Genomic DNA, 72,089 nt, shown 5'->3' with positions numbered 1-72,089 from the left:
GAACAACATGAAACAAATGGTTGTTCATGCTGAGGAAATCATGAAAAGTATTTAGGTCTCTATCTCTATTTCAGCAGGGGTCCTTGGTTTTGTCTTTTTGCTATCGTTGTGCTTTCTTTTCACTGTCTGTTTCTGGTTTTTTATGTTATGTTATGTAAGTTGATCCCTTTTTTGGGTGGGATCTTTCTATTTTTTGAAGTGATCAGGAATGTTTCTTTATTGTTATTCTGATCTCCTGGCTTGTACAAGGTTCAGGTACCTTTCAAATACCTGCTTTTACTTAATCAAAACATATTCCTATGCTTTGGTGCTTCGGTGATTACAAAGAGATGATCTGGTTGGTTTATCTATCTAGGATGTTGAATCAACTAGAGATGCTTCATTCTTTATTGGTTTTTGTGATCTGGAAGTTTACTTGATCATATAATTTGATCCAGATTGAGGTTTGGTTTTTCTGTTCAGTGGTTGGCTAAGTCTGGTAACGGATCTATTGTGCTCCGATGTGATCTGATCTTAAATTGTGGATTTGGGAGAGTGTTTGGGATGTTCATGTGCATCTTCATTTCATATGGTTCATGATTTGGTGTTCTGCAAGTTAACTTTATAGTCTAAATTGTTGATGTTAAGTGTTCTTGAGTGTTAGCGTGTTGATAAATGAAGATTTGAATAAGTGGTGTTGGTGCAGCTATTGCGAATGGTTCTAACATGCTTGTTGGTGTTTCTTGATCATGTCCTATTTGTTTTGGTGGTCCCAATTGATCTTTGTGCGTGGTATTGAAGATCTTTTGGGTTCGATGATGTTCTTTGTGTTATGAGGTATTTTTTTATGGTGTAGTGTGTTGTGAATGATCGTGGCATGTTGCTTGGTGGTGTAGCGTGTTTGAGGATTTGATTTGGATCCATGCTATATTGTATATGTCATTGTTTTGGTCTAGTGATCGATTTATGTAACGTGTGATGTAATTAGGTATTGAGGGTTGATCTAACCTTGTAGTCAAGGTTGATGATTTGTATAAATAGTTGTTATATTCATGCAATTCGTGTGTCGTGGTTGTGTCTGCATTATCAGAGAGTGGTGTATGTGTGAATAAGAGAATTCATCTTTCAGTGTGAAGTATTGAGCAAAGATTGTTGCAGAGTAGACAAATGAGCTTAACCAAAATTGTCATCAGGCATTAGGAGATGTTATTCTTTCAGTTCATCTAAACTGAATCGTAATCTGAACATTGTTGTAAGGTAATGAACCTTCCTTGAGGGTTGTAGCCTTTTGGGTCATCATATCTTGAGCAGTGAGCTCCAGGCAATGTGCCTAAATGCATGTGCATTCCACATTGTAATATTTTCACATACTACTGTAGAGTATCATCTTATTGTGGGTAGGTTTCCACCGTGGTTTTTCCCTTAACTGAGTTTTCCACGTCAAAATATTGGTGTTATGTTTTTTGTTGTTATTATGTTTATCTTTATTCTTGTTGCAGTTGATCAAATATGATATTGTGCTTAAATTGTTTAATCTAGTGAAAACTGATTCACCCCCCCCCCCCCCTCTCAGTTTTCCTTCATTGTTGTTGCTAACAGGTGATATCTTGGATCCTTTATATGAAAAGAAGAGGGTTTCCTCCACTCCTTTACCTCTTATTCAATGGTCACAAAAGGAGTGTATTTCTATTAGAGCATGTTTTCAGAGTATTCTAACAAATACTAATATTTAGTTATCTTTGCATGGTGTTCCCCTAAAACCTTTCTCCTCTATTTCTGATGATGACACTACTGGCCCAATGGGAAAGAGATTTGAGATAAGAACCAAGAACAAATAGGATGTTGTGGTTCCAACAAAAGCTCCTAAATTTTAATTCATCGTTGGATCCAAGAAAGGTAAATCTCAGGGAGAGCCTTCAAGTTCTAATGTTCAGGATATATCAAAATTGGATGCACCAAATGATCAAGAGGAGGGTGAAATTCTTGATGAAGAGTTATTTAATGAACATGAGGGTGATCAGAAACAAGATGAGTTGAATGTAGAAGAGTTGCCACAAACAGATGAACCTTTACTCTAGGTATCTTCTCCTACATCTACATTGCAAGTTCCTATCTCTACTTCTGATCCTAAGCCTATGATATTTGCAAGTGTTGTTTCAAAAAATATTATTCATGTATCTTCCACAAGTGCTAGTGATTCAGTCCTAGACACACCCCATAATAATATTGAGAATGTTTTCTTGAATTTTCCCACGTTGTCCGGAGTGTCTACATCTATATTAGATGATTTTGATAATTTCATCAGTGAGCTAACTCCTAGGTCAAATGAATCGTCATTAGAAAATCCCATCAATGTGATCACCATAACCTCTCCTTTTGTGACTGAAACTATTCAGGACTCTATCAATCCTTCTCAAGATTTGGTGGTTGGTGGTGAAGATGATTCTACCTTGCCACCTTGGTTGTTTTCTAATGCCCTGAAAAGGAAGAAGCAAGTTGTTTCCCCCGAAGATTTTGATTTCAGTCAACTTGTTCTTGTCAAATCCAAAACTACCAAGAAAGCTAAGACTCTGTCAAGAGTTAAGGTCGATAAGGATAAGAACAAATATGGTGAGATTGTTGTTCCTCCCTAAGGTGCAATTATTGGTCAAGTATAGGATACTGATTGTACTATTCAGAGGGTTGAGTTAGGAAAATAGACTCATGATTCTTCTTTAGGAGATGCAATATCATCTTTGGAAGCTCTTGTTGCTAGATATGATGAAGACAAGGTTAAGAAAGATCAACTCAAACCAAGGATCGAGCAACTCACATCGATCTTGATCAAGGTAATAATTCTTCTAAGACTATTGAACCAATAACTTCTTCCTTGGATGCAAAGGTTGTTAAAAGAGTTGAGCAAGCGACATCTCATAGTAGAGCTATGGCAGAATGGATGGATCGTATTTTGAGTCAAGGCACAAGACTCATAGGTTAAACTAGTACCATTGTCAATAACCTTGATACCATTAGGACAAAGAGAGATGGCACTACAGAGGTCTTCTCCTAGGAGCTTGAAACACAAGAAAGAGAATTGAGGCTTGGTTGAAATTTGAAGATTGTGATCCTAATGAGCTCATATGGAATAATGTTATGCCTTCACGACACATCTATGTGGAGCAGCAAGAATCCATAGAACACAAAATGAACATTCTTGAGCATCTAGTCAAGGATACGAGGAAGGCTTTAAAGGAATGTGTTGACAAGAAGGAAGAGATTGTTACAAAGGTTTCATAAATCCCATCTGTGCTCCTTGATCAGAATCAGAAAGTGCAACCAGTAGATGAGATCATTAAAGAATTTAGTTTATGTGTAACTACTGAAGTTGATAGAGAGGATTTTTCTTTATCCTCGATTGATAAATTGGTTGACCTTCAATTTGTCTTGGATTTCTTAGATGCTATTCTAAGGAAGCATAAGAAGTGTTGTACTGATTTAGAGGATTCTATTACTAGGGTCAAGATCATCACCAATAATACTCAGGGACCTAATGGAGTTCCGTTGAAGCATGCTTTCCAGAAGTTTGAAGAATTTCAGAAGAAGAATTCTACCTAAGGAAAGTGACACTTAGTCATTTTCATGATTCTCTAGTGGCTTTTTGTTTTATCCAGCAACACTTCAAGTGACTTTTTGTAATTGCTCATGTACACATGCTAAGTGTACAAGTCCTAAGTCAAATCAAACTCTTCTTTGACTTAGTTATAATTCAGTTATATTTTCCTATTTTCATGTTGCACCCCTCTCCTATATATATGAGGGTTTTTATTGTAATAAGGATCTTTTTCCATATTTTTTTTATGCAACAAAACTCTGCCCAAGTGAAGAACAAATTGAGACTTTGTTTTCTTTTTGTGAATCTATAATTTAATCAAGAAGGATTGAAGCTTGGCATTCAAACTTTGTTTTGAATTCAATATCTGTGTGATATTGATGTTCTTTTGTCATTTAGTATCATATGCTCTCAATTGATTAAAGTTGGTAAAAGTTATTGATGATATAAATTGAAGAACTTTGGATTTTTACAAGTAAGATTTGAGTTACTTGGAGGATTCAATAATTGGAATTTGATTAAGATAATATTGTTTCAAGTCTTTGTTCTTTTTAAAATTATCCCTCGAGTTAATTTAAAAAGATAGAAAGTGAAGTCATTGTGCTACCAAACTATCTAGTTAGAGTAGAATATCTTTCAATATATATGTCAATCTTTGAGCTAATGATATATTTGGGTTATAGTGGTTGATAGGAGTTATAATACACACAAAAAATCTTTAAGTTCTTAAGTGTGTGAGTTCTCGTCCCTAGGTCATTTTCAAAAAAGGAAAGTAAAGAGAGACTTTGTTCTTTCATGGACACTTTACTTTCCAAAATAATTAGTTTAAGTATTACTGCAAGTTTTCAAGTTATTTAAATTAAGGGAAAAGTTTGTTCTTAAAAGAGAATTAGATGAAAATGGTTTTGAAAAAGGAGAATTAAGTTGTTGTACCTTTGATTAGTGTAAATTTAGTAGGTAGAAGAAAATAGAATGACTGCAGTAGAAAGGTGGAGCCTTCCCTTATAATTAGGAGGGAGCATGTCTTGCCTTCTAAGAGATATTATCCTAAGTATTATCGTGAAACACTCATTTTGTAACCCTTTACAAGTTTACAAAATTTTCACCCAACAACCTATTAATAAATCCAAGAAAGGATCAATGTTGAAAAGTTTAAAGATAGAAAAAGGGGAACCCTCCAAGAAAGAGGCAAAAAGGGCATCCAAAATAATTGAAATTATGGAAGAGGGTCCATCACACAAAAAGGGAATATTGCAAAGTAAGGAGCCTAAAATAACTAGAGTTACCTGTAGCTCTGCCCAAAAGGCTTCTCAATCAGGAAAGAATGATGAGAATAGTCCTCCTGATGACCCCTCTTTACCAAACCTTGAAGAAACTACTTAGCATACCTCATATCAGAGTCCTGTTGCTACACATTCTGTTGATAATGTCCCTTCTCTATCAAACCCTCCAACCCAAACTAATGTTGTTGATATAAACCCCTCTATGTCTACTGAACTCGGTCAACCAAGTATTGACAATCTGTCATTGCAAGAACAAGAAGTTGAGAAAGTTCCTGAATTTTTTTTGCCTATAATTATTTCTCTTGATGATGACTCCTCTAATGATGAGGAAGCACAATAGTCTCCTCATTCTTCTACACCCTCTAGAGTTGATATAGAAATATTAGAATCTCACAAAGAATTTGAGGCAGCTCAAATATACTCATCCCCTCCTCATGATTTTGAACCTCAGTTACCCCCATCTCCTTCATAGTTTGTTACAAGGGAAGGAAAATAAATTCTAGTGGAAGAAGAAATGCCCCAAACTGTAGATAAAGGAAGGGAGGAGGAAGATGTTGAACTAATTAAGGCCATGATGATGTCTAGACTAGAAATAGAGCTTTCTGAAGCACCGAAGAAAATAAGTTTTATGGAGGGAATTTTAAGACAAAAAGATGAAGAAATCAGAAAAGATACTTTGACCATTAAAACAGAACAAATATTTTTCAAAGAAAAAGAGGAAATTTGGAAAAGGGTTATGGAACAAACTGAATAAGCCTTGAATCAAACCACTGCTCAAATATTGCAAAATAATGAGGAAATCAGGAAATTAAAGGAAGAATTAGCAATAAAAGAACATTAAATAAGGAATAAAAAACTCCCAACACCTACTTAAGGAACATTAACTTCCTTTTCTCTTTCATGGGAGCTTTCCTTGATTATTGATAAGTTGAAGCAAGAAAATTATACATTGACAAAACAAGTGGAAGAAGAGAAAGATCAGAAGTATAAAGCAACTCAACAAATAGAGTAGATAATAGAACTTTCATAGGCTCGATTATCAATGAGGAAACCTTTTGGACTGTACTCTTTGTTTCTTCATGAAAAATTCCTTCAGTGGAAATAAATCAGTTGGTTTTGGACAGGAAGATAGACTATGAAGATTATTATGACTTTCTTGAAGATTTTTACAAAAGTCATCCCATGTACTGAAACCAAATGTGTGATTTTTTCTTGCACATATTTTTGTTGGGCCACTATTATCAATCCTTTATGAATATTTATATTGGAGATGTACAACTCAAAGTATTTTTGTCCTTGTTGCATAATCAGGCAGACTAGGAAAATAGATTGGATAAGTACAGAGAAGCATAGAACAAATTAGGCCTTCCAATTAGGGATGAAACAACAAATTCCTCAACTTTTTGGTCAAAGTTTGTTTCAATAGCACAACTACAATAGGTGCAACCCACATATGCCAGAAATTTAGAGTCCAGTATAAATCCATTCTGAAATGTTTAGAACCAACTTCCATATAGAGCACTGCAAGCAACAAGAGCCAAGTATAATACTATTCCAATTCCACTGAGAAGAAGAGAACCTATTTCTCCCACTAACATTATCTAGAGTCTTAATAGAGTAAGATCAATTATAAGGATAATGGAGAAACAAGAGATAGAGTGGGTTGGAATGAGATTTAGACCACCATTAATCCTTATGTTAGTAACACAACTTGATGCACCAAACAACTTTGTAGGAGAAACTCTCAAGGAATGGACAGATGAAGTTGAGAAATGGAAAGGCTCTATACCCCCCAGGAAGTACAAGGAATACAATTTTAATAAGTTATATTTTATTTTATGGATTGAAAGCTAGAACAAGAACTTACAAGATTATCCATGAGGACATGATTGGAAATTGGAAGGCGATAATGAAGAGAGGCTCATATTTACACTTTTAATCATACTTTATGGTTTAAACTTTTAATTATCTATGAACTAATATGCCTGGAGGCATACTTATAACTTGCATGTTTACTCATTTTTGCTATTATATTTTGCTTAATAGAAGTAATATTAGGAATGATATCTTTTGGTTAAATGTTTTACTTTTTGATTGATTTGCAAGTATAAATGTCGTGACATCCAGAATTATGTCACTTTGTTTTGTTTAATCTTCTTAAATGCATTTTTGAAGAGAATAAGTAGATTCAATAGTCAACTCTAGTTCGTTTGCCACATGTATGATGACGGCTCCTAAAGTATTCTAGATAGAACATCCTCTTGATCTTCCTTGTGTCTATTTCATCGGTTGTCATTGGAACTTTAACTTCCTTCCAAAATTTGTTATTCTGATGTTAAGTTTTCTCCATATCAGTTTGTATCCGTTACTTTGTTTTAAGCAGGTAACAGTAGTTTGAATTTGAATAAAGGATATGTATAAATATCCTGTTGAGTTTTGTAGAATGCGATAGGAAAATTAGTCAGTAAGTTAGCCAACAGTAGAGCTCCATATTTTGTAATCAACAAGTCTATTTTTACTTCTTGTTGGAAGCACATTTCAATGAAAATTAGAAGTTGATCTAAGAATTCTTGTACCTCGGATCCCACCAGAGGAAGAGTAGGGTCGGCCCAACCGAAGGGAGTGATCCTTGTGTTGTTTCTTTTACATGTTTAGTTTGTGCATTGAAATTAATTTCACATTGTTCAGATTCCATGGTAATGCATTCCTGATTAGATTAAGTGTCAAACTTCAAAAGTTGTAGTTGTTTTAATTCTTACTCATATATTGTTTCGATAAGTACATGTTATGAAATATTAGTTGTCTACTGTCAATTAGTTTCTTTTTAGTAAATGAATTTAGTTTCTCATTTTAGTAAGATGATGAAATTGGAATTAAGAAAAGAACAAAAGCATTGTTGGATTAACTCGTGGAATTAAGTTATTTTCCTATTTGTTAAATAGATTTTATTTCTGGAGTTATAATCTAGATTTATTTCCTGCAAACGTAATTTAGATTTCACTTTTAACAAGCATAAAATAGATTTATTTTCTAGCAATTAGTTGTAGACTTAATTTCATAGGAAGATAAAATTTATTGAAGTTTGTGATTAGATAATTCCATGATTTAGATCTCAAACTTTGTTTTGTTCGTACTCTTGGTGTCAGATTGAACTCTTCGCAAGATAGTTGATTTTCGTAGCTTAAATTAGAAAAGTGACTTTTAGTTCTAAACCACAGTCATAGGAATAGTTCCTAATTAATCTTGATAGCTCCTGCGGAGCATGATTCAACCCCACTCACTATTTTACATTGCAAACCCCCCCAATTGAGATCCTCCTTATCGCAGACAGCTTTCAGACGCACCCCAAGTTGATAATAAAAACAATTTAAATGGTGCAATTTGTGACACCAACGACCTTGACCATCACTTGCCCCCAAGTGTAGAGTGCAAGAGAAAAATGGATTATACATGATGTTGTTTGCTAGGTTTTCATCATGGTACTTGCCCAAGGCACCACAAGAAGTTGTTTTTACCATTGGACAAGTTATTTATCTTTAATTTTTTTCTTTTCTTTTTTTTTGAATTTTGGAAAGATAATGGATGCATGATAGGAGATGAAGGGAGGACTCAAGCATCTCATTGTTATTTGGATAGTACCCTTGAAAAGATGTTCTACAATGGGCCATGGCTATTGAAGGTATGCTGAAAGATGCTGGTAGGATAATGGTAAAGGGAGATGAAATGGATGATTAGATGGAAGGGTTAAGGATTTATGCAAAGGATTGGATGGGAGGAATGGAAGGATAAAAAATAGGTGTTTGATAATGGATGGGGTGTTGGAAGATTTGTGTAGGGATGGATGGAAATTTTGGCAAGGTCCACATTGGCACACACCTTGAGGGGTGCTGGAGTGATGGAGGAAAAATGGATTTTGAATTTTGAGATTTTGATGGAGAAGTGGATGAGGATTTTGGGACATAAGGACCCAAAATGGATGAAGGAGATAATGGAGGATTTAAGTTAGTGGGTTGTGGGAGATGTTTAGAGGAAGGAGTGAAGGAAGCCATTGGAATAGTAAGCTTGGATGCCAATTTTTATCTTTCCTTAAGATGCATTTTTTTATGAGCAACTTGGCAATCCACATAGTATTTTTATTTATTTTTCCTTTGTGGTTCTTTGGAATGCATTTCTTATATGAGCAACTTAGGAATCCACATGTTTTTTTTTATTTTTCTTTTTGCTTGATAGGCCTTTGTGGCTTTTTCCTTTTTATTTTGGATAAAGAATTTCTTTATTTTTGCATGTCTTTTGGATGAGACATGTTGATCCTTGGACACATGTGGATTTTTGGACTTATGAATTTTATGCTTGGCATCCAAATTGCTTCTAAGTGAAATGGGATTAATGGGTAGATATAAATTATATGGAGATATTTTGGATGAGCTCATGTAGGTAGATGGTGGGAAGGTTCTCAAGGGTGTGTGCCTTTGTTGATCTTGATTTATGATAGGTGAGGGAATTGTGAGTTAGGGGTGAAATGGATAGTGGATGGAGGGATATAAAGACCCAAGATGGATGGAAGGAATGAAGGATTTGGTTTTGGGGTATACATATCTAAGATGGATTGAAGCGATGAAGGGAGATGTGCATGTTTGGGTTTAGATGGAGGAATGTGAGGATACCAACTTCTTTAAAGTGAGCTATGTAGCCAAGGCCATGAAAATTTGGATTTGCTTTTATATCAGAGGGTTCCAATATACCTTGTTCATAGATGCCTAACCCTTTTCCTTGATAATGCATGCTTTGAAATATCTTTTTAGAAATGGGATACTTGTTGATTTTGAAACATGATGCGAGTCCATTTTGAGGAGGATGTGGTATGGAGGGAATGATAAGCTTATGGAGTAAACCGTATATTATGAAAGTGGATGAACCAAGTTGATATGCAAGGGGTTCATGAATAGCTTGGACATGGGTGATGAGATCTCGAGGAGGATTAGGATCATGAGGGAGATTAGGAGTTATGATAGGATATTGGGGAGGATATGGAGGATTATGATAAGGAGATGAAGGAATAGTTTGATCTTGACATGGAAGAGGATCTTTGGGTGGAGTTGAAAGGATGCTTTGCTCTTGATTTTGAATAGGATCATTGGAAAGGATGGAAGGGATATCATGATCTTTCTCAGGAAGGGAATTATGAGTGATTCTTTGAAGGATACTTTGTTCTTGAGATGGAAGGGGATAATCTTGTACGGAAATAAAAGGTATATTGGGATCATCATGAATGAAATAAAAAGAAAAAAGTGGATCATCATGAGATTCTAGGGAGATGGGATCTTGGTCAAAAATTAGATGGGATGAAAAAGCTTTGGGATCTTGATCTTGGTTCATTTTAGGAATTTTTTCTTCCTACTTTGGATTATCCTCTTGACATGGAGTATGACTTTGGATATGCATGGGGGGTTCTTGGATGGATTCCATGTTTTGGCATGATAGGACTAGATCTTTAATGAGACTCTCTTGAGTGGATTTTATTAGATATGGAGCATATGGAATTGATTCTATTATTTTTGAATCATTGGTGGAATCAAGAAGTGGATTAGCTTGGATTTATATTGTGGAGAGAAACTCTAATGAAAGATTCACTTAAGTTTGTCCCCTTGTTTCTAAGGTAGGCCCTTCTAAAAAATAAAAAGAGATGGTTAATGATTTCTCTTACACCCAAGATCTAGAAAGGCAAGTGGAAAGGATACTTTCATTAAACAACTAGGGTTCTATAAAAAATACATGCAAGCGCACCAAACACTTCAAACAATTGTTTTTTTTAAGAACACTAATTGAAGTGTTTTCTTATCTACTAAAAGGTAAACACGATCCTATACTACCCTCGGAAGCACAAATGAATTAGTAGTTTTTCAAAATAACCCCAACCTGCAAGCAAAGAGATTAGAACATAAATTTAAAGCAAAGGGGCCTTCTGCAATCAGGTTTTTATGTTTCAAGCCTTGGCCAACCTGCAAAACACAGACGCAGTAGAACAAAGAAAAAATGCATTAGGAGTTGGCAAAAATGCAGAAATGACAAAACCTTATACACGGCATAAAGAGTCACAGATACATCAAAAATAACCATATACACATCAAGAATGAACATAAATACATTAGAACATAAACGCATCAGAAATGACCATATACATGTCATGAATGAACATAAATGCATCAAAACATAAACACATAAAAAACAACCATATACGCATCAGGAATGAACATAAACACATTAGAACACAAATGTGTTATAAATGACCATATACGCGTTAGGAATGACAAAAAATACAATAAGAACATAATGCATCAGAAATGACCATATATGCATGAGGAATTAGTAAAAACACAGTAAGAACATAATGTTGGCAATATGAAGGAATTGGTTATGCATTATATTGATGTTTTGTCATTGATGTCAACACTAGTTGTTATGGTTGGTTACCGACAGACAGGTTTTGGTTACTAGTAGAAGAACTTGTGCTATCGATAGAAGGTACCATCAGTTGGATACTACTGACATGATTGGATCAATAGAATATGTTTGGTTTGATGTTTCTGGAGTATGTTTTGGTCAATTGGTACTGGCTTGGTGATAGGATGATGTCATACACTCTAGCAAGCCTATACCGGTAAGCGTTTAAGGTTTTACCGATAGAGCTTTTACTGAGAATCTTTGACAGGATGCATAAGTGGTGTTGGTGCGGCTTCTAGATGGAATTCAAGATGCTGAAGGTGATCCTTGATCATGCCTTGACTGATTGGGGACATCACTTTGGCATGGAGAATCTAATTAGGTCTGGTATCTATCTAGGCTATGGATTGGTATCATGTTATGTGTTCTCTACACGTTACTGAGATGATTTATGGATTGGTTAATGTTGTTTTGGTCTAAAGATGACATGGCATACCATTGTAATGTGGATGTATGTAATGATCTTATTGCAATATCTTTTAGGTGGCTGACCTAATTAGTTTAGGCCTTAGGGTTTGTATAAATTGATGTAAGATCTCATTGTAGATCATGGTTGTAATGTTCATGGTCATGGAATGAAATATCATATGCGAAGGAGATTTGGTCTATCATAGGTGATCGAATTGGGTTTAAGTAAGAGGTCAAAGGCCTCCGGTATTGAGCTTAATCGGGACTGTAATTAGGCATGGTAGATGCTATCTCTGATAGTTCACCCTTATGGATTGTTGTCCAATTATATTGAGGTAGTTACAACCTTTTTGTAGTCAGTGAGACTCCTTTGTAATGAGCAGTACGCTCTAGGCAGTGTGCCTTCTTGCATGTGCAGGCCCCTTATTGTATCACATACTTTTTGCAGAAGTATTATTTGACTGTGGGTAGGCTTCCCACCATGGTTTTTACTTTTATTTGGTTTTCCATGTACAAATCATGGTGTTATGTGGTATGGTTGCATTGTGATAATTCTCTATTTCATTCCTAAGTTTTATTGCTTACCGGTATCTGTTTCTGATATTCTGGTTTTCAATATTTATGTGCTTTGGTTAAAGGTTATAAAGTGGTTTGATTAATATAATCTGTTGACAACTGATTCACACCCCCCCCCCCCCCTCTTAGTTGTCCATCGGTTATCCTAACAATTGGTATCAGATCTTTGGTCTTCTTTTGTAGAAGCTTAACCGCTTGAGGTAGATCCTATGGCAAACTAATACTTCAAATTCACCGACAACTATTTTTAGAAGAGAAATCCCTAATCTTGATGGAACAAATTATGGGATATGGAAAATCCGAATGGAGACTCATCTTAGATGTCTTGGCAACGATATTTGGGAGATCATTGAGAAAGGATTACACCTTATGATCCGGCATCTGGCAATCCTGCTCCTGCAAACTTGGACAAGAATATTGAAAATGATTGTAGAGCTAGAGAAGCCCTCTTGTGTGCACTAACTGATCAGCAAATCATGGGATTGACTGATAAATCATCTGTAAAGGTTATGTGGGATAAATTGAAAACTCTGAATGAAGGTGACCCTACTGTCAAAATTGTTAAACTTGATGGTTACCGGGTAAGGTATGAGAACTTGAAGATGGAAGATAATGAAATAATTGCTACATTTATGGAAAGAGTAAATGAGATTGTCATGGGAATTCAATGTTGTGGAGAATCTCTGAGTGAAGATGAAATAGTTTCTAAAGTCTTGAGAACCCTACCACTAGCTTACAAGATGAAGGTGACTGCAATTAATGAATTGAGAACAATGGCAAACACTTCAGTTAATAGAGAAATTCTGATTGGGAAATTATCTTCTTTTGAGCTTGAAGAATTTGGGCCTTTTGGAGTTGCAAAATCAAAACCTACTTTTCATGCATCATCATCTACCGGCAAAAGTGATTGGAAATCCCTATAGGCAAAAGAATTGGAAGATATGACCGTCAGGAAGTAAGTATGAAGGAAAAGCACCTTTTAAATGTTTTGCATGTAACAAGATTGGTCATTTTGCATCTAGATGTCCTAAAAGGAATGCAAGATTTGAAGAAAGAGTTAAGAAATCATTTAAGCCTAATCAAAACAAATATAGATTCAAGAAAAACAAACAATGCTACATAGCGAATGAGGAAGGAGTAAGTGATGACTTTGAGGATGAACTGGCAAGAGACTTGGCTAGTGGATCTAACAATGGAAAGGAATGGGTGTTCTATGATTTAAAGGAAGATGAACTGGAACCGGATATCAAGAATGAAGAAAAGGCCTTGGCAGCAAAAGTTGAAGACAATGATGAATGGGTAATTGATAGTGGATGGTCACAACATATGACTAGAGATAAAAGAAAATTTATGTCCCTGCAAGAATACAATGGCGGTCAAGTCAGATTTGGAGATGACAAAGCATGTATGATCAAAGGTAGAGGTATTATTTCTCTGGATGGAAAACATAATACTGATAATGTCTATTATGTAGAAGGTTTAAATCATAATCTTTTAAGTGTTGGTCAATTGGTGGAAAAGGGATTCCAACTTCAGTTCAAAGATAGAAAATGCAAAATCATTAACAAAACTGGTTTGGAGATTGTAACCGGTACTCAGACTAGAGGTAATATCTTTCACTTGAACATTGGTAATAAGACATGTTTGATTGCTCATATTGATGAGAGTTGGTTATGGCATAAGAGGTTGTGTCATGTTAATTTTGATTGTATTGTTAAGATCAGTTCAACAAAGGCAGTTAGAGATATACCTAAGATTATAAAGCCTCATAATCCAGCATGTAAGGAATGTCAATTAAGTTAGAAATTATTTTAAGAGCATACATGATAAATCTAATGATGTACTTGATTTGATTCATACCGACTTATGTGGTCTAGCAAGGACCAGAAGCTTTCAAGATGATAGATACTACATGCTGATAATTGATGATTATTCTAGAATGATGTCGGTGACTTTTCTAAGGGAGGAGTCTGAAGCTTTTGAGAAATTCAAGATATTTAAAGAAAAGGTGCAAATAGAAACTGGATTGAAAATCAAATGTCTAAGATCAGATCAAGGCGGTGATTTCACTTCTCATGAATTTAACAATTTTTGTTAGATAAATGGAATTAGGAGACAGTTATCTGCACCCTGGACTCCTCAATAGAATCAAGTAGTGGAAAGGAAGAACATAACCATTTTGGATGCAACAAGAATCATGATGATGGAAGCCAAATTGCCTCACATCTACTGGTGAGAAGCAGTGAGTACAATAGTCTACACATTTAACAGAGTTCATATCAAAGGTGAAACCGGTAAGACTCCTTATGAATTATGCTTTGGACATAAACCTACTGTTAAATATTTTAAAAATTTGGAAGTAAATGTTATATCAAAAGGGATGATTCAATTGGGAAGTTTTATCCTAGATGTGATGAAGGGATATTTCTGATAGTTCTGATACTTAAAGATAAGTACAGATGCCAAGATAATAAGATGAGAGGTGGGGGGGGTGAATCATACAAACTTAATCTTTCATCAAAACATCAGATTCAACCTCGGTAACATATACTTCAGTAATATAACCAAAACATCTAAACATGCAAACTCAAAAGCATATAAACATCATAACACTCATAACACCAGATTTAACGTGGAAACCCAAATAGGGAAAAACCACTGTGGGATTTCGGACCCACTAAGAAATATACTCTTCTAGAGTATGCTCAGTTAAAAGCAAATCCTGTTAAAGATTACAAACACATTGCTAGATGTGACTTGATTAAGGGATTTCCCTCATATCTGTTAAGATCTTCACCTTGTTAAAGGATTTCAAACACTCAATCAGAATGTCACCTTGCTAGAGGGTTTTACAAATAAGACTGTTAAGTCCACTCGGTTAAGAGATTTTATGTCACTTCACTAAATAACAGTAATAAAAATCTATCTGCAACTTCACATCTAAAATGCTAAAGCAGATTCTTATTTGCTCAATACAATATAGACATAGAACTAATCTTGTCCATCTGCTGGGCTCTATACTCTGTTATTCAAAACAGGTCTTCAAGCTTCTGTGCTCGGTAATCACTATGTAGCATCCCTGTGCATACACTTGCCCGCATACATTGTTTATCAACAATTCCCTATTTATAAACAATTTGCCAACCGCTTAATCTCCTTGATCACATTTCCCATGATCAATCATAGCCATCCAATCTTTAAACTTTGACCAGATTCAATGTATCCTTCGATCTGAAAACGTTTTACCCCACCTTGGAACTTGCATATATTTCTTGGAACTTGTGCTAGGGCATTGCGGTTCAATCTGAGCTGTAGATCTTCCTACCGATTATCCTTTGCCATAGATTCTTGAACAAACTTCATTCATGGCATACCAATCATTTAATCATAGCCAGCTCATCAGCTTCCTTCATTAAATAATGCTTTTATTCATTCAATGCATTCTGTTATTACTCGGTTGTAACTCGATAAATACTAAACTTCACTCGGTAGACATTCTGCCTTCATTAGCCGATAGCGATAACCTTAGGGTTTACCGACTAGGTTCCTTAGGGTTAACCGACTAGGTTCTTTGCTTGGTAACATAGTATAGTATTATCCTTTCAATAACATATGTAGGATATCAAAACAATCTAATCATCATGATCTCATCATTGTCTAACTTGGTAATAGTTGCCCATTGAATAACTTATTTCTCCCCTTATTCATCATATTATTTCCGTGTCTTTTACTGACATCTTTATACTCATCAAATAATATTTCTCAAGATATGGCAACGTCATACTGAATTAGAAAATCAATTTCTTGACATCAATGACAAAATAATAATATTAAGATGGTAAAACTTCCTTGATCAGTTTTATCCATAATCATCAACAACCTTCTCAATATCCTTATTGAAATGCCAACAATCTCCCCTTGTCTGTTATAATGCCAAATGCCAACAATCTCCCCCTTTGGCATTGATGACAAAACCAATTGATTTGACCTAATTGATTCGGATTGCTATGAGATTCTGAAATGCTGAAATGCTCTCCTTCTATCATCAGAATTCTCCCCCATACATTAGTCTTCTCCTCTTCTTCAGTCTTCTCCCCCTTTGACAACAATGCCAAAAAGTAAAGAACTAAAACATAATTTCTTCCTGTATGAAGTGGTTTCCTATTGTTATGTGTCAACTTAGTCTCAGTCAGAGCATTTATGTCTTCAATTCTCTTTCCCTGTATTATTTCCTTTATTGTTTCCTGCACACCTTTAGAAAACCTCCTAAAGTGTGTAAATCAACATCAACTCCTAAAAAGATATTCTGTAGAGTCATCAAATTGATGCTTTCACCGAACTCGGTCAGTGAGTAGAGGATAGGGGTAGGACCCCTAACTTACTTTTGAGATATTCAAAAGTGTCCCTTGGTAGTGGCTTGGTGAAGATATATGCTATTTGTTCCTTTGTGCTAACATACTCCAACACCACTTTCTTCTCTTGAGCTTCTTCTCTAGGATAATGATATTTGATAGAGATGTGCTTTGTCTTAGAGTGCATAATAGGATTCTTTGAAATGTTAATGGCACTAGTATTGTCACAGAATATAGTTATTGGCTCAGTAACTTTCTCATTTATACCTTCCAACAATTGTTTGATCCATGCTATGTTGGTACAATTCAATGTTGGAGCAACGTATTCAGCTTCTACTGTTGACTGTGAAACACATCCTTGTTTCTTGCTAAGCCAAATCACTAGTCTTTCTCCTAAAAAGAAAGCTCCTCCACTTGTGCTTTTTCTGTCATCAATGTTGCCTGCCCAATCAGCATCAGTATAAACTTTTAAATCAAAATCATTTCTTTTCTGATATACTAAGCCATAATCTTCAGTGCCTTTCAAGTATCTAAAAATTCTCTTGATTGCTGTCATGTGTGTTTCCTTAGGATCTGCAGAGAATCTTGCAACTATACCTACTGCATGTGCTATGTCTGGCCTGCTGTGAACAACATATTATAACTTTCCAATCATGGATTGGTAAAGAGTCTCATCAACAAATGCAGATTCATCATTCTTTGATAGTTTATAGTTGGTAGTCATAGGCGTACTTACTGGTTTTGAATCCTCCATTCCAAATTTCTTCAAGATTTCCTATATGTACTTGGATTGAGTAATGAAAATATCATCTTTCATTTGTAGTATCTGTAAACCGATAAAATACTTTATCTCACCGATTAATGACATCTCAAATTCTTTGCTCATTTCATTTCCAAAGTTCTTACATAGAGAGTCATTTCCACAAAATATAATATCATCAACAAATATGGTTGAGATCAGTATTCCATTTTCATCATTCTTCATGTAAATATTATTGTTTTCACTTGTTCTTATAAAACCAATCTTGATTAAATAAGAGTGCAATCTTTCATACCATGCTCTAGGTGCTTGTTTCATACCATATAAAGCTTTGTTCAATTTACATACCTGATCTTTATTATTGTCTTCAGCAAATCCTTCAGGTTGATCAATAAAAACTTCTTCTTCTAATATACCATTCAGAAATGCAGATTTGACATCCATTTGATATACCTTGAAATTCTTGTAAGCAGCATATGCCAACAATGTTCTTACTCCTTCAAGTCTTGCTACAGGTGCAAAAGTCTCACCATAATCAATTCGTTCTTCTTGGGCATAACCTTTGCAAACTAGTTTTGCTTTATTTCGAATGACCTCTCATTTTTCATTCAACTTGTTTCTGAAAATCCATTTTGTACCGATTACATTTTTGTCCTTCGGTCTTGGGACCAGTGTCCATGTGTCATTTTTCTTGATTTGATCAATCTCTTCTGTCATAGAATTTATCCAATCTTCACTATTAAATGCCTCTTTCACTATTCTCGGTTCAAATTCAGATATCAGACATGTGTTCTGTCTCAGTTTGTTCCTTGTCATCACTGGATCATCCTTATCTCCTATAATCTGACTTGGTGCATGATTTCTTCTGACATATTTGGCTAATATATGCTTGGTAGGATCTGTATGTTCTTCTTCATCATTCGGTAACTGGATATTCTCTTCATTTCCTTCTACAGTTTTCTGAGTAGGACTTGTCGGTTGAACATAGACAAATTCATCATAATCTTCTGGTTCTTTGGAGTTTCTTTCGTCATTTCTTTCTGCAAATTCATCAATTTTCACATTTGCACTTTCTACTATTTTGTTAAATGATTTGATCAGACATTTAAATGATTTACTTCTAGAAGAATAACCAAGAAATGTTCCTTTTTCACTTTTCTGATCAAACTTGCCATCTGTATCATCCTTGTGTACATAGCATCTACTTCCAAAGATTTTAAAATAACTTACATTAGGTTTCTTGTCATACCAGATTTCATATGGTGTCTTCAAAGTACCTTTCTTCAGTTGTACTCAGTTCAGGGTGTAAACTGTTGTGCTTATTGCTTCTCTCCAAAATGTTTGTGGCACTTTCTTTTCAATCATCAAGGTTCTGGAACAATCCACAATAGATCTGTTTCTTTTCTCAGCTATTCCATTTTGCTATGGAGTTCTCGGTGCAGAGACTTGTCTTTTAATACCATGATCATTGCATAATAAGTTGAACTCATCAGATGTGAACTCTCCTCCTCTATCTAATCCAAGACATTTCAGTTGTCTTCCTGTTTCATTTTCAACTCTTGCCTTGTACCATTTAAACATTTGAAAAGCTTCTGATTTTTCTTTTAAAAACATTACTGACATCATCCTTGAGTAATCATCCACAATTAATATAAAATATTTATCACCATAATAACTTTGAACTTTCATAGGACCACAAAGATCAGTGTGCACAAGATCTAAAATTCCCTTAGAAGTGTAAGACTTACTTGTAAATCTTGATCTTGTCATTTTACCCATCTGGCATCCTCATCACATAGCATTCTCAGGTTTTTCTAGACTCGATAGACCTCTTACTCGGTGCTTCTTGCTTATTTTGATCAGATTATCAAAATTTACATGACAAAACCTTTTATGCCATAACCAGGTATCATCTATCTTTGCATATAGACATTTATTCCAAGTTGAGTCAAGGTGAAGTGTGTTACCTTTTGTTTGTGTCCCGGTAGTAGCTAACTTTCCTTGCTTATCATGAACTTTGACAATTCCTTTCTGAAATTCTATTCGGTATCCTGTATTGTTTAGCTGTGCTACACTCAACAAATTGTATTTCAAACCTTCAACCCAATAAACATCATTGCATCTTGCATTGTCAAGAAGTGTTATGGATCCTTTACCTCTTACTGGACATGGTGCATCATTACCAGATCTTACATAGCCTCCATCATAGTCTTCTAACATAACAAACTTGTGTTTATCACCTGTCATGTGATGTGAGTATCCACTATCTATGATCCAAGAATCATTAGTATTTATGTGAGATATTAGGGCTTTTTCTTCATACCTTTCTTCATCTGATCCATCTTTGATAGCCACATAAACTACTTCCTCTGTATCAGTTTCATGTGATTTATCATCATTGGATTCCTCATCGGCTATTAATAATGACTTTCTATCTGTTCTTCTGAAGTCTCGGTGTCCTCTGTAATGATTATCTTTCTATCTATCATCTCGGTAATCTCTCTTTTCAGTAGAATCTTTGTTAGGACAATTAGAAGCCATATGTTCTATCTTATCACAATTTAAACATTTCAAAGGTAGTTTTCCTTTATACTTACCTTTGCCTCTCGGTAACCTTCTGGCTAATAGTGCTTCAAACTCTTCTTGGTTTCTGATTTCCTCATATAGTTTGTGTACTTCCTCCATGTTCTTGCGAAATCTTTCACTTGCTCCACTGTGATCCCCTTTAGTGTACTTACTCATTCTATCATTGTAATCATCAGATTCACCAATATGAAAAGAACTAAATGCAGATTCAACTTTATTTACCGATGACCCACTATTATCAAAGTTACTTAACTCAAATGCATGTAGCTTACCAATAGTAGCATCTAAAGAAACTGACATATTAGGTACAGACCTCAATTCATTGATTGCAAAGAATCGAATTGCATAAGATGATAGAAGGGTTCTTAACAACTTACTTGTTATATCCTTTTCTTCAATAGTTCCACCCGCTCCTTTGATTTGATTGACAATCTCCTTTAGTCTTGTACTGTACTGGGTTATGTTCTCACCTTCATTCATCCTCATAGATTCAAGTTGTCCTCTTAGATTATCCACTTTTTCTCTTTGAACATGTTCATCTCCTCCATACATAGATATGAGCTTGTCCCACCTTTGCATCATTGTAGCCTTCTAGATCATTAAACTCTGAATCGGTCAATGCAGATGTTATTTCAGTCATTGCTTGGATATGTTCTTGTTTTGCCTTTATTTCTTCTATTGTCAATGGATAGGTGCTTGGTGTGATGAAATCATTCTCCAGATACTATACAACATATTCGCCAACTCCTGATAGGTTCAGCTTCATCCTTTTCTGCCATGTAGAGAAACTTGACTTGTTCAGCTTCGGTGCATCCCTCTTATACATCATTAGATCTTTTCCTCAAGTACCTTTAAACTTTTCCTTTTGGAGTCCAAGGCTATGATACCAATTGATAGTTCTGATACTTGAAGATAAGTACAGATCCCAAGATAATAAGATGAGAGGGGGGTGAATCATACAAACTTAATCTTTCATAAAAACATCAGATTCAACCTTGGTAACATATACTTCAGTAATATAACCAAAACTTCTAAACATGCAAACTCAAAAGCATATAAACATCATAACACTCATAACACCAGATGTAATGTGGAAACCCAAATAGGGAAAAACCACTGTGGGATTTCGGACCCACTAAGAAATATTCTCTTCTAGAGTATGCTTGGTTAAAAGAAAATCATGTTAAAGATTACAAACACATTGCTAGATGTGACCCGGTTAAGGGATTTCCCTCAGATCTGTTAGGATCTTCACCTTGTTAGAAGTGACCTTGTTAAAGGATTTCAAACACTCAATCAGAATGTCACCTTGCTAGAGGGTTTTACAAATAAGACTGTTAAGTCCACTCGGTTAAGAGATTTTATGTCACTTCACTAAATAACAATAATAAAAATCTATCTGCAAATTCACATCTAAAATGCTAAAGAAGATTCTTATTTTCTCAATACAATATAGACGTAGAACTAATCTTGTCCATCTGCTGGGCTCTATACTCTATTATTCAAAATAGTTCTTCAAGCTTCTGTGCTCGGTAATCACTATGTAGCATCCCTGTGCATACACTTGCCTGCATAAATTGTTTATCAACAATTCCCTATTTATAAACAATTTGCCAACCGCTTAATCTCCTTGATCACATTTCCCATGATCAATCATAGCCATCAAATCTTTAAACTTTGACCAGGTTCAATGTATCCTTCGATCTGAAAATGTTTTACCCCACCTTGGAACTTGCATATATTTCTTGGAACTTGTGCTAGGGTATTGCGGTTCAATCTGAGCTGTAGATCTTCCTGTTGATTATCCTTTGCCATAGATTCTTGAACAAATTTCATTCACGGCATACCAATCATTTAATCATAGCCAGCTCATCAGCTTCCTTCGTTAAATAATGCTTTTATTCATTCAATGCATTCTGTTATTACTCGGTTGCAACTCGATAAATACTAAACTTCACTTGGTAGACATTCTGCCTTCATTAACCGATAGCGATAACCTTAGGGTTTACCGACTAGGTTCCTTAGGGTTTACCGACTAGGTTCTTTGCTCGGTAACATAGTATAATATTAACCTTTCAATAACATATGTAGGATATCAAAATAATCTAATCATCATGATCTCATCATTGTCTAACTTGGTAATAGTTGCCCACTGAATAACTTATTTCTCCCCTTATTCATCATATTCTTTCTGTGTCTTTTACTAACATCTTTATACTCATCAATCATACTTCTCAAGATATGGCAATATCATACTGAATTAGAAAATCAATTTCTTGACATCAATGACAAAATAATAATATTAAGACACTAAAACATCTGTGTTCAATTTTATCCATAATCATCAACAACCTTCTCAATATCCTTATTGAAATGCCAACAATCTCCCCTTGTCTATTATAATGCCAAATGCCAACTATTTCTTGGATATTCAATTCAAAGCAAAGCATATAGATGTTATAACAAAAGATTGTAGAAGATTGTGGAGAGCACAAAAGTGAAAATAGATGAGCAATATAGAGATCAATCTATATCATATGACAAAGAACTGGCAGTGGAAATGATCATAACTGAACTGACAATGTCTCAACTGGAACAAGACACTTAGATAGTTACATCGGTACAATCAAAAAATTCAACTGTGACTGATGATCAGAATAGTGAACTTGAAGTTCAGAAGACACCAAGGTATGTAAGATTAAATCATTTTGAAGATCAAATCATTGGAGATAGGAACAAGGGAGTTATGACAAGAAGAAGACTGACAAATGAAGAGGTGTGTCATATTTCTCACATTGAACCGACATCTGTTATTGAAGCTTGTAAAGATGAACATTGGTTAAAAGCTATGGAATATGAATTAGATCATATAGAGAAGAATAACACTTGGACTTTAGTTCCCGGACCTAAAAATAAGAATGTTATTAGAACTAAATGGGTTTTTAGAAATAAACTAAATGAGGATGGTCAAGTTGTAAGAAACAAGGCTAGATTGGTTTGTAAAGAATATTCTCAAATGGAAGGAATTGATTATGGTGACATTTGCACCTGTAGCTATAATTGAAGTTGTTAGACTATTTCTTGCTTATGCAACATATAAGAACTATAAGGTCTATCAATTGGATGTTAAATGTACATTTTTGAATGGTGAACTTGAAGAAGAAGTATACATTGAGCATCTTGATGGATTTTCACTGACAAATGACAAAGATATGGTTTGCAGGTTAAGGAAATCATTATATGGATGGAAACAAGCTCCTAGAGCTTGGTATGCAAGGTTGGATAAATATCTTTTGAAGCTTAGTTTTACTAAAGGCAATGGTGACAATAATTTATATTACAAGATCATTGATGATGATATTCTGATTATTGAAGCATTTGTTGATGATATCATTTTTGGAGGTGAAGATAAATTGTGCATGGAATTCTCTAATAATATGAAGAATGAATTTGAAATTTCCATGATTGGTGAGATGATATTTTTCTTAGGTTTGCAGATTACTCAAACTGACAAAGGTATTTTTATTTGTCAAACTAAGTATCTAAGGGAATTGTTGAGGAAGTTTGGTATGGATAATTCCAAACTAGTAAGTACTCCTATGGTGACAAGTGATAAATTATCTATCAAAGACACATCTGCACCAGTAAATTCGACAAGGTATAAGTCTATGATTGGTGGCTTGTTATATCTAACTCAGACTAGACCGGATATTTTTAATGCATTAAGTATTGTTTCAAGATATCAAAGTAATCCTAAAGAAAATCATGAATTGTAGTAAAGAGAATATTCCAGTATTTGCAAGGAACAACAAAACATGGCTTATGGTATTCTAGAGATGATAACTTCACTTTATGTGCATATACATATTCAGATTGGGCAGGAGATACTCATGACATGAAGAGCACTTCTGGTGGAGCTTTCTTTCTTGGAAATAAATTGGTTTCATGGGTCAGCAAAAAATAGTCATGCATTTCTTTATCTACTGCAAAAGCTGGATATGTTGCAGCAGCAACTAATTGCACTCAAGTCTTGTGGATGAAGCAAATGTTGAAGGATATCAAGGTAAATTGTAGTGAACTGGTAGTTATCTATTGTGATAACTCTGTAGTTATTGACATGTCTAAGAATCCGGTATTTCACTCTAAGACTAAGCACATATCTCTAAAATATAACTTTTTGAAGGACAAGATCGAAGAAAAGGAAGTCAAATTGGTTTATGTGAACACTAAAGAACAAATTGCAGATATATTCACTAAACTATTGTCTAAGGAATCATTTGAATATTTGAGAGATGGGTTAGGGGTATCTACCCCTTCGACATAAACTTAATTGATGGAGCAGACCATCAGTCCGGTATGCATCATCAACTTTATCCTTTGATTTGGGTTGATGTAGTGGTGCTACTACTCAAGGGGGGTAGTCAACTTTAAGATTCACAAAATATTGATATCTATGTCATATATTTGGCATTGATGTCAAAGGGGGAGAGTTATATGTGCAAAATAATGTTATATGGGAGAGAGATTCAGATCAATTTTAGATTGGACTGCACTCCTCAGGGGGAGTTGCTGGGATTTTCAGTTTCTCATTGTTATATCTTCTATGAGAAATTTTTGGCACTTAGATGTTTTATTTTTTACATCTGGTGCTGCCATCAATGCCAAAGGGGGAGATTGTTGGCAATATGAAGGAATTGGTTATGTATTACATTAATGTTTTGTCATTGATGTCAACACTAGTTGTTATGGTTGGTTACCGACAGACAAGTTTTGGTTACCGGTAGAAGAACTTGTGTTACCGGCAGAAGGGACTATCAGTTGGATACTAATGACATGATTGGATCAATGGAATATGTTTGGTTTGATTTTTTTGGATTATGTTTTGGTCATTTGGTATTGACTTGGTGATCAGATGTTTTCATACACTCTATCAAGCCTATACCGGTAAGGGTTTAAGGTTTTACCGATGAAGCTTTTACTAAGAATCTTTGACAAGATGCATAAGTGGTGTTGGTACGGCTTCTAGATGGAATTCAAGATGTTGAAGGTGATCCTTGATCGTGCCCCGACTGATTAGAGACATCGCTTTGGCATGGAGAATCTGATTAGGTCTGGTACCTATCTAGGTTATGGACCGGTATCATGTTACGTGTTCTCTACATGTTACCAAGATGATTTATGGATTGGTTAATGTTGTTTTGGTCTAAAGCCGACATGACATATCATTGTAATGTGGATGTATGTAATGATCTTATTGTAATATCTTTTAGGTGGCCGACCTAATTGGTTTAGGCCTTAGGGTTTGTATAAATTTATGTAAGATCTCATTGTAGATCGTGGTTGTAATGTTCATGGTCTTGGAATGAGATATCATATGCAAAGGAGATTTGATCGATCATAGGTGATCGAATTGGGTTTAAGTAAGAGGTCAAAGGCCTCTAGTATTAAGCTTAACCAGGACTGTAATCAGGCATGGTAGATGCTATCTCTGACAGTTCACCCTTCTGGATTATTGTCCGATTATATTGAGGTGGTTATAACCTCTCTGTAGTTAGTGAGACTCCTTTGTAATAAGTAGTACGCTCTAGGCAACGTGCCTTCTTGCATGTGCAAGCCCCTTATTGTATCACATACTTTCTGCAGAAGTATTATCTGACTATGGGTAGGCTTCCCACCATGGTTTTTCCCTTTATCGGGTTTCCACCTACAAATCATGGTGTTATGTGGTATGGTTGCATTGTGTTAATTCTTTGTTTTATTCTTAAGTTTCATTGCTTACCGATATCTATTTTTGTTATTCTATTATTCAATATTTATGTGCTCTGGTTAAAGGTTATAAAGTGGTTTGATTAATATAATTTGTTGACAACTAATTCACCCCCCCTCTCAGTTGTCCATCGGTTATCCTAACACATAAACATATAAAAAATGATTGTATACACACTAGGAATGACAAAAAACACAGTAAGAACATAAATGCATCAGAAATGACCATATATGCACTAGGAATGACCAAAAATGTGGTAAGAACATAAACGCATCAAAAATGATTGTATAGACACCAGGAATGACCAAAAATGTAATAAGAACATAAATGCATCAGAAATGACGGTATATGCGCCAAGAATGACCAAAAACGCAATAAGAACATAAACACATCATGAATGACCATATATGCAACAAGAATGACCAAAAACATAGTAAGAACCAAAAACTACCAAATTTGATAGAAAACTGCAAAACCCTAGATGCGACAAAACCCTACAAAAATGTGTCAGAAAGCATAAAACTTCAACAAAACCAAAAACACGCCAGAAACATCTAGAAACATGAAATTGTCTAAAAATTGTCAAAAATCATTGACTTGCAAATTTAAAAACACTAAAAAAACACTAAAATGTTAGAAAATAGGGACTGAGGTCCCACCGGGTGTCCCAAAATGTTTATGTTGAAATTGGATATAAAAAATATTGTAAAACCTTTTAGATTCAACCACTAAATCTAGTTCTACAATGAATCCAACATTAGGGGCCTAAATGGTCTCAATAAACAGGATATATTACGGAACCTCATTCGAGATCAAAATCCGGATATTATCCTGGTACAGGAAACCAAAATGAGTAAAGAGAAAGTGGAGAAATTAAACTTCTTTAAAATTGGAGGAGTTTGCGGCAGTAGCTCGAATGGAGCATCTAGAGGGGTTGCAATTTTTTGGAACAAGAAAACTATCTTTGGAGAAATGATTGATGTAGATGGCAATATTTTATCCCTGAAAGCTAAAAGCATCTTTGATGGAAAGGAATGTGTTATTACTAATATCTATGCTCCTAACTTCAAATCTCCTAGAAGCAAATTCTGGGATAAAATTCAGCAAAAAAGAAAATCTTTCCCTTTGAACAGCTAGGTGGTGATGGGAGATTTCAATACTCCTCTACAAGACATTGATAAATATGGGGGTATTCATGCTCAACCAGACAACAGATCTGACTTGATGAACTTTATTAATATCAATGCTCTCATTGATATGGATCTCAATGGGGCATCCTACACTTGGTCTAACCAAAGGGATGGTGAAGATCTCATTTAGGTAAGACTTGATAGATCCCTTGTCACTAATGATTGGATTCTTTCCCATAGATGCTCCCTTTCTGTTATTAATAGAATTGGTTCATACCATTATCCCATCTCTTTTGTTGCTAAGAATTTTAAGAATAATCAGAGCTTCCCTTTTCGACTCGAAAAGATGTGGATTTCCCACCCTAATCTTGAAAAATCTATTGCTAACTGGTGGAATATTGACGTAAATGGAACTGCCATGTATAAAGTTGCCAAAAAATTTAAAAATATCAAAGTCAACATTAAGATATGGAACAAGAAGGTCTTTGGTGATATTTTTGATTCTAAGAAAAAGCCAAAGGAGGAGCTGGATCAGATCCAAAATTCAATACAGAAAGATGGCTATAAAAAGTATTCCAAAGCCATGGAAGATGATGTTCTAGTCAAACTCCACAGCATTATTTCTAGGGAAGAAATCTATTGGAGGCAGAGATCCAGGGTGATCTGGCTGGAGGCTAGGGACAGAAACACTAAATTTTTCCACATGACATCTTTAAAACATAAAGCAGCGAATAGAATTTCAAAACCTATTGTTGAGGACAAAACTCTTCTTAATAAGGAGGAAATTAGGGATGAAGCTGTCATATTCTTCAATCAACTCCTCACTAGTAACAAGGACATTGATCATACCCACCAACACAATTTGGTTAATATCATTCCTAAGATCATTAATCCTATTCAGAATAAGGCCCTATCTGCTATCCCATCTGCTGGAGAAATTAAAAAAGTTGTCTTTTCGTTTCAAGGGGATAAAGCCCTGGGTCCTGATGGTTTCCCTATGTTTTTCTTCCAGGAATTCTGGCATATTGTGAGAGAAGACACGGTTAATGCGATCAAAGAATTTTTTGGAGCTAGAAGAATCCTTAAGGAACTCAACTCCACGTTTATTGCCCTAATCCCTAAAGTTGTTGGGGCAAACTCTATGGGAAAATTTAGGCCAATAATTCTATGTAACTCTTTCTATAAGATCATATCTAAAGTTTTGACCACTAGAATTTTGGCTGTTCTCCCCTTCATCATCTCTGAGGAGCAGAAAGGTTTTGTTCCTGGCAGGCAAATTTTGGACTCTATCACTCTTGTACATGAGAACATTCATTCCCTCAATTCTGCTAAAAAAGAAGGCTTCTTGATAAAGTCGGATCTGGTGAAGGCTTATGATAGAGTGGAGTGGCATGTTCTTTTCAGAATCATGGAGGCTTTTGGATTTGATGAAAAGATAACCAAAATTATCAGAGAGCTGATCACCACTCCTTTGTTCTCTATTCTGATTAATGGATCTCCTACAAAATTCTTTAAAACGTCAAGGGGGCTCAGATAAGGAGATCCTATATCTCCTCTTCTCTTCACCATTTTGGCTGAGAGCATGAGCAGATTGATTCACAATCTGAAATTGAGTAAAACCATCAAAGGTCTTCAACCTTCCTCTGCTAATATTTTTTGCTCTCATCAACAAACTATCCTAATGGGATATTCTTCTATTAGGGAAGTTGAGGCCTTCAAATCTACTCTTAATTCCTATGCCTTGGCTACTAGTCAGCAAGTCAATTGGGACAAATCGGCTATATATTTCATGAACACTCCGGTCTTAAGACAACATAAAATTGATAAAATTATTGGTTGCAAGGTGGACATGCTCCCTTCCACCTATCTGGGTCTTCCCTTGGGTTTAACTCCCCCAAACTCCTTTTGGAATATGATCATTGATAAATTCAACAAAAAACTTTCTGGATGGAAAGGTTCTATTTTATCTCAGGCTGGGAAATTGTAGCTCCTTCAAGCTACTCTTCAGAACCTCCCTGTTTATGCCCTCAGTCTATTTGGTATCCTGGCTAAATTTTTTGAAGCTTTGGAAAGAATCCATAAGAAATTTTTATGGTCAGGAGTTGAAGAAAAAAAGAGGATATCCTTGGTTGCTTGGGACAAGGTTTGTAGACCAAAGAACAAAGGAGGGTTGGGGATTAAAGCTCTAAAAACCTTTAACAAAGCTCTTCTAGCTAAACAATTATGGAGAGCTTATGATACCAAGAAATATTGGAATCAAATATGGTTTGATAAATATATTCAGAATCAGCCTATCCAAGGTGTAGTACCCCTGCCCTAATCAATTTCTAATCTTGGTTTAATCTTGGTTAGTTTATCTTAATATAATGTTATAGTCAAATGTTTGATTTAACGCATAGCTGTTGGTGTGGTTTTCGCACTAGTTGTATGCAAGTTGTTTAGTGTTCCTATTTCGTGGTATTAATATTGGGCTAACGCTTTCATTAAGTTTATATATGTATGCATGTATGACTCTTGGTTGTAGGAGATTTCAGGTACAACGCTGCATGAGTGCGAGGTTCGTCTTCACCTGGATTTGCAGGTTTGAGTGTACCTCTTTAATCCTTAGAGTTGGATTAGGTGGTCGTAAGACCCTAGTTGACCATAGTCGTGCTCAAGTGAGCATCGTCAGTCGTCATCGGTATTCCCTTTTGGTTGGGTTTACGAGTCGTCTATCTAATCGACTTTCTTGGTTTGCGTGCTTGGTGTGTATGGTTAATTTTGAATATTAAATGCGTTTTGTATATGCTGTTGAAAAAGAAAGATTTAAATTTATTTGCAATAGAATTAATTTAATCTTCTTGGCATTTTTGAAATGGAAAGGTTAAATTGAATTAATTGAGAAAATCAATTTTGAATTGAAAAGCAATTTAATTTGTTGATAAAGTTGGAAAATAGTAATTTTTGGGAATTATTTTTAAATAAAAATTTTAATTCCAAAAATTTGAAATTTTGGTCAACTCTTCCTTATAACCTAGACTTTTGGAAAATTTTGAGAATGGAATTTTTTGGAAAAATGTTTTGTTGGAAAAATATTTTGGGGGAAATTTGGGGGGTTTTGGGAGGAAGAAGTTCTTCTGGATCTTGCAGTTTGGGCTCTCCTTCAAGTTCTTCCAGGAATGCGTATGGAGGTAGGAATTACCTTCTTTGTCTTCCTTGTTGCCATGGAAATGGTCTGTTGGTTAAATGAAAAATGCTTGTTGTTAAAAATCCAAGCTTTTTAAATTGAATTTTAGATTTAATTTTGGGATTTATGGGTTTAGAACTATGCTTATTTGCTTGTGTTCTTCAAGAAAAATAATATGGTTGCATCATTGTGATGAAAATGGTTCCTTTTGGTCCAATATGGGTTTTGCTGGAAAATTGTTTTGGGTTTTTTTGTTTTTCCTCATTTACCTTGGGTGTTTGAAACCCAGTTGTGTTTGGAGAGATGAATACCCATTAAAAAAAAAATATGATACCAACACATATTTCATTTAAACCTGATCTTATTGTAAATCGAAATTTATAAAACAATTTTGATTTGTTGTTAAAAAAAAATAAAAAAATCGAACTGTGTAAAAAAAAATATATTTTGGATTGGGGTTTGGAGGGCAGGGAGCGGAGCTCCACCCGCCTCCTCCTTTCCCCCGCTCACGCAGGCCGCAGCTCACTGCGACCCTCGCGGTGGCCGCAGGGAGCGGCGTTCCCTGCGATGGCCGCAGGGCGCTGCGCTTCCCTCGCGTGGGAGCCGCAGGTCCTGCGCCCATGGCGGCGACGCCGCTACGGCTAGGGCACGGGCCCGGTTCCCCACGCGCCCTTTGCAATTTAGTTTTTTTTAAAAATGTTTTTTTTTTTATGTATTTTTAATCCATGATAAATTTGATATTAATTAATCGTATAATGGAATATATACGTTAATTAATATTCAATTTCATTTTATGATTAACGCACTTTTTTTTAATTAAATTCTAGAATTGCTAATTTCGCAATTAAATATTAATTGGTTATATTTTGATTAATCTTGGATTAATAAATATATACCTTGATTAATAATTATTTGAGTAATTTTCTTTTATGCTCAAGGAAACTATCTGTTAATCTGAGAATGGATTTTCTTTATTTAGCCTCCCTAAATATGTATATTTCCTTGATCTGTATAGTGTAAATTGGTTCTGGAAAAGACAAATGTGTAGGATTTATTTTGAACCAGTATGTCAATGATGTTTTAATTGGAGATTAAATATCTTATTTAATTGGTTAATGGTTGTCTGTTTTTTTTATTAATGTGAATTTGGTTTAAGAACTCATTATGGCTTAATATGTATGTTCGATGCAAATGAACATCAATGAGTTAGAAAACCAAGAACAACCTGTATCTAAATGAAGTAGATTACTGCAATCTAATATAGATCATGTAGAAAACTTGATCGACTTTTAATGTTTAGATCCATTCGGAAAAGATTGTATCTGCTGAATATTACCTATGTGAGTTTAATTCCTGTATTCGCTTTTGCTTATGTAATGGCAAGTCGTGCTTTGTTTGATAGGACCCTGTTGTATGGATTGACTTGGGGTACCTATTTCAGTCCTCGGTTCCGAGTTGACTGTTGTTTTGTGGTGGTGTCATATTTGGTCATATCCTCTATGTAGGTGTTGAATGATGATTTGTGGTTGACCATAGTTGGTCGGGTCTCTAGTTAGAGTACCGTCAGTAGTGTACCTCGTATGAAGTCATGTTTGACCAAATGGTGGATTTCTCCATTTTGAACTCCGTTCGTCTGACCATGTGTATTCCTTGGTTTTTGAGTTCGTCTGAGTATAATCTAGTGTCGTATGGGAAAGTGGCTTTCGATTGGGGCCGCGCCCAAAGTGGCTGCTGGGTAACCCATCGAAAGTGAGTCTAATAAGTGATAACCTATCAGTAGATTATAATGTAATCTCTAAGTAAGATAAATGTGCCTCACACATGGGACGAGTGCTAACATAGACCCGACATGCTGTGAGAAGGCCTGAAATGGCAATCCATCATCCTTGTCTTCACGAGAGGATGTGTGGGTCCACATGAGGCTTGGATGGGCCGGAGGCTCGGATTAGGTTGCCAGGGTAACCCAGTGTATGGGGTTGGGACCTATGAAGACCTACCATGGTAACCATACCAGGTTGTGTGATGACACTTGTCCCTACGTTCGCTAGTGTGTTGTCATCTTGTCTTGTTAGGAGCACTTTTGTGGGTCGCCCTATTGTCTTTACCCTTGTGAGTACCTGGTTTCATGTTAGACCTTGGGTGGTGATGACTCAATTTTGTGGATGCTCCAATGGACCTTTGTATTAGCTTTGATTATGTTCAGCTGGATCCTTTTCTTTTCAGGGATCGTTTATGTATTAATTGACCGATGTGGTCGTTTGTATATTGTTTATGTTTCGCCTTGATGGCAGGGTTGTAAATGGTGTAACCTCTTGTATTCCTAACTTTATTAATTATCAGAGGGGTCTTGCAGTTGAGCAGACCCGGAGATGTAGCCCTTTAGGGGTGAACTCCGAGATCATTATGGTGTTATGTGATGTTATTCTCTTATGTTTCCCTTATTCAACTTTATCATGTATGAATAGCTTATGTTAGAATGTATAAGTGGATAAGATGGAATTAACTTTAAATGTTTATATGCAGTTCCTTCTTGAATGCCATTTTGATCGAATGCATAAGTGGTTTAGATGAGATTTATCGTAGATGCATGTATGCAATCGTCTTTTAAATGCAATAAATTGGAATATGAAAGAATGTAACTTAGAAGTAATGGAATATATTCAATTGTTGTTAAGGAAATTAAGTATGCTTGAAAAGATCTCATATGTGGATGACGAAATTCTAGTGTGTTAGAATATTAGATGTATGGCTTGTATTTTTATGGAAAGCTTGAATGTAAAGTATGAATAAATCTTAATGGATGAACCTTATCTTGTGAATTATATTTCCATCTCTTGAAAGAAATTATCCTGATTAAGAATTATCTCGTTGTTAAGATAATCAGCTTATTGGATTAATTGTGTGAGTTAAGTGAATTGTGAAATTTAAGTAATCTCATTGGGAAACTCTTTAGGTTTTAGTTGATGTCTTCCGCTATGTAATCTGAATCTTTGATATCTTGTTGTATCTTATTGTTGTGTAACTTTTTTTAAAAAAAAATTATTGCACTCTATTCTTGTGTTTTGGCTTATCCCTTCGGGGTTTCCTGGTGGGGCATTACACAAGGGGTCCTTGACTCTGAAGACATTCTTGTTGGATCCTTCATTTGGAATAGTATTATCAAATCCATGAAAGTGGCCAAAGCTGGAGCTGTATGGGTCATTGGAAAAGGTGACAAAATAAGGTTTTGGGAGGACCCTTGGATGAAGAATGAAGCTCTTTATGATCAAGACAACAGTCAAGTTATTGAGGAATGTAAAAGGAGGTTTGGGCTTATGGTGTGTGACTACTGGAAGGAGGACAAATGGGTGAGGCTTGATGTTATTCATCTTGGGTTTTCCTTACTCCAGAAGGAGCTGATGTCCTTTTCCCCTAACAAAGACTATGATGATGTTTTTCTCTAGAAAAGTAATCCTACAGGTGAATTTATGGTTGCTTCAGCCTACAAAAATACTTTTTCTCAGACCAGTAATCCTATTTGGAGTAAAGTTTGGAACAACATTCTGATCCCTAAAGTCAATATTTTCTTTTGGATTGCTTCTCACAATAGTATCCTTACTCTTGACAATTTGGTCCGAAGAGGTTTCAAATTCCCTAATAGATGCGAGCTATGCCAGAAAGAGGAAGAATTAGTTCATCATCTCTTTTTTCACTGCTCCTTTACCTGGGAAATTTGGTGTAAAATGTGGGAGAAATGGAAAGTTAGTTGGGTTATGAACAAGAGTATCAAGGATATTATCTGGCAATGGAATTTCCCCACTTTTGCCAGCTTATCAAGAACCTTTGGTCCTTGACCCTCCCCATGATTTGCTGGGGCATTTGGAAAGAAATAAATTATAGAATATTTAGGGAAGCTAAGTGTTACTCTCAGGTGGTTTTTGAAAAAATCTGCAGGGCCATAAAAGAGAACATCAATATTCCTCACAAGAACAATAAGCAATGGTTTGTTACTGATATGAATGATATGGAAAAAGATATCCTCACTGAATGGAACCTAATACATAAAGTTTGCAGATCTGACAATAAGAATAGGAGAGATAATATTGTTTGGCGCTTTCCTGATCATGATTGGATAAAGGTGAATTTCGATGGGGTGGCTAAGGGCAATCCTGGGAAGTCTGGTGGTGGAGGAGTTATTAGAAATGCTCAAGGACTCAGTATTGCAGCTTTTGCTTCTCCTTTTGGGGTCCAAAATAATCATGTGGCTGAAGCTCTGGCCATGCTAAAATGCCTCCAGCTTGCTCAGGGATTCAAATTCAAAAAAATCTGGCTCGAAGGGGACTCCTTAAACATCATCCAAGCCCTGAAAGGAACAAGCTCTATTTCTTGGAAAATTACTAACTTAGTTAAAAGTGCTAAATATTTATTAAATAACTATGTTAGTGTTAGCATAACTCATACTCTAAGAGAAGGCAATAAGGTAGCGGATCTCTTAGCTAATGAAGGGGTCAATTTAGAGAATAATGTTAAATATTTTGGAGAAAATCATTGTAAAAGGGAGGTTAAAGAGCAATTATATTTTGATCGTATCAATGGGTCTAGTTAATATCATGATTATTTTTTGGGGAACGAATTCCAAAGATAGATTTTGGGGGCAGATTAACTGCCAGTTAATGAGTTCTTTTTGGCATCATTTCCATGATCATATGCATGAGGAAGATTATAATCATAATTGCTGGGTTTGTGCGGCCATAAACATAAGTTTCAAAACAACAAAAGAGTCTCTGCTCAGTAACTCTAGAATTTACAAGTATTTGGGGTTTCATCTGCGAACTGTGAATCATAGTTGCTGGTACTTCTACCTAGAGCTCAAAATGGGTGGTAATTTAAACAAGAACGAGCCCCCAGGATGTGAAAATTGGAAGAGTGAATGAAAAGTCTGGAGAAGACTTCACAGATATGGCTTTACTGACTATATGGAAAAGCTTCACGGAAGCAGAAATTCTATTTATCACAGTTTTTCCAGAGGTTGGAGTAACAACAGAGTTACCCTATTTGGGGAGATATGGCAAATTGATGAGAACCTGGTCGCAGAGGTCACAGGTCTACAAATGAAGGGCACCAAATTTTACAGAGATTGGAAGTATGTAGCTGAAGCGATCAAAATCTTCCCGAAATTAGAGGATGAGAAGGGCAAGCTTGTGAAGAAAGACAACATTTCCTATTACATTCCCCAACAAGTAAAGCCCTTTTGGCAAAAAGTTTTAAGGGTTTTAATGGAGTATTTAACTGTTGACGGTAGATTTACAAAAATTTATAACTATCACTTTGCTATTTTGAATCACTTCCATCATGGAGCCAAAATATCCCTGCCTTTTTATTTAGCGTCCTCTCTGAATGAGAGTCTTGCTGACCATGCTAAAAATCCTAACTCCTACCCTATAGCCCATCAGGGGCTTATATTTCTCATTTATGAACATCTGAAGGACAAGGCTAGGGTGACCAAAGATGACCCTCTGATCACGAATGCACATATCTCTGAGAGCGGAAAAGATTTGGATTCGGATAAGGAACAGCCTAATGCATCTACCCACCAAAAAAGGAGAGCTAACACATATAATGTGGATACGGAGGTGCATTGTTATGTGGAGGAGGAAAAGGGTAAGGATTTTGAAACTGATATGGAGAATGAAAAGGATGAGAACATTGGTGAAGAGGATGAAGGGGGTAACTCTGAAAACCCTCACTCTAACCCTATGGGCTCGGACAACAGGAATGTTGCTCTGAATTCTAAGGAGGATGACAATCCTAACTCTGCGGGCACTGAACAAGGTAGGGATTCTGCGAACACCATCTTGAATACCACCCGTAACTATGCTCTGGAGTCCTTCAACTTCCAGAAATGGGTTGTCAACAACATTACCAGCATGCAAAGTAAACAGAGGAAGTTGGAAAACAAGATTAATAAGTTGATTAAGGACTCTGGGAAAAAGAATGATGAGATGGAAACCAGTGAAGCTGAAGAGGAAATCGAGATGGAGGATTGGCTGGAAAAATATTTGATCAAAGGGGACTTGAAACACCTGGATTATGTTATAAGAACCTTGAAAGAACAGGCTGAAGAGGATAAAGACAACATCAACTCCAGGGTCGACCGTACCGAGAAGGTTCTAAAAAACTTCATGAACCATAGTCTCTAGGTCCTCAAAGTCTCATCATAGAACATGAATGCTTTGGTGGATCATCTGGAAAGGAAAAATTAGGAAAAGAATCTGGTTGTCATTGATGATATTCCAACTTCCAGCACCACCCACTAGACTCCCAGGCACAGAACAAGGCAGAACACTACTGGGATGGAGATCAATACAAAAGATAGCTAGCTGAGAGAGGAAAACAATGACTTGATGAAAGCGGCTAAGGCGATGATGCTCTTGGTTCAAAATGCTGAGGAATCTATTAAAGTTTTCAAGTAATTTGTAATGTTGGGTTTGGAGCCAACTTCTTGTTGGCTTCTTGCTGTCTTTTTCTTAGTTGCTGGTTTTTGTTCTGGTGTTTGCAGTTGTTTTGTTTCGTCTCTTTAATGCTTATCTTTTGAATTGTAATAGGGCTTCGGGTCCCCTAAAACCTATTTTTTCTTAATCAAAAACATAAAACCAATAAAGAACCTAAGATCATGCAAATATCAAATAAAGAAATATTATACCTTCACATGCTCCTAGGGTTTGATCTCTATTTTCCTTCTATCTCCATTGATCATCCTTGATATTATGGTTGCTATCGGATTGTGTGTGTCCAAGAGCTCAATAGAGAATGGATGCAATTGTGTATGCAATTTAGCAGAGTTTAGGTACTTCACTTAGTTGATTCATATGAAAGGAGAGAGGAAGAGGTCTCCTTTATAGAGAGCATCCTAGAAATGGAGAGCTATGATTAAGAGATGGAAGGATAAATGGTCGGCTCCAATTAGAGGATAGGTAAAGGAAATAGGAAAATATAAGAGAGGTGGTTAAAGGTAAATTAAGAAATGAATGACAAGTGTCATGGAGAGAAAAAGATAATGAATTAATTAAAAAAATAAAGATTTATTTAATTAATACAAGAGGTGGGACCAATTAAATAAATAAAATATTTATTTAATTTAGGGAAAGGATAATTTAAATAAATAAAAATATTTATTTAAATGGGGAAAGGCTAGAAGAGGATTAGTGAATTAATTAAATAAATAAAATCTATTTAATTGATAGAAAGATTAGACTAAAATAATTAAATAAATAAAATATTTATTTAATTAGGCTAGGATAATTTTAGGTGTCTACAACAAGTATTCTAGTGGTATAAGTATATGCCACAAACCCCATATTATAGTCTAACCTTTATTAGGTTGGTATAAGTAGAACTATCATAAAAGACAATGAGAATATTCACAATAATTGGTCTCCTTGCTTTCTTCTTCAATTTCATCTAATGTGAGGGCAAATGACCAATCTATGCCAATCGTGTGAATGACTTTAGTTGCACATCTGAGGAAGTCAATACCTGTAAAGCGAAAAAATTGAACCCTAGTTGTTCCCCCCACTCCACTCCAAGGAGAGAGAAAGGAGGGTCACTAGGGTTGACGGTTTTCACTTAGGAGAGACTTTACATTCAAAAGAGGGGTTGAAACCCACAAGATCCAATCCCACGCAATGCAAGACTGGATTTTAAATGAGTTCCAAGGGTTAAGACATCTAGGATACCCTCTTTTGTAAAGAATGTAGATAGAATGATTGAACTAGGAATGCATGTAAAGTAAGAAAGATTCACTTATAAACGGAGATAGGAACATAGGATGAAGCTACGGACCTGAAATTAGTAGTAAAATGTCGAGACGATGCTGTTCTGCAAATTTGAGCGAAAGTTGATGGGATGATGGCACCCGGAGTGCACACGGTCCTTCAAAAAATCCGCGAAATGAAGGGGGATCTGTTCGTCTCTACACAAGGATTCCAGATCTTCAATTACAGCTGCGTACCTGCAACCTACACACAGAAAAGAGAGGATGATTGGGGGGTTAGGGATTAGGGGTTTGCCTTTAGGTCAAACCCCGGTTTTGGAATTAACCAAGAAATGAGAATGTTGTAAATGTAAATGTTTGTAATGTAAACAAGTACTGATACCTTGTTGTAAGAATGTTTGTATTCTTACATGTGAAGGTGTAATGAATGTTGTATTTTGTATGTTGTAAGTGATCTCCTCTTCAATGGTTGAATCCTTGTCTTTGAATGCAACACTTAGCCTTGAATGGAGACTTAGAATACTCAATTGCTTGAAGGAATGTTGGAATGCTTGAATGTTTGTATGTTTGAATATCGCTTCCGCGCCTTGCTCTTGCTTATTTTTTTCCCTTCCTCCCTTTCTAGGAGAGGAAAAGTAGTTTATATACTTGTCAATTAGGGTTGAGAGACTGATTTTTCTAACCTTGGGCTGACATGGGAACATTATTTTCTGAATTGCAAACTTAAAGACCCGATGCCCAACAAGAGACCGGGCCCAAAATAGGGCCAGGGACCAGGGCACTGGGTGCCATGGTCCCACCTCCTGGGACAGCAGGGTGCAAGGAAGGATCAGGCCAAGGTGCAGAAATATGCAGTTTTTGATGTCGCAAGCAGGTTTCAGGGTCTCCATTCAGGTTCAACGTTGCGCCGCCATCGTGAAGACCCAAATGCAGTCAAAATTGCAAGTGTCGCAATTTTAGGACACTTCATTTAGCTCCCACTTTAGCGGGAGTATAAGCGTACACCCATACTTCCGGTAAAGTACAAGGAAACAATGTTGAAAGACTTTCACCACGTCAAGGAGGCAAGATACACCAAGCCCCCGGTGGACTAAGGATCTTTACGACTTCGATTGACAAAGTAAAAGGGAAGATCACGAGGGAGAACCATGACTGTCAGTAGTAAGGTTCCCTCACTATGAGTCATGTAAGAAAAATACCAAAAATTTTCAAGGCAAAGCTAAGTTCTCCAAGAAACTTTCAAGTATCTTGAAGAGATATGAACAGGGTGTATGCCCCCCTACGTTAAAGCGATCGCACACGCCTTATCGGGGGTGTTTTCTTTAAGGTAGTGATACATATAAGAAATGAGAAGGGAAAGGAGCACGTTATCACAAGGATTTAGCCCCCAAGTGTGAGATAAACCCAAGGATAATAGACACAAAACACAAAGCACAAGGTGACTTCGCTTTCCTCAGGGTCAGTATACTGTATGATAATTCATGTATATCATATGTATGTATGCATAATTGTTCTTCATTCCCCAATCAAGGAAAGTCACCTAGAAGAAGGGAACACATGTGTCTTTTGAGTCAACATGAGAGAGACCAAGAGATCTCAATGCTTTGCATCATCCTCAAGTAGACAACATTAAGGACAACAAATAGAAGAATGAGAATAACACATAGAAGAAGTAACAAAAGAGATCAAGAGAGGAGGAGAGAGTCTGCTATGCTAATGTAACTAGTCTAGCGCGTCATCCACCCCCCGATCTTGCTGATCAATATTTCGGGACGGTAGGAAACACGCTAGAGGAGGAACATCCAACACAACAGATGGAACTATCACAAGATCCAAACAAGGGCTATGTTCATGTTCCAAGCCACGTTGTTCTTGTCTAGGAGCTAGGATAAGTGCTTTAGAAAATGCGTTAGATAAATGGTTATCAACATCAACATATTCATATTCACTATCAGAAGAAAGAGGAGTAACATTTTCATCATGAATAACATTTTCATCTATATCATCATCAAGATTTATAAAAATAGGATCTTTAACTCGCACAAGATCAAGACCATCATGCATCTTATGTTTAGGAGATTTTGGCTCAATTTTTGGCTGAGGAGAAAATGGAATAATACTAGCTGAAGGTGTTTTTGGGGATTGCAAAGTTTGAGAAGCAGCTGCCTGAGCTCTAAGACGACGCTTTTGTCGGCGTTCACGTGCAGAACGATTTTGTCTAGTCTTAGTAGGAAGTTGAGAAGATTGAGGAGGAGGAATGTTCTCATCCTTATCACTTGGGTGTTTAGGTTGTGGTCTCTTAGGTTGAAAAATAGGAGAAGAGGAAGGAGGAGGAACTGCTCCATATAAAGGAGGAATATTTGGTTTAGGAAGGAGACCAAGTCCATCATGACGAGGAGGTATAGGTCTACCTTTAGGAAGTTTATTAGTCATAGTCACATTCATAGGGATGGGTTGGGAATCTTCTTGAGGAAAGACATTAGTTTTATCTTTCAAAGGAAGAACTTCCTTCTCAAGAATGATAGGAATATCAATTTTGGGTGTTCTAGGTTCACTTAGAGATAGGATCATATCTTTTTTCCACTTTTGATAAGATTTGAAAAGATGGTCACTCCGCGGTGGAAGGGATTGGAATTGTTTAGGCCAAAAATAATCAATAGGAACGCTAGGAGTTCTTTCAGCTGGTTTAAAGAGGCTATGATTGATAGTAACAATTTCACCATTATGGGGAAATTTCAAACACTTGTGAATAGGAGAAGCAATAGCTTTCATGGAAGATAGCCAAGGATAGCCTAGCTTCACACGAAATTGCTCGGATGATGGAATAATAGCAAAGTCCACATCAAGGGGTTTGTTATGGACCTCAATAGGTAATGTAATAGAACCAATTGCAGGAGAAGAAAATGCATCAAATAATTTCACAACCACATTTGTTTTGTCATAGATCACTTGATTCAATTGCAAAGTAAAAAGAAATTCTTCAGTAATGACATTAACCATGCAAGAAGGATCAATAAGCACTCCACAGCAAGGTGTATTCTTGACTTTTGCAACTATATATAAAGGACCATCAGGTGCCCTGATAGTTTCACTGGAATCAAATGTGATGGAAGGTTCTTTAGGGATTTTCTACTTCTCCACAAAGTTAATCACATTCGGAGTCATAGACACAAGATCATTAGGTGAGACAGAGGAATCATTAGTATCAATCACATTAGAGGTATGAGAAGGTAATGGATCAGTAAAAATCTTAAGATTTTGGTTAGGAGGAGCTACAGATGTGTTGCCTTTATCATTCACACCAGAAACAGAGATAGTATTATTATCAATCAAATCTTGAATTTTACCCTTTAAAGCAAAACATTTTTCAGTATCATGCCCAGGTTGACGATGAAATTGACAAAAAGATTTGTTATCAAAATAGGGTGAATTAATCTTTGTAGGATCTATTTGCCTTATAGGAGGAAGAGTAAGCACATTTTGTTCCAATAACTTATTCATAATACTATGCAATGATTCATTCAAAGGAGTAAACTTTCTTTCTTTCTTGAAAAACTTAGAAATAGGAGGCACACCTGATGCTGCATTCACATTGTTGTTGATGATGTTTTCATTGAACTTAATGACCTCTCTGTTCGGTTTAAACTTCCCAAATGGTTGTTGACTACTATCACCCTTATCACTCGGAGCCATAGGATTTGCTTGTTCCATTTGACTCACAGTCAGTTGATAATTGTGAAGAGTTGCGCACAACTGTTGGAAAGAAGTAAACTCAGAAAACAGAAGTTTTTCTCTAATATCTTTTTGTAAATTAGAAATAAAGATTCTTTGAATATCATTGTCAGGTACTAGAAAAGAAATCTGAGCATACAAATGCTTATATCTACCAATGAAATCAGTCACTCTTTCTTTAACACCTTGTTTACAATGCATTAAATCAATCAAAGTAACTTTAGGACTTATATTGTTTGAAATTGTTGAATAAAAGCATTTGCAAGTTGTTCGAAAGAAGTAATAGAATAAGAAGGCAATGAGCAATACCATTGTAGGGCTTTATCTCTTAATGTTCTAGTAAACAGTTTTGCAAGCAACCTTTTGTCATAAGCAAAATCGGTACATATTGTTTGAAAGGTCTTAACATGTGTTAGAGGATCACCCTTACCATTATAAAGCTCCAATTGTGGGATTTCAACATGTTTAGGGGGGATAGCTCGAACGAGGTCAAGAGAAAGTGGGCTCGCAACATCAAATGTGGGCACACTAAACTTAGATTGATTCATAGAGGCAATTTGTTGTTGTAAAGAAGAGACAGTTTGTGCAAGATTGTTAATGGTCGCTTCAGTCGAAGAGTTCATATTAGACGTGTTAGATTGTGATGGAGGTATTATGTTATTGAAAGAAGGTATTGATTGAGAGTAAGGTGGCGAGACACTATGATAGTTAGTCATAGGAGATGATTGGAAAGGAGGAACACTACAAGGAGGAATGGAATGGTTAAATGAATTGCCCCCTTGCGTCATATTCATTTGTGGAGATGTAATAGGAACACTCATTGAAGGAATGAATGAGGGAGTCGGATTGAATGAAGGAAGAGGGTTGATTGAAGAAGAAGGATTTCCCCCATGACTGGTGATCATAGGCGGAATGTCTTGTACTGAAGTAGTCATTATGTTTGATGTAAAAGTAGGTATACTAGCAATAGGAGTTGTCAAAGGAATAGAGTGATTGACTTGAGTAGGAGGTTTTGTATAACCCAAAGTTTCGGCACAACTCTTCATCGACATCACATTCGAATCCACAATGTGTGCAATACCACACAAAATATCAATTCCATTCTTATCACTTTGAACCATACATTTTAGACCCTCAATTAATGAAAGAGCTTGACTATTGGGGTATTCTTGAGACATCCATCACTGAAAATCATCAAATTGGTTATCCAATTTCGAAAGTTGTTCTATAGGAACCTCATGGAGAGCTTCTTCATCATTAAGAGGATTAGAGGAATTACCCATGTCCTCGTTAAAAAGGCCATTCAAATTAGGTTCCATCTCCTCGGTAATTAAACCTTGGAAGGACTTAATTCTAAGGCTTCGTCTAACGGGAATAATGTAAGTAGGGCTTATTGTTGTAAAACTCATGCACTAAAGAGAGAGAGAAGATTTTGAATTTTAGAGGTAGCAAATTTCAATAAAATCAGCCAATCTCCTGGATTTAAGCTGTTAAATACAATTAGGACAATCTCCCGAAATTTCGGAAAAAATGTCAGGGACCGTGGTGAACGGAGTGCACACGGTCCTCGCAACTTTTTTCGAAATTTTCAGGGATGAAAGTTATGATGATTTTAAAGCTAATCTGAAAAAATTGAGTGATTTTACGATCTGTAGGTAGGCCAAAATAAAGTTGTAATCTCAAAGTTGAACCCTACCAAGATTGTTGAAAAAATGCAAAATTTGAATTTTGAAAAAGAGAGGGAAACTGAAATTTTAAATTTTATGATTTTAGAGGGAAGACTAAAAACAGTGCAAGCTTTGAAATTTAAAAGTTGACTCAATTTCATGCAAAATTCAATTCTGAAAGTGGAAATCAAGGTTGATGCAATTAAACACTTAATTTCAAAAGTCACAAACTGCAAAAATTTGAACAAAGTATTGAAATTTTGAATGAATGCCAACACACTTTTCAGATTTAAAATTGTAAGAAACACAATTTTAACAAAAATTTCAATTTCAACAATTTTTGAATGATTATAAGCCTTTATCCAAGCAATCACTAGACCAACTTTGACTTTAATTTTGAAAGTGTTAGAATTGATAAAATCAGCCAAAATTCTGGATTTTAGCAAAAAAATACAGTAAGATCTAGCTCCCGAAAATTTGGAAAAAATGTCGGGGACGATGGCGCTCGGGGTGCACATGGTCCTCGCAACTTTTTTCCAAATTTTCAGGGATGAAAGATATTATGATTTTGTTGCGGAATCCAAAGTTACAGCCGATTTGGAGGTGTTTTGATTAGTGAAATTATTAGTCAAAGGTTGAATCAAGAGGGTTTTTAAAAAATTAGGGTTTTGACACTTAACCACTTAATTTTCAGAATTAAAGCACAAATATGAATTGACAATTTGCAATAGAAGGGTAGATCTGAAACAAGCATTAACAATTAAACATTTCACAAGCTCAATTACTAAAAATAAATTTTTAGGGTTTTTATGCAATTAACCTCTAAAATTTGCAAAAGATCAAACATGGAAATGTAATTAAGGAAGCCAATTTTTCAGATCTAACCATGAATAATCAGAATTAGGATTTTCACGTCGGGTTCACCAAAATGTAAAGCGAAAAAATCGAACCCTAGTTGTTCCCCCCACTCCACTCCAAGGAGAGAGAAAGGAGGGTCACTAGGGTTGACGGTTTTCACTTAGGAGAGACTTTACATTCAAAAGAGGGGTTGAAACCCACAAGATCCAATCCCACACAATGCAAGACTGGATTTTAAATGAGTTCCAAGGGTTAAGACATCCAGGATACCCTCTTTTGTAAAGAATGTAGATAGAATGATTGAACTAGGAATGCATGTAAAGTAAGAAAGATTCACTTATAAACAGAGATAGGAACACAGGATGAAGCTACGGACCTAAAATTAGCAGTAAAATGTTGAGACGATGCTGTTTTGCAAATTTGAGCGAAATTTGATGGGACGATGGCACCCGGAGTGCACACGGTCCTCCGAAAAATCCGTGAAATGAAGGGGGATCTGTTCGTCTCTGCACAAGGATTCCAGATCTTCAATTACAGCTGCGTACCTGCAACCTACACACAGAAAAGAGAGGACGATTGGGGGGTTAGGGATTAGGGGTTTGCCTTTAGGTCAAACCCCGGTTTTGGAATTAACCAAGAAATGAGAATGCTATAAATGTAAATGTTTGTAATGTAAACAAGTACTGATACCTTGTTGTAAGAATGTTTGTATTCTGACATGCGAAGGTGTAATGAATGTTGTATTTTGTATGTTGTAAGTGATCTCCTCTTCAATGGTTGAATCCTTGTCTTTGAATGCAACACTTAGCCTTGAATGGAGACTTAGAATACTCAATTGCTTGAAGGAATGTTGGAATGCTTGAATGTTTGTATGTTTGAATATCGCTTCCGCACCTTGCTCTTGCTTATTTTTTTCCCTTCCTCCCTTTCTAGGAAAGGAAAAGTAGTTTATATACTTGTCAATTAGGGTTGAGAGACTGATTTTTCTGACCTTGGGCCGACATGGGAACATTATTTTCCGAATTGCAAACTTAAAGACCCAATGCCCAACAAGAGACCGGGCCCAAAATAGGGCCAGGGACCAAGGCGCTGGGCGCCATGGTCCTGAGGGACCAGGGCGCTAGGCGCGATGGTCCTGAGCGACCAGGGCACTGGGTGCCATGGTCCTGAAGGACCAGGGTGCTGGGCGCCATGGTCCCACCTCCCGGGACAGCAGGGTGCAAGGAAGGATCAGGCCAAGGTGCAGAAATATGCAGTTTTTGATGTCGCAAGCAGGTTTCGGGGTCTCCATTCAGGTTCAACGTTGCGCCGCCATTGTGAAGACCCAAATGCAGTCAAAATTGCAAGTGTCACAATTTTAGGACACTACAATACCAAATTTTTCCAATGACTTTTATTGCTTTTGTTAGAATCAACTATCAAAATGATGAAAGGAAGCCAAAAACCAACCACCAAATTTCCATGCGTAAGCCAAACCTTAATTTTTAAGGGTGTCACGCACACATTTTAATATGTGGACAAATAAAACCCTTTTTAAAAATAAAAAAAATTCACCCTATATTACACTTTATGTGATATATCAACATGCATACTTGGTAATGCTACATGTGCAACATCATCACAAGCATGTTGCCTCAAAGGTGAGGGAGAGAAAGAATATATTTGGGTGTGGTAAAACCTACAATGGAGGTTGGCCTAATTAGGGCTAAGTGTCTTATGCAAGAAAACTTGAAAGAGAAATCCATTTTAGGATCTATCCCTTTAGGGTTTTTTATGTGAAAGAGGGGTCAATTTTATAATATGAGACTTAACAAATTGCATTGAAATAATAATCTCTTAAACTAAGTCGATAATGTCATCTGTGATGGTTAAATTATGGTGATGTGATTCTTTCCACTGAGGTTCAAACTCATATTTGGGTGTTATGGTTGAGTATTCACGTTGGGATAAGGTCCCCAATTCGTTCTTTTCACGAATTCATAGCTATGGTATAAAAAGTTTACCAAAAAAAAAAAATCTCTTAGACAATTAATTAATATTTATTTTTTACAATTTATTAGGACCATTAACTAATGTTTAAACTTAAAGATAGTAAATAATTTTCTCTCTTAATTAGTCTAATATTATATACCATGAAAAAAAACACCTTCACCAATCAAACTAGTTCCATACTCATTTGGAGATACACATGAAAATAATTTAAATCATCCTCTCTTCCCTAGCATTGATAGAATTTACTAATAGTAAACGATTTTAATTATAATCTTTTTCCTTTAGGATTAGTTATTTTTTCTTACAATATTCTACTTTCAACTCAATAATATAATGCTTCAATATCCATCAAGAAACCTACTTATTTACAAAATAGTCTAATTTCTCATTCTTTTGCAAGGTTTGATTTTTGGACTAAATTTGAATCACCATAAAATAATGTTCAAAATTGTACTAAAATGTTTTTTTTATAAAACTAAACAAATCAATTTATAATTAATATAAGCTTCCAACAGGTAGTTGAAAGAAAAGTAATACACCAACCTATCCATAAATAAATGGCAACCAAAAGAAGGCTAAAAGAAACTGTCATTTCAACCATTGAATCACTCTTTGGCTTAGACCAAATTTATTACAATATTGAAATTGGATCACTTGCTACTTTTTTTATATTGAAACCAAGCAAAAATTACATTGAGAAGGCAACCAATAGGTTGCCAAAAAAGAAAGAACAAAATACTTCTCAACAACAAATCAAATGACATGAGAACAATAGCACTACTATAATAGTAATGAAAATATACATATTTGCTTACAATAGTGTTTCTAATTACAAGGAGAATATGTATCTTGGAGCTGATCCATGTCTTTGACATTCTTCTTTGATAAGACTTATAGTTGCAAAAGAAACAAAGGCAATATGAAGAAATATGTCATAATAAAGCTTAAGAATTACAATTTCATAATAACAATTGTTAGAGAGCAGCCTAGTACATCTAGTTATCCAAATATTTTTTTTTTAAAATATGTCACTAAATCAACAATCACACTATATCGTTGTAAATTGTCATCAGGCCAATTTATACCTCATGTTTGTACCCTTGCTTTAACGTGTCCTATTCACATCACCTGTCTAGGTCCATTTTGTGCCCATTCTCCAGTTTTGATGCCATGAACATCCATTGATGGATTCCATGGTGAGGTACCTCTTTCCCCTTTTGATAGACTATAAGAAATCTATCATCCTTGCATTAGTGGAGCATTCATTAACTGAAAGCATTTTTAGAGATCTTAAAGGCTACATATTCATCATTCAACCATTATGGAGCAAAATTAAATCATTCATATGCAAGCATGTGTGTTTGCTTAAGGTTTTGTCATGTTCATGCCATTTCATATAACATATGTGATTCCATTAAAAGAAGCTGATGAGATGAAATAATAGCTCTTTTATTCCTATAACTGATAAGTTTTTTCCATGTTTTAGGTTGCATATTGAGATACTATTTGAGTCATGTGATGTATTAAAGTTTGACTATGTGCATTTTGGATGATAACTACATGTATTAAACCCTGTATTGTTTTGACCTTTTATTCTTGTTGCCATGTGGATTATCATAGGTATTATCATGTGTGAATGCATAAGTGTTATGATTAATGAAAATAGATATATATGTATGCTTGTGTGTTCTATCTTTTAAATGTAGAATAAATGAGATGATACAGAAGCGGTTATTGCAAGCCAGATGGTGAATCACATCATAAAAGCAGTTGGAGACATTCAAGGGTGGTTAAGCATTCAAAACAAAAGAGAAGATGGTGTGTGTAAGAATCGGCAAAGGAATAGCAAGGTGAATCCAGATTCATTTATGTTTGTCTTCAGCAAACATCAATCTTGTAACACCACCATGCTATATTATTGGTTGCAGTTTAGCTGAGTTCCACGTTTGATGTGGATTAACTTCTTCTCTTGGTAGTCATAAATGTTTTCTGCCTCATTTCATGGGTGTGATCTAGATAGTAGGAAGTTTGTTATATTTTTCTTATAAATACAATCCTGCACCTCTTCTCAGAGGTTAGTTAGAGAAAGAGGATTAGACAAGGATAAACAACATTTTTTAGAACTTGAAGCATTTCTTTCATTTCATGTGTTGTATCAACTTTTGAAAACAATGAATAAAATTTATGTTATTCTAAGTATATAAAATCATCTTTTGAAGTATGGATACACTCATCCCAGGGAGGCCACTTGGTGAGTATTCATGTGTGTTTGTTAGATTAAGTTTTCCTTTTGCTGCAATAGATGTTCTAGCGATTGACTATTCATGCAGCCATTGGAACCAGATCCTATGACTGTTCCTGCAGACAGAGTAATTCCTATTTGTCAACTCTGAACTTAGTTAACAGTTCTTTAATTAGAATCTTCTGTTAATGTGAATATTTCATGTAGCCATTCAGTTGGTATTTCTTCATTTGTTTATTTCTAGTAGATTTAGTTGCTACAATAGTGCAAAATAACTATCGCATGAACTTAGTGCATATATAGTGCAAAACTATTTCAAGTAATACGTCCCTGGGTTGACAAGTAAATGAACTTCAGCCATGGAGATAATAGCTACTCAACATGAATGACCAATCTTTGGGTTGAGACTTTATCTCTATTTATTGTTCCTATTGGCAAGGAAAACATTTTTGGCGTCGTTGTCAAGGATGGTGTCAAGCTAAGAACCTGTTACAGTTATGAATTTTCAAGTTTTCAGTATAGTTTTTTTTTATAACTTAGTTTGTTTTAAGTAATTCACATGAATCTGAATGCATAGATGAAGAAGAGATGCTCAAGGTAGATTCCTTCCTAACCATCCTAATCATACAAGACTCAATGCATATGAAGCACCAGATGTAAATCCTTTTGTTGCACTTTACTAAGCCCCAGATAATTTGAACCCACTTGAATTTGAGCTTTCTGAGAATATCCTTCATTTCCTCTTTGTACCTCCTGAAGAGGAACCTTGTCCAGTAACTCCTCCTCAAAGACCAATGCAAGGAAATCCACCCCCTGGTGGGAATAACCTACCACCACCTATTAACCCAACATTTGAGTTCCCTATTTCTGATCTGCATGATAATGTTAATCTCAAGAACATTCCAGCTTCTTCTCTTCCTAAATTCTATGGACTAGTGACAGAGGATCCCAACACCTTCTTGTTTGAATTTGATGTTCTCTTCAAGAGTTATGATTATACTATAGATGCCTATAGACTCAAAATATTTACTGCCACTTTAAAGGAATAAGCTTTGAGATGGTTTATGAGTCTAGGGAGTAGTACAATCACTACATGGGATGAGATGAAATGGTTGTTTCTTGTGAAATATAAAGATTATTGCAGAGGGACTGACGGCCATGGGGATGATATTTTTAGAATGACACAAAAGGAAGATGAGAGTCTAGAAGACTATATGGAGAGATTTCTATTCAGTGTTAAGAAATCCAAGCATAGTACTCTAAATGAAGATTCTCTTAAATTAATATTTTTAAGAGGAATCAGTTACGAATGCACGAATGCTTTGGACCTTATGGGAGGTGGTGATATAACACAAGAAACATGGAATTACATTGGTCAAATCTGTCAGAAGTATTCCACATCTTCTTCTAAGAAGAATAGGTGTTTCAAGCCAGGAATTTCTTCATCAACATCCAGTAATGGAGTTTCTTGAATGAAGCTTAGCCATCGTTTGAAAGATTTCAAGGAGGATATCATAAACAATATGGCTACCCAGTTATACACACTCCAAGTTAAGAAGAAGCATGAGGAAGTTGATGCAATCTTAGCAGAATTCACCCACACTGTAGACAGAAGAAAAGAGACTGCAGATGTAAGATGGTTGCAAATCTTGAAGTTCCTGATTTCAAGACAGTACAAGGAGATGATGAACAAGTTTTCTATGTTTCTCAAAGAAGGCCAAATTTTCCAAGACAAGGTATTCCTCCTGATCCACTATCTTTTTCTGGTTATGGTGGAAATTCCCATTCACAAAATAATCAATGGCAATCTCCATATGCTCAAAATTTTGAAAATGATCAAAATTGGTATAATCCTCAAGGCCAAGGGTAGAATTTTGCCAATCAAACTCCACAGTGGCAGCAGCCACAAGGAAATTGGTCTCAGCCTCAAGGACCATGGCAATCATTCCAAGGGAATTGGCAACCTACCCCTCAATGGAGAAGAGGTCAGCAATGGACAAATCAGTCTTCTGGTTATCAACAACCTCAACAACAACCACAACAACATGCTATAATGCCTCCTCCTACTGCTAATACCGTTCCACCTAAACCTACACAAATGACCACTCAACCCATGCCAAATCCTAATAGCAAGCCTCAGTAGCAACAACAAGTTTATTCAGCTGATCCTAATCAATACCCAGCTTATTCTCTTTCTATAAGTGATATTCACCTTAGATCCAAGACAACTTTACCTAAACCATCCCCTCCAGTTATAACTGAGATACAAAAGGAAAAGGAAATATCTAGCCTAGCAACCTAAATACCTCAGAATCAATAAATTCCCCCATTTCCTCAAAGGTTGCAAGCTAAAGAGATTCCTCAGGAAGAAGATATAAATTTTGATACCATAGATCAGCTAAAACACATGTGTTAAAATTCCATTATTTCAAGCTATTAAGGATATCCTTATCTATGGTAAAGCAATTAAAGAGGCATGTTTAAAGAAACCTAGCAAAAAGAAAAAGGATCCGCAAATAGTGCATGTAATGGGTCAATTGGTTGATATTATGTTGGGAAAAGTTTCAATTCCTAAATATTCTGACTCTAGTAATCCTATTGTGAAAATAGTCATCAATGGCACTTAGATAATGAATACCTTGATAGATTTGGGAGCAACCATCAATGTAATGACAAGAGATATTATGCAAAAACTTGACATAACCAGTATTAGGCCTACTCCTACAGTCCTGCAACTTGCTGACAGTTCCACAATTTGGCCTAATGGTATGATTGAAGATGTTCTCATTACTTTAGACTCATGGGAATATCTGACAGATTTTATGTTCCTATCTCCTAAAGCTACATTGGGGGGATATCCAGTTATTTTAGGGAGATCTTGGCTTTCTACAACCGATGCATATATTGGATGTCAGTCAGGGGACATGAATATTTTTGATGGAAATACTACTAAAACTTTGGCTCTGTATTCACCTGCTCAGCCCCAACTTGATCAAGAACAAGTTATTTGGCCTAATGTGGGAGAAGAATTCAATGAGGAAGTCAACTCTGTCAATCATCTTATGATGATTAATATAGAATCATTCATACGAATCCAGGATGATGATTAAATCCTCTCTAAAATTCTAGCAAATCAGTTTGATCTAGAGCAGTAGTTGCAGAAATTAACATCAAATATTGCATCATCAGATTTTTTTGCAGCTACTGATATATTGCATACCCTATTGCCGTAGGAAGTTTGCACTTCTCATCTTTCTGAAGCATCTCAGGTTGATCTTACTATCAAAGTGGAAGTTGATCCAAATAAGTATTTGAATATCAACAATCAACTCACAGAGACTCAAAGGTCAACATTGGTTGAATTGCTTAAATGTCATCAACACGCTTTTGCGTGGGATTACAAAGATATGCAAGGAATTGATCCTACAATTTGTACCCACCGTATTTATATCAAAGATGACTGCAGACCGCTTAGACAACCACAAAGATGAATTAATCATGCATTAAGGGAGATAGTTAAAGAGGAACTACATAAATTATTAAATGCTAGATTTATCTATCCTATATTGGATAGTCAGTGGGTGTTGCCTCTAGTCATAGTTCTAAAGAAAGGAGTTAAATGGCAGGTATGTGTAGATTACAGATCTTTGAACTCAGCAATTAGGAAGGATCATTTTCTATTACCATTTGTGGATCAAGTATTAGATTCCTTGGCAAGAGAGAGGTACTTTTCATTCTTGGATGGATTCAGCGGCTACAACCAGATTCAAATTGCTCCTAAGGATCGAGAAAAGACTACATTTACTTGCCCTCGAGGAACATACGCATATTATGTTCTTCCTTTTGGGTTGTGTAATGCTCTAGCTACTTTTCAAAGAGTAGTGATAAGCATATTTTCAGATATTTCCCAAGACAACATGGAGATCTATATGGATGATTTTACCACTTATGGTTTAGAATTTGAAGAGGCATTGAAGAATCTTAAGAAAGTTTTGCAGAGGTGTGAAGACTTAAATTTATCATTAAATAGTGAAAAGTACTTTATGATGATGCAGGAAGGCATGGTTCTTGGTCATCATGTTTCTATCATTGAAATACAGGTTGACCCAACCAAAATTGAAGTCATTCAAAACCTCCTTGCACCTACAAAGGAAAAGGATGTCCGAAGTTTCCTTGGTCATGCTAGAAATTATAGAAGGTTTATTAAAGATTTTAGTAAAATTGCAGGACCTTTATATTGTCTTTTGACTAAGGATATGGAGTTTGATTGGATCTCTGCATGCCATGAATCTTTCTTGAAGCTCAAACATGCCTTGACTCAAGCACCAGTGCTCAAGGGTCTGAACTAGTCATTGCCTTTTTATATTCATATAGATGCATCAGACTATGCAATAGGAGAATTTTTGGGATAGAAGATAGACAATTTGGAGAATGAAATTTAATTCATCAGCAAAAACATGCAAGGAAGGGACCTGAGCTTGATTATAATGTCACAGAAAAGGAGATGTTGGTAGTCATATATGCACTTAACAAATTCAAGCATTATATCATAGGATATGAGATATATGTGCACACTGATCATACAACAATCATATATCTCATGAGCAAACCTTCAATTATAGGAAGATTGGCTAGATGGTTACTATTGATGTAGAAATTTGATATTACAGTTGTTGATAAACCAGGTAAAGCCAATGTAGTTGCAGATTATCTTTCTAGGCTTCAATTGTAGGATGATCCTGCAGCCATAGATGATTCTTTCCCAGATGAACATTTGTTCCTGATAAAATCTCACACTCTTTGGTATGCTAATATTACAAATTATTTAGCTGCTAATAAGATGCCTTCTCATTTTTCTCCTAAAGAAAGAAGACTGCTAGTTGAGAAAAGCTTTAATTTTTCATGGATTGTTGATTGTTTATTTTATATTGGACCTGACCAAGTCATAAGAAGGTGTGTCAGAGAGGATGAAACATATGATATCCTTCATGCATGTCATGATGAGCCATGTGGAGGACATTTTGCTACTAAAAGAACAACACTTAAAATCCTTAGCATGAGATATTATTGGCCAGCTTTGTATAAAGATGCGACACAATATACTAGAAAATGTGATAGATTCCAATGAATGGGCAGGCCTACAAGATTTGATGAAATTCCATTATATCCCCAGATATTGGTTGCGCCATTTGACAAATGGGGATTGGATTTTGTTGGACCAGTTTATCCTCCTTCCAGTGGGAAATCTTATATTTTAGTATGCACTGATTATGTTACAAAATGGGGTGAAGCAAGGGCCATGACACATGCAAGAGATAATAAGGTAGCTGAATTTCTCTATGAGGAAATATTTACCACATATGGAGTACCAAGAGAGATGGTTTTAGATCAAGGACCACAATTTACTTCCACATTAATTGCAATATTGGTTAATGAATATACCATCAGACATAGGAAGTCTACCCCATACCATCCTCAAGCATATGGTCAGGTAGAAGTTACAAACAAGGATTTAGAAGCTATTCTTACCAAGACAATATCTCTTCATAAGAAAGATTGGTCAAATAGACTTCCTGAAGTCATTTGGGCATACAGAACAACATAGAAGACAACAACTAGTTTTACACCTTTTCAAATGGTGTATGAAAAAGAAGCAATGATGCCCATTGAGTTTGAGCATAAAACTCTTAGGACAACTCTACAGTTGAATGTGACTCTCTTAGAAGCACAAAAAGACCACATCATACAATTGAATTCTTAAGATGAGCTGAGAATTATGGTTGTCCAGCATATAAAGATTATTCAACATCAATGAGCTAAATGGCATGATAAGTATATCAAGGAGAGAAAATTTAAATCTGGAGATTCGACATTGCTATATGATTCTAGATATAAGAATACTATGGGGAAGCTGCAGGCACGATGGTTGGGCCCATATGAAATATATGAAGTTTTTCCAAATGGAGCAGTTTGGTTGACAACGATAGACCCAGTCAGATTCAACTTCTGGTCAATGGTCATCGACTGCCTTCATCATAAGCCTGTAACCAGAGAACAATTACTACAACAATTTGCCAACCAAGTGCAGACAACAATTCCTGCAACATTTGAAGAAGTTCCTGCAGCATCTGAAGAAGTTCATGCAGGATCTGGAAGAAACACTCTTGCAACAGTTCCTGTAGCATCTAAAGAAGTTCCTGCAACATCTAAAGAGGACATTATTGACGTAGTTCCTATGGCTTCTGTAGGGTGCCTTCTTGGTCCTCAGTCTTAAATTCTTCATGCATGCCTTCATAATAAATATCATTCTCCGCTAATAATTTTCTCATCCACCTCATCCCATTTCATATCTATTTCTATCACATCATTTACTTCACATAATCTCATATTCATATTATGAATAACTAATCATTTAATGCAGCATTAATTAGTACAACTGCAAGTATGTGTATCATTTATTTATTTTTTAATTATATATTTATTCTTTCATTATGAAAGTTACCTGTTTTGATTTGCATAATTTGCGTACCCTTCCCTCTGTCCTTTTTCACATGTGTGGACATGTGTCATCTTAAGTTGGGGGGGGGGGGGAGGTAGGTATTTTATGGTTCGATTTATGGATTGCATAATTAGGTGTCCTTGTCAATAATGTGTTTTAATTTGCCTGATATCATTTTTGAATGAGAAATCTTGTGGCACTAGTGAGTAGTTTATCCTACTGCGATAGTCGATGAAAGGTACTGAAAAAAGAAGTAAAGGATTTCGAAGCATGAATTTTCAATTCTGCAGGTTATTTCAGTCCTTCATTTTGTTGTGGTAATTATTTTGAAAGCCAAATTAGCCATGGGAGGAGCCCCTATCCATCATGAACCTATAGTTCATGATGCTTTGTTGCAGGTCATCTAGTGTGAACATTACTTCTGTACCTATGGGTGGATTGACTATATTCTAAAATTGACGGATTTTAATGAAGATATTGCTCATGAATTCATGCACACACTGCAGTGAAGGAGAGGCCTCTATCAAAGGATTAAGGGTCATTGCCACATAACAACGTATTGTCGAGGTCACTGGGTTGCCGCAAGAGGGAGAACTATTTCCTGAGGGGAAAGATGTAAGAAGTGTTAGGGCAGAGTTTACTCACCTAACAGATGGACCCCTAAGTGTGGACAAGGAGGGAACCAAAAGGATATCTCTTCCAATAGAATGGCCCTAGTTTGCATTTTATGTGATGAAATATATTACTTGTGATGGTAGGTACTCTAATTTGCATTCAGTTTATTTTAAATTACTGAGTCATCTAAAATTGTTGGTAGATCGTTCTCTCAGAGATGTCTCGCAGATGGCATGTGGAGAGTTCAAAGATATCCCATAATTTGGGGAGGAAAATGTTCCTGTTGCAGAGGAAATTGCAGCTCAAGAGGAAGATATCGAAAAACCCTAATCTCCTAGGGTTTCTGCAGCGAATGAACCTCCTGTTGCCAAAGAGGCCTTGCCTATTGTAGAGAAAATGGTAATTGAACCAAATATTGAGTAACCCTCCACTCAGTCTAAAAGTGGAGCAACATCTTCTAGAAGGAAAGGGAAAGAAACAAAAATAGTTGATGTAGAGGAAGAGACCATAGAACGGCCTCAAGCAGCGCAAGTCTCTCCTACAACTAAAAGGCATAAGGTAAAGGGAAATTCTCCTATAGCAACACCTCCTGAGCAACATCTCTTGTAACCAATCAGGAAATGCAATTGAGAAGGAGTCAACGAGGTAAATGAAGAACTCAAGCAGTAGGGGATGTGATCGAAGTCATTTCTATGGAAACATCAGAAGTAGGGCACAGATGTCAGACAAAGATTCAACCACAGGAAGAACATGGAGCTGACAGATTGTCAAATTTGACACATGTAGTAGAACAGTTTGAAGAACCGGTTGAAGAGATCTCATGTCCTTAGGTAACAACTCACAAGCTCCCTTCATCTCTCACTAGTTTATCCATTGCACTTGCATTTTATAGATAGTGGGAGATAGAAAGGGCTAGGTTACAAAGAATTATTGATAAACAACAAAAAGAGATTGAAAAGAGGGACAATCAGATTATTGAATTGCAAACCAAAGTAGATACAGTTGCAAACATGGTTCATGAATTTATGCAGTGCAGGGTTCCTCCTAGAGTTTATGCTTTATATTTGAAGGAGCAGTATTTATGTTTCAATCTAAATCACATTGTTAAGGATCTTAGTCCTTCCTTAGATACTCCACAGGAATTTTATGGAATTTTATAGTTTATCAAAACTCTCCTACAACTATTAAGAATCTGCTGTGTGAATTTTATTTGCATAATTATGATGTCCCTTCTGACAACGAATGGAATCCCTTACTGTACATTGGTGACATTCAATTAAAAGCATTGATGTCATGGATACAAAATGAAATAAATATGGGAACATAAGATAGAAAATATAGAAATTTGGAATTTGATTGCCCACTGCCACTCAGAGCTGAAGCCAAAAAGCCATAGAATATGTACTATGACTGGCAAAAGTTGTTGACTAGACTTGATGTCAAAAGCCAGGTTTTACCATTGAGAGAGGAAGCATTTCAGGAATATGAGCATTTGGTTGAAAATGAAAATCAAGCTACAGTTGAATGTTTGGTTTAGCATTGGAATAATCTCCCAGAAGACATAAAGAAAGGTGAACCCCATTCACTGCCTAATTATCATGCAACCACACAAAGACCTCCCAAGTATATCCACTTGGGTAGGACAAAAAGAAATAACTGGCTACCCTTGATATTTCAGCCACCTATCCTTATGTGGCCATTAATGGGATGCAGGGCTACAAACAAACCATATGAAGAGGCCACAGAGGAACCCGGGTGGACTAGGCTGGAAAAGATGAAGGGGTTTAATTGGAATTTGGCTATAGGAGGAACAGGACAAGGAACCATAGGTGATTTACGATTCAGTGCCCAGATAAGAAATTTTCCTCTTGCTAGAGGATCAACAAAACATTAAGTTGGGGGGGCGCATGATGAGCTGAAATAATATCTCTTTTATTCCTATAACTGATAAGTTTTTGCCATGTTTTAGGTTGCATATTGGGATTGTGTTTGAGTCATGTGATGTATTAAAGTTTGACTATGTACATTCTGGATGATAACTAAACCCATTAAACCTTGTATTGTTTTGACCTATTATTCTTGTTGCCATGTGGATTAACATAGGTAATATCATGTGTGAATGTATAAGTGTTATTATTAATGAAAATAGATATATATGTATGCTTGTGTGTTCTATCTTTTAAATGCAGAATAAATGAGATATTGCAAAAGCGGTTATTGCAAGCCAAATGGTGAATCACGTCATAAAAGCAGTTGGAGACATTCAAGGGTGGTTAAGCATTCAAAACAGTAGAGAAGATGGTGTGCGTAAGAATTGGCAAAGGAATAGCAAGGCGACTCTAGATTCATTTATGTTTGTCTTCAGCAAACATCAATCTTGTAACACCACCATGCTATAATCTTGGCTGCAGTTTAGCTGAGTTCCACATTTCTTATGGATTAACTTCTTCTCTTGGTAGTCATAAATGTTTTTCGCCTCTTTTCATGGGCATGATCTAGATAGTAGGAAGTTTGTTATAGTTTTCTTATAAATAAAAGTCTGCACCTCTTCTCAGAGGTTAGTTAGAGAAAGAGGATTAGATAGGGATAGAGAACGTTTTTCAGAACTTGAAGCATTTCTTTCATTTCATGTGTTGTATCTTTTGAAAACAATGAATAAAAGTTATGTTATTCTGAGTATATAGAATCATATTTTGAAGTCTAGATACACTCATCCAAGGGGGCCCACTTGGTGAGTATTCATGTGTGTTTGTTAGATTAAGTTTTCCCTTTGTTGCAGTAGATATTCTAGCGGTTGACTATTCCTGCAGCCACTAGAACTGGATCTTGTGACTGTTCCTACAACCAAAGCAGACATAGTAATTCCTATTTGTCAGCTCTGAACTTAGTTAACAATTATTTAATTAGAATCTTTTGTTAATGTTAAGATTTTCTGTAGCCATTCACTTTTTATTTCTTCATTTGTTTATTTCAAATAGATTTAGTTGTTGCAGTAGTGCAGAATAACTATTGCAGGAACTTAGTGCATATATAGTGCAGACCCATTTCAAGTAATACATCCATGGGTTGACAAGTAAATGAACTTCAGTCATAGAGATAATAGCTACTCAAAATAAATGACCAATCTTTGGGTTGAGACTTTAGCTCTATTTATTGTTCCTATTGGCGAGGCAAACAGAAGCAAAGCATCATTATCAACAATTATAGATATGAGGTATATCTTTCCAGTATTTATCTCAATATTTGTATCTATTCATTCAAGGTTAATTCTTAAACCGGGTTTTGACTTAGGTAAAACCCTATTCCCAACAAATTTCTCCCTTTTTACTATGTGCGGGAATAGGTACAAAGATGTGTTTTGGAGTAACAACAGGATTCACAAAGATGAATAGGTTCCCCTTTGGACGACGAAAAGTTAGGAGGACTAAGGCTACCACCACCACGGTCTTGACAATTCAAGATGAATTTTGGGGAGTAGATCCAAATCATATTCCTTTGCTCAAATCTAGGTTTGTGGCTCTCTACAGTGACTATATCTCATTGTTTATGCCCAATCTCTTCAATAATTCACTATTTTACCCTAATCTTTTATAATTCACAAATACAATTCAATTTAAGGGAAAAGATAGCCCCATTTAGGAGGCCTGGAATCTAATCATAATCTTGATCTCTCAAGATCAGATCTATCAAATTCCTATATTTCCCTAATGTAATGGCAATTAAGCAAAATTAGTGGTTTTGTCACATGTAATGGTGAAACCCTAATTTTCACAAATTTTGGTGAACCCGACTTCCTACACCATAATTTCTTATTTGTGTTCTCGAGATCTAATTTATGAGCATTTTAATTTTCAAATTTTCATTCATAGATGTTTTTTTAAATCAAATCACATAAATTTAGAGGTTAAATTCATAAAAACCCTAATTTATTTTGGTTAATTTGATTTATGGGTTGCTTAATTTGTAACTTATTTTCAAATCCGATCTTAAGAAATCATAATGAAACTTGATAGATCTAATTTATCTTCCATTTCACATATGATTACATTGCTTTTTACTTATATTTACCAAACCAATGTGTTGGATAATGGTTTCTTTCACTTCATATTGCTTCTTTTCATTCATAGTACTTTCACATATTGCATTTTTAGAATTTCCAATTTTCTTCCTATTAATCAATTAAATCTCAAATATTTTATCTATGATGCATGTTGTTTTATGGTGATACTTTTAGGAAATGAATTACATATGTAGATCACATAAAATCTTTTGTAGATCATAATCCTAGATATGCTAGTGAAAACTCTAATACTTGTACCTCTTCTAGGGTATCTCATGTGAATGAAGACTCCTATCAATGATCTCTATAATGGAGAGAAATCATTGAAGAGAAACATGGCACCATCTTATTTTTCATACACATACCCTAGCACAAGGAGGGTAAGGTCAAATTTATTGGTGTTTCAATCTCTCTAGATCATCCTTATTCTCCTAGAGCCTATCTTAACCATCAAAACATTTATATAGAAGATGATGTTATGCATTTCAATCATGATCTATCTCCCCACATAACATTGAGTAAATATTATTCCTTATATGATAATGATCTTCCTTCCCAACCCATCAAAGAGGACATGCATGATGATAGAAAGGGGAATCTCCCTACACAAGATATTCCTTCTTCATCTACTTTTCCCTTTGCTCCTTCTAAATATAATTACACTACAAATTTTAAATAGATTCATTATAATACTCCTTCTTCTCAATTAGAATATTCTTATAGGAGTGGCTATAAAATAATATCAAAACAAGGTTTTAGAGGACAAGGAATTGGAAAATTTGAACTAGGAATTAAAGTCCCTATAAACCCTCCTACACAAACTAGTACAGAAGGTTTAGGACATTCTCATGATTCACCTATGGACGATCTCCTTACAATTAAAATATTTAGAGAGTATCTTACAAGAAATATAACCTATCGTCCATATAAGGGTGCTTCTTCCTCAAGCACTCCTTTTTTCTCATATCATCAAACTCATGATCATCATGCTAATGATTGTCTGAATTTTCAAAAAAGTTTGCAGGAATTAGTTGATAATGGAACTATTAAAATCATAGATGAAAATCCATCTTCTTATAACAAACTTTATGCTACATCTCAAGAGACAAGACCTAAACCCATTGATGACCAAGATAAATTAGCTACTAAAATCTTTTGGATATTGAAATATGATGAGAATATTATTTTTCCTTTCATTATACTTAATTAAAATTATAAGCATAAGGAAGGTGATGCACATTGTCTTTTTCATCGTATTTATTCTCATTCTATAGGAAATTTTAAAACATTCAAAATATTTGTTCAAGATCTAAATGATAGGGCTCACATAACACTTACAATTGGTCTTGCACTCTTCCTTACGAAGAGGTAGTGCCTTAGCACTCCATTCACCCTCCATGTTGCTCCTCACCCTATGACACTAGTAGTTAACTTAATTGGGGGCTCTTTGTCATAAGAGGTGATGCTTTTTCAATTACAAACATCTTGGGGCAGCAACATCATTCATTATTGCATTTATTCTTGGGGGGAAAGAATCTTATCCTATTTCTTCTCTCCATCTAAGGTTTCAATCTTCCCTTTAGGGGTTTCATTTTTCAGGCTTTGATGTCCTTTCTTTCTTTAAGTGTTATTTCTCTTGTGATTAATTTCTCCTTAGGGTATTTTGTGATCTTTCATCTGATTCTTTCCTTCTCTCTTTGAAGATTGCCTCTTCTTTAGAGTTGCATTTTACATATCTTTATGTCTTTTCTTGCATTGAATATTTTCTTCATGTAAGTACATTGTGTATTGGTTATATCTAATCTCTCCTTAGAGGCTGTGTAATTCTCCTCATTGTTCCTACACTTGGGGGGCATTGATCTTTCATATACTTTCTAAGGATCCACTTTTCCTTTAATGAGTGGTGTTTGCTTATGATTTGATGTCATTCCTTGTGTGAAGTTGTTGTTTTTTGAAGGATTATCACTTATGCAAGAGGTGTGTATCCTTGACTACAACCTATTTTACACTTGGAAATGTATATCTATTATAAAAAAACACTTCACTTTGGGTCAAAAGTGTGTCATCCTACATCAATAATACCCTTTACCTAGCAATATGAGGAAGCTAGGCATTCTTGTTCTCCTTCTCTTCTTTTGGTAGAAGATGTTATGTTTGTTCAAGAAAATACTCTTGGAGGTAGATGTCTTATGAGCAAAGATCTATTTTCCGGCAAGGAACCTCTTTAAACTTGTTGCAAGATATCTCCTTTTCAACTATCTTATCCTTGCTTGTAAGAGTAATGCCTCTTTAGCTTGCATTTATGAACATTGTTGCCTAAAGGATATCTACTTGGTGTTGAAGGTGTGTATCCTTGTTGCTAGCTTCCTTAATAAATCAACATAGGGTTATGGTGACATCTTATGGGTGGCATATATATCACCCTCTTTGTACTATATTGTACTATATTTTTGTATATCTTAAACAAGTTGTTCATTCTTGAAACCATCGATAATAAACTCTTACAGGAGATGCTTTATTCCCAAAACTAGGTGTAACATTTATATATGTCTTATATGGGGTGAACATTCTTGAAACCAAAGAAAACAAACTCTTACACGAGATGTCCTCAAAACCAAGAATATATTTGTCTTACACAAGGTTACAAATTCTCAAAACCAGAGAAAACAAACTCTTACACAAGATTTTCCCAATACCAAACACACATTTGCATTTTCATTTCATGTCTTACACAAGTTGTTGCATGCTTGAAAACAAAGAAAAAAAACTCTTATATGGGATGCTTAACACCTGAAACTAGACATCACTTGCACACACACATAAGGATGAGTGAAACTAACAAAATATAGATAGACTATTCCTACTCTCCTCCCCAACACGAATCACCTAGAAAAAAACATCTAGAATGTTTATCCATGTCTTCTCTCATTCTTCTTCTCATGGATCACCTAGAAAAACACATCTAGAATGTGTATCCATGCTCCTCCTTTTTCTTCTCATGAGCTCATAGCTTTTCCATATATAGTTTATGGATGATGCATGCTCATGATATTTAATGTGATCACTTGTGTTCTTAAGATGGTATTTTCAAGGGTGATATTAGTGGTTGAGACATTTTGATATCGAGGTTTCTTTGGCTAGTTGACTTGAGGTCTTGTTTTTTGGTTTTTAATTTTTGTGATTGTGTGTCTTTTTCCTTTTGTCTTTGTTTTTCTTTGTTCGCCTTTTTGTTTTTGTCTTGTTTTGTGTACCCTTGCATGTGATTGAGTGAGTTAAGATCCTAATATTGCGGGCTTGGTTCCTCAAAATTAGTGATGTCTTAGACTCCTTGTGATTGTGCTCCTAATTTCTCCTCTCTTTCATCTAATTTACCACAAGTATTTTCATAGGCTCATACTCTTGTTAAAGTGGGGGCTAAATGTAGTCTCGTAAATTATCACCAAGCCAATTTACACCTCAAGTTTGGGACCCTGCTTTAACGTTTCTTATTATCATCACATGTCTAAGTCTGTTTTGTGCCTATTCTTTAGTTTTGATGCCATGAACACCCATTGATGGATTCTTTGGTGAGGTACCCCTTTTCCCTAAGGCTTATTTTTGTCCCTTTTGGAGGATCCCACTCAATGGGGCCCAAATTTGAATTAGGGCAAGGGTCAAATCTCTCTAGTGGGAATTTATCTCTATGGCTCTACATGATCGTTGGAGGTTGGCCTAATTGGTAATTTACCTAGACACCCCTATATAAAAACATTTTATCAACCTAATTTCATCTATCCATTCTAAGACTACAAGCAATATATCTATAAGTTCTGATAATAAAATTAAAGTACAGATGCCAATAGCTAACAAGATAAGAGGGGGGGGGGGGTGAATCATACAAACTTAATCTTCCATAAAATCAACAGATTCAACCTCGGTAACTTATACTTCAGCAATATAACCAAAAACTGCCAAACATGCAAACTCATAAACACATAATCATCATAACACTCATAACACCAGATTTAACGTGGAAACCCAAATAGGGAAAAACCACTGTGGGATTTTGGACCCACTAAGAAATATACTCTTCTAGAGTATGCTCGGTTAAAAGCAAATCCTGTTAAAGATTACAAACACATTGCTAGATGTGACCCGGTTAAGGGATTTCCCTCAGATCTATTAGGATCTTCACTTTGTTAGAAGTGACCTTTTCAAAGGATTTCAAACACTCATTTAGAATGTCACCTTGCTAGAGGGTTTACAAATAAGACTGTTAAGTCCACTCAGTTAAGAGATTTTCTATCACTTACAAAATAACAATAATAAAAATCTATCTGCAACTTCACATCTAAAATGCTAAAGCATATTCTTATTTGCTCAAAACAATCTAGTCATAGGACTTATCTTGTCCCTCTGCTAGGCTCTCTACTCTGTTATTCAAACAGGTCTTCAAGCTTCTGTGCTTGGTAATCACTATGTAGCATCCCTATGCTTACACTTGCCCGCATTCATTGTTTATCAACAATTCCTTATTTATAAACAATTGATAACTGCTAAATCTCCTTGATAACATTTCCCATGATCAATCTTAGCCAATAGATCTTCAAACTTGACTAGGTTCAATGTATCCTTTCAATCTAAAAATGTTTTACCTCGCCTAGGGACTTGTAGTCCTTTCTTGGAACTTGCACAAGGTTATTGCGGTTCAATCTGAGCTGTAGATCTTCCTGCCGATTTTCCTTTGTCATAGATCCTTAACAAACTTCATGCATGGCATACCAATCATTTATACATCTCCAGCTAATCACTGTCCTTCATTAAATAATGCTTTTATCCATCCAATGCGATCTATCATAACTCGGTTGCAACTCGGTAAATACTAAACTTTACTCAGTAGACATTCCACCTTCATTAACCGATATCGATAACCTTAGGGTTTTACCGACTAGGTTCCTTAGGGTTTACCGACTAGGTTCTTTTCTTGGTGACATAGTATAGTATTAACCTTACAATCAACAACATGTGTAGGATATCAAAACAATCTAAACATCATGATCTCATCATTGTTTAACTCGGTAGTAGTTGCCCATTGAATAACTTATTCCTCCTCTTATTCATCACATTGTTTCTGTGTCTTTTACCGATATCTTAATTCTCTTCAAATCAATCTTCTCAAGATATGGCAACATCATACTGAATCAAAAAGTCAATTTCTTGACATCAATGACAAAATAATGTTATAAAGATAGTTATCATCATTCTTTTGTTATATCAATAATCTCCAACAACCTTCTCAATATCCTTACTGAATATCAACAATCTTTCTTTCTACTGAAATGCCAACAATCTCGCCCTTCGGCATTGATGGCAAAACCAACTTTTAAATGGTAATACCAACAAGATATTCAAATTGATTTGGATTTAGATTGCTGTTAGACTTCTCCTATTATCCTTGAGCTGTTAAATTCTTCTGAAGTCTTCTCCCTTTTTCATTAGGCTTCTAAGCTATTGTCTTGCATTTAGTCTTCTCCGTTTTGCAATCTTCTCGCCCTGTCATTAGTCTTCTGTTATTTTCATCATTCAGGGCTTTACCATTTTACCATTTAGTCTTCTCCCCCTTTGACAACAATGCCAAAAAGTAAAAGAACTAAATCATGATTTCTTCCTCTGTGAAGTGATTTGCCTTGCTATGTATCATCTCAGTCTCGGTCAAAGTAACTTGTCTCTATTCCTTATACCTGCACACCTTTAGAAAACCTTCTAAAGTGTGTAAATCAGCATCAATCCACACATAATATAATGTAGATTCATCAAATTGATACTTTCACCGAACTCTGTCAGTGAGTAGAAGATAGGGGTAGGACCCCTAACTTGCTTCTGAGATACTCAAAAGTGTCCCTTGGCAATGGCTTTGTGAAGATGTCTGCTAATTGCTCCTTTGAACTGATATATTCCAGCACAACTTTCTTTTCTTGAACTTCTTCTCTAAGATAATGATACTTTATAGATATATGCTTTGTCTTAGAGTGCATTACTGGATTCTTTGAAATGTTAAGGGCACTAGTATTATCATAGAATATAGTTACTGGCTTGGTAACTTTCTCATTTATACCTTTCAACAGTTGTTTGATCCATGCTATATTGGTACAATTCAATGCTGCAGCAACATATTCAGCTTCTACTGTTGACTGTGAGATACATCCTTGTTTCTTGCTAAGCCAACTCACTAGTCTTTATCCTAAAAAGAAAGCTCCACCACTTGTGCTTTTCCTGTCATCTATGTTGCTTGCCCAATCAACATCAGTATAAGCTTTTAAATCAAAATCATTCTTCTTTTCATATACTAAGCCATAATCTTCAGTGCCTCTCAGGTATCTAAAAATTCTTTTGATTGTTGTCATATGTGTTTCCTTGGGATCTACAGAGAATCTTGCAACAATACCTACTACATGTCCTATATCCGGTCTACTATGCACAACATATTGCAACTTTCCAATCATAGATCGGTAAAGTGTCTCATCAACAGATAGAGATTCATCATTCTTTGATAGTTTACAGTTAGTAGTCATAGGAGTACTTACTGGTTTAGAATCCTCCATTCCAAATTTCTTCAAAATTTCCTTTATGTACTTGGATTGAGAAATGAAAATCTCATCTTTCATTTGTAGTATTTGTAAACCTATAAAATACTTTATCTCACTGATTAGTGACATCTCAAATTCTTTGCACATTTCATTTCCAAAATTCTTGCATAAGGAGTCATTACCATAAAAAATAATATCATCAACAAATATGGCTCAGATCAGTATTCCATTGTCCTCATCATTCTTCATGTACATATTGTTGTTTTCACTTGTCCTTATCTTGATCAAATAAGAGTGCAATCTCTCATGCCATGCTCTAGGTGTTTGTTTCAGACCATATAAAGCTTTGTTTAGTTTACATACCTGATCTTTACTCGTCTTCAACAAATCCTTCAAGTTGTTCTATATAAACTTCTTCTTCTAGTATACCATTCAAAAATGTAGATTTAACATCCATTTGATACACCTTGAAATTTTTGAAAGCAGCATATGCCAACAATGTTCTTACTCCCTCAAGTCTAGCCACAGGTGCAAAGGTCTCACCATAATCTATTCCTTCTTCTTGAGCATAACCTTTGCAAACTAGTCTTGCTTTGTTGCGAATGACCTCACCTTTTTCATTTAGCTTGTTTCTGAAAATCCAGTTTGTACCAATTACATTTTTGTCCTTTGTTCTTGGGATCAGTGTCCATGTGTCATTCTTCTTGATTTGATCAATCTCTTCTGTCATAGCAATTACCCAATCTTCACTGTTAAATGCCTCTTTTACTATTCTCGGTTCAAATTCATATATCAGACATGTGTTCTGTCTCAGTTTGTTCCTTGTCATCACTAGATCATCCTTATCTCCTATAATCTGACTTGATGCATGATGTCTTCTAACATATTTGGCTAATATAGGCTTGGTAGGTTCTGTATGATCTTCTTCATCACTCAGTAACTAGACATTATCTTCATTTTCTTCAGCAGTTTTCTCGATAGGACTTCTCGGTTGAACATAAATGAATTCTTCATAATCTTCTGGTTCTTTGGAATTTCCTTCATTTCTTTCTGCAAATTCATCAATTTTCACATTTGCACTTTCCACTATTTTGTTAGATGATTTGATCAGACATTTAAATGCTTTACTTCTAGAAGAATAACCAAGAAATGTTCCTTCTTCACTTTTCTAATCAAACTTTCCATTTTTGTCATCTTTGTGAACATAGCATCTACTTCCAAATATTTTAAAATAACTTACATTAGGTTTCTTGTCATACCAGATCTCATATGGTATCTTCATAGTTTCTTTCTTTAGTTGTACTCGGTTCAAGGTGTAAACCGCAGTGCTGATTGCTTCTCTCCAAAATGTTTGAGGTACCCTTTTTTCTATCATCGGGGTTCTGGCACAATCTATAATTGATCTGTTTCTTCTCTCGGCTATCCCATTTTGCTGAGGTGTTCTCGATACTTGCCTTTTTATAACATGATCATTGCAGAATAAGTTAAATTCATCATAAGTGAATTCTCCTCCTCTATCAGATCTAAGACATTTCAGTTGTCTTCCTGTTTCATTTTCAACTCTTGCCTTGTACCATTTAAACATTTGAAAAGCTTCTGATTTTTCTTTTAAAAACATAACTGGCATCATCCTTGAGTAATCATCCACAAATAATATGAAATACTTATCACCATAATAACTTTGAACTTTCATGGGACCACAAAGATCAGTGTGTACTAGATCTAAAATTCCTTTAGAAGTGTAGGACTTACTTGTAAAGCTTCATCTTGTCATCTTACCCATCTGGCATCCTTGGCACATAGCATTCTCAGGTTTTTCAAGACTCGGTAGACCTCTTACTGGGTGCTTCTTACTTATTTTGATCAGATTATCTAAATTTACATGACAAAACCTTTTATGCCACAACCAGGTATCATCTATCTTTGCATAAAGACACTTGTTCTGAGTTGAGTCAAGATGAAATGTATTACCTTTTATTTGTGTCCCAGTAGCAGCTAACTTTCCATTCTTGTCATGAACTTTGACATTTCCTTTCTGAAATTCTATTCGATATCCTTTCACCGGACATGGTGCATCATTACTAGATCTTACATAGCCTCCATCATAGTCTTTTAATTTAACAAACTTGTGTTTATCACTTGTGATGTGATGTGAGCATCCACTGTCTATGATCCAAGAATCATTATTATTTATGTGAGATATTAGGGCTTTTTCTTCATACCTTTCTTCATCAGATCCATCTTTAATAGCCACATAAACAACTGCCTCAGTATCAGTTTCATCAGATTTGTCATCACTGGATTCCTCATCAGCTACTAGACATGTCTTTCTATCTCTCCTTCTGAAATCTCGGTGTCCTCTGTATTGGTAGTCTTTCTACCTGTTATCTTGGTATTCTCTCTTTTCACTAGATTCTTTGTCAGGACAGTTAGAAACCATATGTCATATTTTATCACAATTGAAACATTTTAAAGGTAGCTTTCCTTTATACTTACCTTTTCCTCTCAGTAACCTTCTGGCTAATAATGCTTCAAACTCTTCTTGCTTCTTGATTTCCTCATACAGTTTGTGCACTTCTTCCATGTTCTAACAAAATCTTTCACTTGCTCCACTATGATTCCCTTCAGAATACTTACTCATTCTATCATTGTAATCATCAGATTCACCAATATGAAAAGAATTGAATGCAGATTCAACTTTATTTACCGAAGACCCACTGTTATCAAAATTACTTAACTCAAATGCATGTAGCTTACCAATAGTAGCATCCAAAGAAACTGGCATGTTAGGTACAGACCTCAATTCATTGATTGTAGAGACTCGAATGGCATAAGATGGTAGAAGGGTTCTCAACAACTTACTTGTTACATCATTTTCTTCAATAGCTCCACCTGCTCCTTTAATTTGATTGACAATCTCCTTTAGCCTTGTACTGTATTGGGTTATGTTCTCACCTTTGTTCATTCTCATGGATTCAAGTTGTCCTCTTAGACTATCTATTTTTTCGCTTTGAACATGTTCATCACTACCATACACAAATATGAGCTTAGTCCACATTGCTTTTGCATCATTACAGCCTTCTAGATCATTAAACTCTGAGTCGGTCAATGCTGATGTTATTTCAATCATAGCTTGAAAATGTTCTTGCTTTGCCTTTATCTCTTCCAAGGTCATTGGGTTGCTGCTCAGTGCAATGTAATCATTCTCCAAATAATATGTTGCATATTCTCCAATTCCTGGTAAATGCAACTTCATCCTTTTCTGCCATGTGGAGAAACTTGACTTGTTCAGCTTCGGTGCATCCCTTTTATACATCTTCGGATCTTTGCCACAAGTACCTTTAAACTTTTCTTCCCGAGTCCAAAGCTCTGATACCAATTGTAAGTTCTGATACTAAAAGTAAAGTACAGATGCCAATAGCTAACAAGATGAGAGGGGGGGGTGAATCATACAAACTTAATCTTCCATAAAATCAATAGATTCAACCTCAGTAACTTATACTTCAACAATATAACCAAAAACTGCCAAACATGCAAACTCATAAACACATAATCATCATAACAGTCATAACACCAGGTTTAACGTGGAAACCCAAATAGGGAAAAACCACTATGGTATTTTGGACCCACTAAGAAATATACTCTTCTAGAGTATGCTCGGTTAAAAGAAAATCCTGTAAAAAGATTACAAACACATTGCTAGATGTGACCCGGTTAAGGGATTTCCCTCAGATCTGTTAGGATCTTCACTTTGTTAGAAGTGACCTTGTCAAAGGATTTCAAACACTCATTTATAATGTTACCTTGCTAGAGGGTTTACAAATAAGACTGTTAAGTCCACTCGGTTAAGAGATTTTCTGTCACTTACAAAATAACAGTAATAAAAATCTATCTTCAACTTCACATCTAAAATGCTAAAGAAGATTCTTATTTGCTCAAAACAATCTAGTCATAGGACTTATCTTGTCCCTATACTGGGCTCTCTACTCTATTATTCAAATAGGTCTTCAAGCTTTTGTGCTCGGTAATCACTATGTAGCATCCCTGTGCGTACACTTGCCCGCATGCATTGTTTATCAACAATTCCTTATTTATAAACAATTGCTAACCGCTAAATCTCCTTGATCACATTTCCCATGATCAATCTTAGCCATTAGATCTTCAAACTTGACTGGGTTCAATGTATCCTTTTGATCTGAAAACGTTTTACCTCACCTAGGGACTTGCAATCCTTTCTTGGAACTTGCACAAGGTTATTGCGGTTCAATCTGAGCTGTAGATCTTCCTGCTGATTTTTCTTTGTCATAGATCCTTAACAAACTTCATGCACGACATACCAATCATTTATACATCTCCAGCTAATCATTGTCACTCATTAAATAATGCTTTTATCCATCCAATGCGATCTGTCATAACTCGGTTGCAACTCGGTAAATACTAAACTTTACTTGGTAGACATTCCGCCTTCATTAACCGATATCGATAACCTTAGGGTTTTACCGACTAGGTTCCTTAGGGTTTACCGACTAGATTCTTTGCTCGGTGACATAGTATTGTATTAACCTTACAATCAACAACATGTGTAGGATATCAAAACAATCTAAACATCATGATCTCATCATTGTCTAACTTGGTAATAGTTGCCCATTGAATAACTTATTCCTCCTCTTATTCAGCACATTCTTTCTGTGTCTTTTACCGATATCTTAATTCTCTTCAAATCAATCTTCTCAAGATATGGCAACATCATACTGAATTAGAAAATCAATTTCTTGACATCAATGACAAAATAATGTTATAAAGATAGTTATCATCCTTCTTCAGTTATATCAATAATCTCCAACAACCTTCTCAATATCCTTACTGAATATCAACAATCTTTCTTTCTACTGAAATGCCAACAATATCATCCTTGCATCTGTGAAGCATTCATTATCAAGCATTTTTAGAGATCTTCAAGGCTACATATTCATCTGTAATGTGGTGAAAAATGATGAGGGGAGATCAAGCGGAAAGCTTTACTCCCCTCAAAAGAAGGATGAAAGTTTCACCAAGGATTTCTTTCAATTTTTCACACATTACATTCAAAAGAGGGGTTGAATTCACTAGATCCAATCACCAATGGCAAGAGATTGAATACTAAGTGAATTGTAGTAAATTTGGAAAGTATTAGTAAATTAAATTAACCCTCTTTTGTAATTAACTATTTGAATTAAGAAAATTGAGACTAAGTGAAAAAATGACAAAGAAACGATTATATCTTGAGATAGAGATGCGAGATGAAGTTGTGCATCTGGAATTAGTATTAGAATGTCGAGACAAAACTTCCCTGCAAATCTGATCAAAAGTTGCAGGGACCGTGTGTAAGTTGCATATGATCCTCTGAAAAATCCGTGCGCCGAAAAGGGTTTTTCCATCTTTGAAAATGAAGCCTAAACCTGCAATTACAACCACGCAGCTGCAACCCACACACAGAAAAGAGAGGGAAATGTTGTTGAGATTGGGGGTTTGCCTTTGGGTCAAACCCCATTTTTGGAATTAACCAAGTGGTTGAAAAATGTTGCAATTAAATGAAAGGAAAATTTTGAAGTAAATCCACCTCAAGGAGGGGATGTAATTGAAAGGTTGATACCTTTGTAGATGAATTTGCTTGAATGGATATGTGAAATAGGATTTCTTGAATGTTGATAGAAATCTCCTCTTCAATGGTTGAATCCTTATCTTGAATTCAACACCTAGCCTTGAAAGGAGACTTGAAATTCTCAATGTTTGAATGTTTGAATGCTTGAATGCTTATTTTTTCTTATGATCAACTTTGTTTCTCATCGACCTCACTTATCATCGAATTATTAACCTCTACAAATAGGAGGGGAAGTGCTCCTTATATACTTGCCAATTAGGGGTTTTAGATAATTTATTGTCTTAGGCCGACATAGGAAAACTTTTCCCGCTCACAAATTGATAAGCCCAATGCAAGGGGGGGAACCAAAATAAGGCTATGACAGGGG

This window comes from Cryptomeria japonica, chromosome 3 (assembly GCF_030272615.1).
Source record: "Cryptomeria japonica chromosome 3, Sugi_1.0, whole genome shotgun sequence".
Taxonomy (NCBI): domain Eukaryota; kingdom Viridiplantae; phylum Streptophyta; class Pinopsida; order Cupressales; family Cupressaceae; genus Cryptomeria; species Cryptomeria japonica.
Note: the sequence above shows the minus strand (reverse complement) of the source record.